Here is a 71,501-nt window from a genome sequence, read left to right as displayed (position 1 = left end):
GATGTCTTGCTGCACAGAGTCAAGCACAGACTGGAGACAAAAGACTAAATTTAGACATCATATTGGCGCTGGCCTATGCTTTAAGGTTATGTTGTGACACATTTATCTGTTGTAAATGACTGCTCAGCTTCATGTGGAGTTCGTAGTAGAAGCTCCCGGGGCATGCAGCTGCCCATAGCATATTATGTAAGTGTCTTTAAAAGTCCTCTTTTCAGATTCTTTTAAATTTGTAATCTACCACCACCAAGTGAAGGACTCACCATTGGAAATTCCTCATGGAATGAGATTATCACGAGTATTTAACCTAAAACAGTGAGGACTAATACATTTATATCATAAATACAACAGTGGCTGATAACAGAGGGCGCCTCTTCTATCTGTTTTTATTGTATTTACGCAACTAAGTAACAAAACAGCCAAACACATGTAATATACAGTCACTGTCTACAGTAGCAATTGCTACAGCTTTACAAGGAACGTAACATGCATCACAAAAGCATTGCCAAAGCCATACGAATGAAATGAGAGATAGCAGGAGAGATAAAAGTGGGAAAAAATTATTTAATTCCACTTGATCGATAAATACCCCAGAGAATTTCGCTCAGGATTCGGATTTGCTGATTGCACCGAAACAGCGAGCAGATATTCAGGAAGGCCAAGAGCAGGAGTCTGGATGACGAATTCTACTTCCAGGGAAGAGCCTGCCCTTGCTTCACCTTCGCACAAGCTCTCTGTGGCCACAAGCAAGGCGAAGCCGCAGGACTCATCCCCAGGCTGCAGATACCACCCGCTCTCCAGGCCAGGGAGGCCTCGCTGCGCCCCGGCGCGAAGGAGGCCCTTCCTTCAAATAACCACCGCCATACTTCTCGTCACCCTTGCTAACTAGGATGGTTGGTTATCGCCTGTCCCTCTCAGAAGCCAGTTCTAGCAGTTCTTCTCCCCACTCCCTTCGCTGCCTCCACCATGCTGACATCCCCTCAGCTGAAGGCCCTTGGCTGCCACCAGCTCCGCTCGGCAGTGCCATCTCCTGGCTCATTAGAGACATCATTAAGTGACTGCTAAATGACCGAGCAGGGCAGGAAATCGTGTGAGGGAGCAAATCTTGCCAGTAAATGCCTGTTCTCCAACCAGAAAAGGATGTATTTTTTTAAGGCAAGGCGAGCAGTGGCTTGTTCAGAGCAGCTCGTGCTGGGTGTTTTGGGGAAATGTTTTATTTATTGCTGCCTAATATTTTGGGCAGCGTTTAACAGGACACTTGGGTGCAGCAACCTTTCTTTTTGCACTGAAGATAGGTATTCCGCAGAGCTACTCAATAAAATGGAAAACAATGATTTTACACAGCTGAAATACCCACTTTTACTTCCAATTTGTCTGGAACAATGTCAATTTTGCAAATAGAAAGAATTTTCATGGTTAAAAGGGGAAAGCTATCCTCTGGGATTTTAAAAAATAGTCACATCAATTTGCTGGCAACAATCTGAAACTGAAGGGAGATTTATTCCTCCTAAACTAAAAGCAAGGCACAAAATTTACAGGGGAAGAAAAAAACACCTACTTTTGGCTGGTGGCTGAACGATTCTTGCTGATTTCACAGAATATCTTAAGTTGTATCTGCAAAGGAAATTTTGCATCTTTTTTGCAAATTTTGCAGATTTTGCACCTGAGAATTTATGACACTGGATTTTCTGTTTCACACTCAAAAATGGGTCAGGCTTCAAAATCACAAAATCACAGAGTGGCTGAGGTTGGAAGGGACCTCTAGAGATCATCTAGTCCAACCCCCCTGCTTGATGATCTCTAGAGATCTCTTCCAACCTCAACCATTCTGTGATTCTGTGAGACTCCACAACCTCTCTGGGCAGCCTGTTCCAATGCTCTGTAACGTCCTACAGATGTATTTAAAATGTAGTGAATGAGTAAAGTTTTTCCCCCAGAGAGAAAATACATTCAGCAGATAGACTGTCTGAACATCCTGATGTTCTACAGCTGTACAGAGCCAACAACACTCCTCAAAAAGAGGTCTTTCCTACAGTGACAAGGCTTTCAGTGTGAGATATGATATCATCCCACAGCACTAAGAGGTATAGGCACTGAATCAGGTGGGCAGCAAAGTTCACACAAAGTTATGTAAATTTTGACTCTTTCTGCTTCCTGTTATGCCTAAAATCCTTGCTTGATTATAAGCACCAAAAACCTGGCTTCACTGCCACTTTTTCATCAGCAGGATCTGAACTCTGCAAATCCTTACAGCCTCCAGAAAGAATAATACTGCTTTTCACGGGAAGTTCAAGGGGGATTGAGTAAATAGCAGTGCAACAAGCATCAAAGGGAGAATTGCTTTGCAGCACATAGGATTTTCTTTTCCCTGCTGCACTTCCACATAGGTGTGATTCACAGCATGCAGAAGTACTGGAAGGCCTCACACTTTCCAGTTTTAAGAAAAACTGATGTCTAGATGAACAATGCTAAGTGTACCTGTAGGCACATATGTAGACATCTTTTTATCGCCCTCAGCGCCAAAAGTGGTTAGCAGGTGGTGCCACGGGGAACCACAGGAGACCATCAGAATGAAAGATCCCGGTCGTAGTGTTACAGCAACACAGCAAAAGTTCTAAATTGCATTTTCTTTAATGTATGCAATCCTAGATAGAAGGCAAGAAAACCTGGTGTCTTGGCCTGAGAACACCATAATTGACCTTTATGTAGATTTAGAGCATTGCTTAGGGATAAGACAGAGCTGCCAGGAGCTCCCAGGGAGCTGGGTGCAAAGCAGTGGCCGTCACTAGCGGGGGAGCCGCAGGACTCGAAGGCCAGGGCACCCGTCTTGAGCTCTCCTGAGAGCACCAGGCCTCCTCCAACTGTGTGCCATGCAACTGCTCCTGCACAGGAAAGCCCCCTTTCTTCCTTTTGTGAATAGGAGCCATGGGCTCACCTCAACATATCAGGTTTAACTCCAGGAATGTGTATTCTGTTATTCTAAGCGGTCATAATATTTATAGTATTGAAAAGAGCTCTCTTAGATTGCTCTTACAGAGACAGAAAATGCTGATGAATGTTATCTGGTCACTCTGTGGGAAAACTGCAGCTTTCTTCCACAAGGGACAGTGAGGGGAAATGTAGCAAAAAGAGATTTTGTTACTTGAACGAAAGTAAATGTGTTCACATTCTTTCTTCTCTAAAGATTAACTAGTCTCAGGTCCAAAATAAATGTCTATTATTTCAAATGAGTCACAGATTAGAGAAACCAGGCTTACCAACACAGACTACAGATGATCATTTTCTAACATTGAGAGATCAAAGGTTGGTTTATATAGCTCATGATCATACATGAATGTACATGAGCGTATATACGGAGAATAAATGAAAAGGTAATATACGGAGCAGAAAATAAAGGATTTGTATTTCTTTACTGTCAAAGAAATCTTCATTTTATCTGTTTTGATAATCACTGAGTAATTTGATGGATTGCATGTTTTTCCTGTTTCGCACAACCATGACAATTTGATGTATCCTTCAAACATTAAAGACGGCTCCATAATTTATTAAATTTTAGCTTAGAAATTAACTTCAGAGAAAAAATGGGCTGTAATGTGCAATCCTGCTTATTCTGAGTCAGATCACTCAGTGGTGATGAAAAGACAACAACAAACTCACTGTTTCCAGCAGTGCATTCAAAAGCTTGTCATTACAGGCTGGCTTTTGTCCAGCGTCAGAAGCTTAACAGAAGGTGTCTTCTGCATTTCAGCAACGATGGGACAGGCGGCAGCGATGGCTGTCCTGATCCACCAGACAAATCTCTGGCTCCTGATCCAGCTCACTGAAGTTAATGGCATTTGCTCTCGAGCGGGAGAACCAGCTGTGACTGTTCCTGCAGGGCTGAGGGTGTGTTAGACATTGACTCTGTGTTGAAAGGGGTGGTTGTCACATCCAGGTTGTGGCACTGAGCAGCGTTTGCGCCCAGAGTTAGGTGACTGCACAGCTCCTGCGTGCAGAAGCCAGCAGCTTCCAAACCTTCTCGGACATGGGGCGCTCCCACACCTCCATGGGCACCGGAGAGAGGATGTGGTCCTCCTGCTCCTCTTCCCTACCTTCCCACAAAGGAAAGCAGGGAGTATTCCTGGAACATCTAACCAGATGGAGACTTTCATCTCTTCCCTGCCACCACGTAGAAGGCAGGTTATTCGGGGTATATTGAGAAGTTTGTCTAGCTCTCCCCCACAGCACAGGAGGGACTCCAGTGTCCCTCGAGATTTGGGAGCAATCCAAATATTATACTGACGTTAGCATATTTATCCATAGGAATAGTGTCCTGGTAGGAAAATGAACTAAGCGAGCATAAATTCAGTGAATTCGTGAGGTGAATAAACTTAATTTCCATTAATAATTTAACTTTTTTTTTCATACTATCTTGGTATTTTTTCCATTCCTATACCAAGTTTTCTAATATTAGTTGAGTCTGCAGAGAGCCATGATGCTTGAAGAGGATAAAGTTCACTGACTTCTAACAAAGGTTTTTCAGGGTGTCAAAGAACCATGACTTTGACGGGGAAGAAACAGAGCAATAATAAGCACTGCCTGTGACTGAAATAAATACACAGAAATGAATTTTTATGGATTGAAGATTGGATTAAAATCCCTAAACTGAAAACCTGAGAGAAAAAAAAAAAAAAAAGCCTGGATAGTCACATTTAATTAGCTTGTATCTTAAAGTAATTTTCTGTAAGTATCATTTTCACTGTGTCTTGATGAAATCATGTTTTTATAATTATCAGAAGATACTTGGCTGTTTTTAAAGCTTGGTGGAATAGCTCTCTTGCTCAAAGGAAGCAGCTTCTGAGGAATCAAAATGAAACAGTAAGGAACCAAGCACTTCTGTTACGTGGATGGGGAGAGCACCTTCTGAGAAAAAATGCTGGAGCCAGAGTTAACATTGTGTAACTCAAGCTAACTGATGTCTTTGCAAATGTGGAATATGTTGCATCTGATGCAAAGTCAGCCTGAAGCAGCTTCTCCTGCAATTAAATTGTAAACCTTATCCTTGTTAGCCTACCAGAACCATAAGACCATTTTGTAAAGATTGAAAAACAATACGAAAATAATAGGCCTAAGGAAATACACTGACACTGTTTCTTGTTTAAGAGAGAGAGGAATATTTTGAAGACACAGCTTGCTGAGTGGTCTGTCTAATCTGGTATTCAATTTCATAAGCAGCAAGGATCAGAAGCCTGAGAAGAATACTCAATACCTCAGGGTGGATTTAATCCCAAACCCAATTAGTGGCTGATTTATATCCTGAACTGCAACATCTGAAACTTCTCGATATGAGGCAGTTCAGCAGCTGTAACATTAGGGACAGATATTCCCTAGCACAACCCGGCACAGCTACCCATTTTCCAGTTCCCTGAGCCAGCCCATCTTCAGCACACCCCTGAGCTCTATGCTAAGCAAATGCACATTAAAGCTGCCTACGCAAGGACCCCTAAGGTAGTTCTGACCCTACCAATTTGCCCCTGGGCTCGGTCTGTTCTCCAGAAGGTATCATGTCTCACTGCTAGACGCTGCTACAGTAAATTGGTGCAGACCCACTGAGGTCCAGGGCTGTGTCAGTCTGTGTCAACAGGGGGAATGGGGCCAAAGACTGAATGCGGCCTAGGACAGAGAGCGTGATGTTTGTTCATATCTGGGTTTCAAAGCAATATACTGGAGCAGTTTGTTTTCTGTAGCTGTACATACTCTTTTCTACAGTTCAGTATAGCAGAGCATGGTCCACTGCGTGCAGCACTGTTAATATATACAGAGGAAATCAAAGTAGACGCTTACTGAGTTGTGCTCTTGCTGGAGTATCTTCTCATTGCAAAAGCCACCATTGCTTTGAAGAGGTACTCCTCATTTGCATCCCAGGCATACTATAAAGAAAGAGGGAAAATAATCAGTTTCAGCACTAGTGCTAACAGTACAAAGGGGGAAAAGAGTCAATGAACTTCAAGCGCCACATTGATTTAGAATATGAATAAATTCACTGGCAGTGCTCTGAAAATAACTTCCTCACTGTTGTTTAGTGTGCACCAAGGACTTTTTCTAATGGCTGTTGCAAAGTGCAACACAAAGTGTGCAGAAAGTTGTAACTTTTCCAGAAATTTAATGAATTGAATGTTTCTGAAAGACAACTGAATGGGGGATGTGAATTTTCTCTTATCAAAGACCAGACATATGAACAGAATTCTCCCCACACTGCTGCACTCCTGGCCTTGCTTCTTTTGCTGGATGCACTGTGCTAAGAGTGAGATTTAAATCCACTCTTCAGGCCCTTTTGTTTCTGCCTCCTCAAACAGGCAGTTGGAGGCAGTTTCTGGGAGCTGGATGTCATAACACTGGTAAATAAAATGAGATTATGGCCTTATTACCACACACTGTCCTTGGAACAAGAAGACCGACTCAGCTATAATGCAGATTACTACATCACACTTGAAACAAAAGAAAGAAAATAGCGACCTTACTGCTTCAGTAAAAAGTAAAATGAGGGCTCCAAAAACTTTCCTCTGTTGTCTTGATGATAAATCATGTTTTATAAGTTCAGGTTTCTGAGAAAGCTTCACTAGGTTCCCCTGAGCTTTCACACCCATATGCAATTCTGAAGACCTGTAAAACCTGCACCTATTACATTTTTATAACAAGAGTCATGACTGAAGCAGACTGATTGAATTTCCACTTTCAGCAGACTACAAAGATTAATAGTTTCTTGGAAAGATATTAATGGAGGTTAGAGGCAGCTTTCTCCAGTCAATTAGAACACACATCTAATCTTTAACTTTCAGCATTGTCTAACCAAGAAACCCAACAGCGTGGATACTTAACCTTGTTGACAACTTAGAGCACTTTTTCATGGATCTTTGTAACACACTCAAGAAACAGCAATATATATCAAAAAGCAGCAAACTAAACAGCACTGACAATGTCAAACCTTATTTCTCTTTTCTAAATTCTGATTTTGGATGCATGGAGCTGCAACCTCTCTCCTAGAAAGAAGGAATCCAACTTCCAGACACCATCCCTCCTTTTTTTCTCAACATCATGCAGACTGGGAACCTAAACAAGGAGGGAGGCAGACATCTGAAGTGCAAAAGAAGCCATACTGATCATATTCATCGTCTCTAAACAAACGAGCTATGAAATGGGCTGTGCTACAGTAGGACAGAGAGAACACAACTGAGCCAAAAAAAGTGCTTGAATAGCATTAAAATCACAATTTGGTGCTGAGAACGGGGGTTGTGACTCACAACCACACTTGCCCTGTGAGTGAAGGGAGGTGTAAATGTAGCGTGACAGCACACGTCCATCTGAGAACTTAAACAGAAGAGATTGTTGGGGGGGCGGAAAAAAAGAAATGCCTATATCTTGTTCTCACTGCACTGGTGAAAATGTGACAGTAATGACAGCAACTATCATTAAAAGAAAAAAGAGACTGCATAGTAGCAGAATTAATATAGATGAGAGCCATAAAGCTATTCATCATAATTTTAAAGACATCTGCGTTCAAGCCACAAAGCATAATTCGCAGCACTGAAAGGAATGATTTTCCTTTTATTTATTTATTTTTTATATGATACTATTGACTGAATCCTTAGATGCCACCTGCAGTCTTTGAGGACAGGTCCAAAAGGACAGGATGAAAAGAGAAGGAAAGCCAAAAAAAACCACCCAAGCATTTGTTATCTTATAGATCGAACCAGCTATAGAGATAATTGTATCAGTTACCTCGAAAACAGATAATGATGAAGCACATTCCCGTTCACGCTTACATAGATACAGAGGCAATGCGGCGCTACCAAGCATCTGCACTTGCTATGCTAATGTTTAGTGCAGCACATGTGCATATGCCCAAAGCATCAGCATCGAGCACACAATTTACATGATCAGAAAGCAGCCACGCTTGCTTAGAGCTTCTTTAAGTCACAGGAACCAAAAACATACCTCAACTGCTGGGAAAATAATTTGTCGTGAGGAACTCCAGTCCTACCTTAATGACTAACTTTAAAAAGACAGAATAAACAGGAGGCTGCAAGAAACTGGGGATGGCGGGAGGGTGGGGGACAGGCAGAGAGAATAGAGCAGCAGTCAGGGGTCTGTCTGAGTGCTGAGCGGGGGCTGCAGACTGCCTTGGGAGCAGGAGGGCGAGAGCCCCATGGAAAGGTGAGCAGAGAGGAGGCAGAGAAGCGGGTGGCAGCAGATTCTGTACGAACAAGAAAATCTGCACGCTGCGGAAGTACACAGCGAGGAAAGCAACACGAGGAGGAAGAATATGGCAAGAGTGCCTTTAGGCTAGTAAACAATGTTGACTCGATGGGCATTAATTGGCCCAAAATAAATGCTGCCTGAAAACCAGAAGCCAATTTCTAATCACCAGCTTTGTCCAATCAGAGGGACAGGTGCAAAGAAACCTAACAAGTTTTATGATGGGGTTTTATTAGCTTCATCTTTATTCTGCAATTGCAAGGCCTGGACTGTAGCTGATGAATCAGGACGTTGCATCTAGTCTCATATTCTTGTGGAGTGCATTTATTCATGTACGTTTTGTGTTGCTCTAAAAAGAACATTAACCCCATTTGCAACCACACTACAAGGAGATGACAACTCTATTATCAAAGAAAGCTTATGTGATGATATCAGGACTATTAATGTATACTCTCTGCTTTCCTCTGTGATGGAGCAAACACAAAGACTTGGGCCTGTCACACCCGCTATTCTCTGTATTTTAAGAAAGAGCAGAATTAGACCTCGCTGAGTGTGGAAGCCATTCCTAAGTGCCTGCTTGCAAAAGAGAAGGCTGACGAGATAATGGGGGAAAGATGATAAGCCTAGATTGTCGACGTGGTGAAGTGCTGTAGTGATGCTCTAAGGGAGACAAAATTTGCATTAGTAGCACAAGATGATATTGTAAGATTGCCTTGAGCTACCTGGTCTGAACTCAGTATTAACCTGGCTTTGAGTAGAAGGGGTCTAGGAACCTTCTAAGGTCCCTTCCCACCTGAATGAGTCTATGTTTTAACCAGGCAGTCATTCAGACTTTGTAGAAGAGAACATATGTCCTATTTGGTGGCAAGACACTAGGTGCTCACCAGCTTCTCTCCCGTTTGTCCTACACCGTGGAAGTTGTACAAAGTCTGGAAGAGAGGTGCACCTACATCTGGCCTGGCCTGCAGCTTATGATGGGCTGTCTGGGTTTTCTGGCTAGACTGAGAGGTGACACTGACAAGTACATGGACTTCTACTGGACCATGCTCCTGTGCATTCAAAGCTGCCTTTGGCCCTCTTAGATTAACTCTCTACTTACTTTGCTAGCTGCATGCCTTGGAAGCAGGTAGCAAGCAGCAGTCATTCCAGAAGCCACTCACAAAGTCAACACCAGAAAGACTAAGTTCGGGCTTAAAGATGCCATGTTACTTCCCACTGGTTAGCAAATGACATCTTTATCAAATAAACCCATTACTTGCAAGGAAAACAGTAACAGTTACATGCTAACTATTATGAAACAGGCTGCCCAGAGAGGTTGTGCAGTCTCCTTCTCTGGAGATCTTCCAAACCCGCCTGGATGCCACCCTGCGCCACGTGCTCTAGGTGTCCCTGCTGGAGCAGGGGGGTTGGACTAGGTGATCTCTGGAGGTCCCTTTCAAGCTTGACCATTCTGTGATTCTGTGATTTTAGCTGCCCTTTATAGCTCCACCGTGACAGGATCTGTATAAAAATAGCAAGTGGCACTCCCTACATCGAAGTACAGCCTAGGTTGTGAACAAATGAAAAAATGGTGCCTGTCTCTACTTGCTCCACACAAAGTGATGGCATGTGCTGAATCATGGACAGAACTGGACTACCCCATTTGCAATGCACTGAATTTACACCGGAGTAATCCTGCCAGTCACAAAGCGAAATGCTCTTGGGGTCAGGGTCTTCTGTTATCATCTAGACTGAGGCGGTTCAGAAATGAAGGAAAGAAAATTAAATATCAAAGCATCACACCAAGATATTGTAAGGTCAGATTCCTACTGTGATACAAGAAGAGTGCTATCCTTTCCTTTGCTAAAATAGGAAGAAAAGTGAAGCACCCCAAATTCTGAAAATAAAATGAGTTTCAAATTGAGATTAGCTTCAGTATTTGAAATTTAGTAATTTGCAGAAAGCATTGCAATGGTTATAAAAAGAACTATTAGCTGTTTGAAGTTAATATAGTATTCATTACCTATGGATAATTTTGAATGACATCATACCATTTTCATCATGTTGTTGTTCTAAAATGCTCTTTTATATTTTCCCACTCGTAGGTCTTACACATACTTTGTCACAAATTATATTTATATAATAAAAATATTAATCCCATAGCTGAAAACATTATGAAAAACATTATTGAAATTCATCCGGATGATAACAGCAAGATATTTTGATTTAATCTTTGCTCAAAATATTTCGAAAGAATTAAAACCACAGTACCAAGCATTTTTTCCTAGTGTTTTTACTACTTCAAACATAATAAAAGAAAGGAGGGATATTTGATCAACCATTTGTATTTTTTTCTGTTTTCCTTTAAAGAAAGAGTATGCTACAAATCATCAATCCTGAAGGTGATTTTTATTACATATAAAATAAGCAATAACTGGTGAGATTCTTTTTGTCGTAGATAGATAGTAGTTTCATATTTTTATTATATAAATATTATACATTTATATTATATCTTACATAAATATTTTTAATAAATTTTGAAACAATCCAGCCTTGCTTAACGGTTTAATTAAAGTTTCTCATCCAAGAGAATTGACTTCAATACTAATTTCTACAGAGAAATACTTTAAGATGTATTCTCAGTATTGCTTCCCAGTTTGCTTGGTTTGAGAACTTTCCAATGGGATTAGGTCCTTCATAAATGTCAGTTTAAATTGCCTGATATTTCAGGTTAATTTTAGAATGGTTTCTAAGGCCATAAAAAAATCCTCATATCTTTGGTCTGTGATAACATGTAACCTATGGGGCTTTGTTTCCCAGGCCTCCTCGCATAATCAGACTCTAGACTTCCAATAGAGGTGACTGTCCAAGATACTTCACATCCAATTTTATGCTGAGCCCAATAACACGCTGCAGATCTGCTCTAAGCCTTCAGAGCTGCAGTGGGTGTACGGAGCTCTGCTCTATCTCACAGAGCTTTAGGTCAGGAAGGGCCATTCGGCCATCTCATTTCCCAGGCTCTTGTGTACCACAGGCCATTATCACTCACGACAGCTCTGCCACAGCAAGCCCAAAAACTCGAATTAAACTAAAGCATTCCAGTTCTCATGAGACTAAGATGTACACTACGGGCTGAGAAGAAAGGGCACTACCCAAAGCCCCATATTAATAGGGAATTGATGAGATATGCTTGAATGATCTCTGCAAGATCATGCTTGGCTAAGACCCTGACATAAAATCCCATTTCATAAATATCTAACAATCTTTTCTTGCTTATCTTCTCAGACATGCTTGACTTTACAATTAGCAGTCTCAAGCAGAAGTGCTTTTCCCAAAATTACAGACTTAGATTTATGCAGCATCTCTCATGCATAAAATGCAAGATCTCTACAGCTTTTCCAGAAAGGCAGAAAAATAAAGAAACAACCACCTTACACAGAAAAGGCGACCTTTAAACTTCTTTTAAAAGACGTTACTTTAAGTAGAGGGCTAATCAAATGTCAAGAAATAGATTCCTGGATCATGACTTGAGCAAGCTACTGCAATCAACACTTCAAAACAAATTGTGCTGCCTTTGGAAATTTTACTGTATGTATTAGTTCTACTTTGGCAGATATTCAATTAGGAAGAATATGTGACGATACTTTACTTACTGCATTATCTCCCAAAGCTGTTTTGATACTAAGCCGTACTTTGAAAGCATTCTGTGCATCTGACACAAAGAGAAAGAAAGCAAACATATATTGAAAATCATCCTAAAAATGGGATTTTAAATCATTCACTTATCTAATTGTTCTACAAACTACAACTTCTAAATTTGTCTTGATGACCTGATTAGTAGAGGTACAAGTAACCAGTGCGAACAATGCAGCAGCCCTATGGATTCTCAGCAAGGTTTAACCAGTACCTTTTTAAAACAGATAGTATCAGCTTCTGTCCGTTTTAAAACTCGTAACGGACTTGAATGCTCTGAGTATCAAACTTGAAACTAGAGACAAAACAGCTAAAACACCAACTAAGAATTTGGCAGCTTTGCAAGCATAAATTCATAGCTAAATTTACCTAAGGAAAGGATGGGAATCAGCTCCAAAACATACCTGGCTTGCAGAGCTCAGCATGAGCAAAGACAACCACAGAGAAGGCAAGCAGCAAAACCCGTAACATCCTTTCAGTGTGAAAAACCTGAGGCAAAAAGAAATAACTCTACTCTGTTAAGCACTCTTAAACTTTCTGTGACCTAGGATTAAAGCATCAGCAGCACAAGTGAGCAACCAAGTAAAAGGTTTAATAATTAACCCCCGTTATTTTAGCTAAAACAGGCACTAGAAACAACTGTCTTCTGTCAGTTATTTATTACTTTTGTCTGTAGGGAAAAAAAAAGCTACAATTAAGTATTTATTATTATTCTTTTTTTTTCCTTTTTAGAACAATGCAAAACTTTACACAGTGCCACAGGTCAACTGTTTTCTCCCTTAGATACCATTTTAGACACCCACAAACGTCTGAGATAAATAACACAAGACTAGCCTGCCGCTCCAGGGGTGGCCTAACACTGCCACCCAGGACACGTGAATTTGAAACTCAGTTGCCGCTGTGCTGTTTCAGCAAAACAGAAGGAGTGGGAAGCTACCATCCAGCCTCCTTAGGAAACAGACTAGCTCGACTGACAGGCTTCGAGCAGAAATAAAGGCAAAATAAGACGGGGCTTCTCTTTCATCCCCCAGCAGAGGAGGCCCCCAACTAACCACGCAGGGTGCAGGGCACCATCGCCGCTGATGGCATGGGGCAGCGCCTGGGCTCTGCGTGAGCTCTCGCTGGCCTCCCTCGCTTCGCCCTGAGCCCATGTCGACTCTCGGCACGCCAAGGCAGACGCCAGCGCCCCAGCCCAGGGCTGCCCTTGCACAGGCCTGTCCTCAGCGCGGGCGCCCGTGAGTGCTGGGGACACCACGCAGCAAAGGGCAGGGCTGGGCCGCCCGCGTGGAGCTGCTGCTCCCACAGGAGCTGGGACTGGAGCACCATCCCACGCACCGCGTGGCCCAAACGAGACAACTACAGGGCTGGGACCTCCTGCGAGGTCAGACTGACTGAACGTGGCGCCTGGTCAACGTGACAGGCCAGAGCCTTCGGGATAAGATCTCCAGGGCTTCACAGCTCGTTCCACAAAACAAAATGCTGGGTGTTGCTTTGCACAACAACCGAAAAATGGTTCCAAAGGTTGACAGCTGCCTCCTTGCTGCTGCACAGTTCTTACAGAGGCAAGTGATATAAGAAAAAAATGCAATTAAAGGATTTCATAGGGACATACTTATGTCCATTACATGCTTATGTTTTGTATTTCTGACACACATGCTGTATATGCATGTGCACACACATGTATGAAAATATCTCAGTGACATTCTCTATGCTCTCCCCAAAGCATTTTCAAAGGCAAATAAATAAATGCAGAGGAGAAAGAACTCAGAAACTGAAATGTATCATTTCAAATTCCGGACCAGTCTTGGCAACGTAGACAGCAAGACAGAATGATTTTATTCCACTGTGCCGCTTTATTCACCTTGTAGCCGTTTTGATTAATGGTTGGTCCTTACGTTGAAGATTGCTTCAGAAAGATGCTCAGTAGTTCCTTTAACAGCAAGAAATATTTTGAGACTACAACCCTAAAGACCTTCACATTACCAGAAAGAATATTTTACCTAACAATGGGACTGAATTTATAGGGAAAAAAATCAGCATTTACTACTTAGAACATTTGTGTTTTCAGGTAATTGAGAATTTACTGGTACATTAATTCAATCTTATTTTTGAAATACACTGTTAAAAGAATTGATGTCCCATCTTTAAAGTCATTAAATCTTATGGATTCTTCCTTTCTCTAGGCAACCTGAGTAGAAACATATTGGATATATTATCTGCTTAGATGTTCAATCTGTATCTATGAAAACATAGGAAGTGATATATTCATTTCTAGCAATGTATATGCTCCAAAAGGAGAGCACTCAAAATTTAGAGCAGTTTTGAAGTGCAGTTTTCTGTAGAATTTGTAATTTTAAAATATATGCATATATGAATGTTAACATTTTCTTGCTAAACGCTCATGCATTTTTTTCAATAATTGGCATTTGAACTTTGCTATATCATTGAGGGATGTATTGGAGTACGTAAGAGTGGAAAAACTTCCCTGCTGGCAGGAATGGAATGGAACTGATTGGCAACATGACTCATCACTGCTGCAACCCCCTGAAAATCAGCTGTTTCCTCTAGAGCCACACGCAGCCAGTGTCAAAGCACAGTGAAGTGACACACACCCAGCAGGAGAGACCTCTGAGAGTAAGACCCCCTGAGCAGGGCTGCTGACGCCCAACCCGGAGGGCTGATTTCACTGATTTCTCTTGCTGGCAAGAGAAGACAAATGATTTTCCTGGCAGAAAGGGGAGTGATAAACACCTGGGCCTGGGCTCATGGGGAGAGCATCTTGCCCTTGACATTTACACCCACGGCAACTTGGACACACTCCCAATGCACCCACTGACTGCGCGTGTGCTTGTTCAGCTGTATATGCACAGGGCACTGCACATAAACAACTCACTGCGGCACATCAATAAATCTTCTTTTTCCCAAGCTGACATGGCTATGCATTCTCTGCAATAAATCTATGTGCATGGATAACTTTCTGCTTTGTTGTTGTTGTTGTTTGTTTTCCTCCGGTTTTGGTCAGATAATGTAATGCTGTTTAAGTACATATGTATTTGTTTGCTCCTGACTCATCAGTCACACATCAGTTTCCCTGAACATACAACAATCTATAAGCATACCTGCAAGGTCTATATTTTATTCCAGTTTTTAGTTAGTTTTGAATACATTTAATTTTTTAATTTTTTAATAGTTCATCTTTTCTTTTTCCCCTAATGTTTGAGTATCAAGCCATAGCAGTGTTGAATCTGACACACAACCTACATCTTGCAAATATCACTGAACTAATGCAATGAACTGTTGCTGTTCATGTACTGGATGAATTTGCCTGTCTGGCTGAAAATAACAGTATTTCCAAAACCATTCGCAATGCTTATGACTTACAAAAGTTCATATACTATCTGCATATATATACTTGCAATATGCTATACCATGTATATAGTATATACATATACTTAACAGTATACCATAATTTGGACTTTTAAACAGATCAAGAGAGGACGAAAGCCTCAAGAAGGCATACGACTTGGTAAACAAAACCCTCCCATCATCTTGATGTTATTAACAATGCACAATTCTACTTCTTTGAAATGGAAAATCCCAGGAAAGTAAAATATTGATAGCTATCGTATAAGTTAATTAACAGCTATGGCCAAACTCAACCTCAGTTTTCCAATTTCACAAATTAACAGTTTTAAACTCCAAGGAAGTTAATATTTAGTCCTAAATAGTTGTGTTCGACTCTTATGAGGAAAGAGTCAATGTGCTACTGTCAGCATTAGTCAGTCATGGAAATGTACCTGGAGAACCACAGAGCTCGTTGTACAGGGTGTTTTGCAGTCCCCACGTGCAGTGGGAACAGTAAGCACCGCATGCCTTTTGCAGGCTACAGAAGCTGCTGAGATCAGGATCTACATAAAAGTCAGTATCCTCCAATAAACCAGTGCTGGCCGATAGATCCAAACCATGTCATGTTATATGGGAGTTCTTCTGCTCTGGAACAGAGTATTGAATCAGACTCAGTCGTCGTCAACGCTGTAGCAACAGAGAAGTAACTTACACTGTCATAGAGTTTTTATTAGTGCTCACAGAAGTACTTGGCCTGTGAGAAATCATTTATTCATGGCAACAGGACCACTGCCATTGGACAGCAGGTGGGGGAAGGAAACACTCTCCGGAGTTCATATATATTGTGCACTTCGCAGTGAAAAGCACTGAGAATTGCCCACAACGGGGCCAGCACCGACAATGAACACGAGGGACTGCCAGCATAGTAGAGAAGATTGGCTCTCCTAATACCACTGCACTTATTACTTTATAATACGATCTACAAGCCCTGAAGCATCAATGAAAATCCAACACTTCTGATCTCAAACCCCCATTTCCTGACTGTCTTCTAATGAACATGCTTTTTTTTTTTTTTTTTGTCAAACAAGCCAGTCATTGATGGACTGTCCTGTCCCATGTTTTCCAATTTCAACTTTCTTCAATAAACAGAATGAAGAACATAAGCCATACAGCTCCTTCAAGAAAGCTCTACTGAAGTATACGGCAAAAACACAGATGAGACTGATTTTAAGATTATGTTTATGCCTATATAATACATCTTTCTTTTCTTTCTCGTGGGCTTGGGCATATAACAAAACCAGCAAGCACTTATTTGCAAGTGTCAGTCCACAGTGGTAGGAAGGGAAAGAACGCCATATGAACCAAGTGCAAATGAAGCATAAATGTGTGCTCGGCAGAGGCAGTGGCTCTGCTACGTCGTTCTGAGCTGGTCTACTGTAACGTGCCCGGGTCTGTGCGTGTATCTTTACGAAGAAGTATAGTGTGCAACTGCAAGCTGCAGAAGAAATGCCCCTGTGTTGTTTCTGTGCCACTCTCTGAAGTATAACCCAGGCACCTCATACCTACATTGTATGGTACTATATATGCCATGGCAGAAGAAGGTAGGTATCTGTTTCTGGAGGAAATACAGAAGAGCCATTTCTGCAAACCTTTTGTGAAAATGAAAAATGTTTGAAAGGGCTGATGTTCGAAAACACCAGTGTAAGGGTTAACAGCTACTGACCAGAGCGCTAGATTACTTCCGATATGTGAATGGAACTTTCCAGCCAGGAATGGACATATTTGCCTCTTTTTAAAACAAATATTTCACAACGCTGTAACAATTTAGTTGTATGGAATCGTGTATCTGTATTTCACCATGAAGCTGCTGTTACATGTATAAATTAATGTGAATAAACAAAATGGAGAAAAATACAGCTATTGTTTTCCCATTAAAAAAATGCTGCTTCTTCACAATGATTACCATTTTCCAATGTAAACCAGAGGTAAAAACTTACATCTGCTAGTAACTAACATATGGGTTTTCTTACAAAAATGTCCTCCTTTTCACTATTCAAATATATTAACCCTTCCAACCTTAGGTGTTCAATGATTCTATGATTAAGACATGTATTTCCCAAAGCATATTAAACCAGCATCTAAGACAGAGATGGCTACAATGAAGTGAAGCAAGTTAATGAAAGAAATGATTGAAATTGATACAGACTTATAAATTGTAAAGGAAGGTCATCATTATACTGCTTATTCTCTTAAGAGGAGGATGAAAAAGGTAGAACTGTAACTTCTTAATAAAATGAGATTTATGAAGCATGTTTGTGTTTTTTCAAACCTTCTATGGGTGTGTAAGGTTCATCAGTTCTAAAATGCACAATACTGCCATCTCCTGTAGCTAAAGCAGCAGCATATCTATGTATTATACGTACACTGTACATGAGCAAACTGTAAAAATAACAGTGATGTTATCAACTTCTTCATTTTGAAAGACACTCCAAAACCTGCAACAGGGTTAACTAGTAGAGGGCATGAACCTAGAAGTTCATTCCTCAAATGGCAAGTGCAGCTGCCATCTACAGCAATCATGACTGCTTTGAATAACTTCACTGAACTTCGGAATTATTATATAACTCGCTCATTATGCCGTTGATGAACAGCGCAGGGAATCAGCTGGATTTGTATAAAGCCTGCCCCACTACACTTCACTGCTCGCAGCCCAGGCACCTAGGCAAAGTCCTACCTCCAGGATATGAGAAGCCAGCACCTACGTTATGGCTTAGCACGTTAACTTAATGTTAATCAACCCCATAGATTATTAACGACTCCATAAAACAAGCCTGAATAAAACCTGCGAATTCACTGCCTCCGAAGGAAGCCTGAATCCCGCTCTGAGGTGCAATCTGTAACGCCTGTTGCCACGGGATTGATTCCTGACACCTTGCGGGGTCTGGCCCCGGCTTTCCGTGACGAGGTGACTCTTGCAGTCGCAGTCGGTGCTGGGCGCCCACACGGCAGCCCCTACCCCCGGGGGCGCCCCCGGGGGCACCGCGCGGGTCCGCCCCAACCACTGACCGTGCTGCGTGTGTCCGCTCTTAATGGCAGGGCTGGGAAAACAGTGTTTATAGAGTCTTTAGTGAGCCCTGCGCGTTCAGCTTTAAAACACTCCCCTAAGGCAGCCCCGCACCCCGACCGTTAACGCCTGAGTGTCTCTACGTGACCGCCCCGCCCCCGCCGGGGCCCGCGGCCCCCAGCGCGCGTGCGCACCACATCCCGCCCGCTCGCTCGGGCGCCGGAAGGGATTTTGCACCCTTCCGCCGTGGCGTCACGTGACCTCCCCTTGGTAACGCAAGATGGCGGCGCCCATGCTGCTGCCCGAGTCCCCTCTGGGGAAGCTGAGGTGAGGCCGGGGCCGCGGCCGCGCCCGGGCCTCCCCGCGGGCCCCACGGGGCGGCGGAAGCCGCCGGGGGGCCGTGGAGGAGGGCGGCGGCCCGGCGCGGGGCCGCCTCGCGGCCAGGCCCGGGAGCGGCGCAGCGACGCGCGGCCGCCGCCGCCATGGCCGCCGCGGGGTGGGGGTGGGAGGGAAGGGGGCGGCCGGTGCCGGCGGCCGGTGCCGGCGGCCGTTGGGCGCGCGGGGCCGGGGCGGGGGGAGGGGGCGGGGCCCCGGGCGGAAGCGGCTGGGGGCGCCCTCCGTGAAGGGCGCGGGGGGCGGGGCCGGAGCCCGTCCCGGTGCCGGGGCCCGCGCAGGGGGGTGCGGGCAGCTCCGCTCCGCGGGCGCGCGCGGGCCTCGGCTCCCGGTTCCGGCCGCGCGGGGGGAGCCCGGCTGCGCCTGGGCGCCCAGCAGCAGAGCGGGCCGCGGAGCCGCCGGGGGCCCCGGCCGCCTGGGCCGGCGCTGCGGAGCCCCCCGAGTCCGTAAAGAGCGAGGCTTTGGTGTCGCTGCTTGAGGGGAAGGGGCTCCCGCCCTCCTGTTACAAGCTGGGGAGGGAAAGGAAGGCTAGAATGAAAAGTGACAGAAAGCGGGTTGTTATGAAGAGGCGTTGGGCTGCCTTGAGAGTTTCCAGCTCTAGCGAAGGCTTCGGGCTGCGTGTAAGCGGCCTTGGGGCGTTGTTGGGCAAGCGAGGATGAACCAGCAGAGATTCAGTCGTGGAGAAATCTGAGATCTGGGAATTACCCGTGGTGCCTGGTATGTGTGTTCTTGGTATCTGTGTGCCTTAAGGCTCCTGTCTGTAGAGAATGTGGAGGGCATCAAGATACCAAGAGTTTCTGGCTTAGGGAAAGACTTTTCAAATTCCATACCCTGTGGAAGAGACAGTGACTGGAATCACAGAGAGAGCGGGATGCCAAAGCTTCAGGATAAGGAGATCTTCAGCTTTTTGCTGGTCTCATGTAGTGACGAAGCTTCAGAAGCCTAGGCCAGCTGCTGCTGGCAACATGCAGCTTTAATAGCCTAGGCGCAAGTTTACAGAAATGTTAAATATTCCTGTAGAGTTGCAGTTTTATATGGATATTTGTAAATTTTGCTGTTTGTGCATTTTATATTGTTGATGTAATTGAGTACTTTTATGGCAATACAATTCTTTGGCTCCTGTAACATAAAAAATTGTCATCTTCAGCCATCAAAAATACAGAGCTATCCTGAAGAAGGAGAAACGGAAAAAAAAGCGTCAGGCACTTGCTAAACTCAGAGATTCAGGTAAGCACATTTTATTGCATTTCGTATTGTCAGTTAAACTTTTGGTTTTGTTCTAACAGGACATCATTTTGTGAAACGTTCAATCAATTAGATGCAGTGTTTCAATCTTTATTTTTATTTTTATTTTTTTTCCGTCCTCAGAAGCTACAGAAAAAGATGAATCAATGTCTGAGGAGGAAGAGGATGAGCTGGAAGAGGAGGAGGAAGAAGAGGAAGAAGAAGAGAAAAAACTTGAGGCAGAAAGGTCAAAAATCTAGAAACTAAAATCTATTCAGCTTCTAGTTAAATCGATTATAGTAAATTAAAAAGTAGCAGCATGCTGTGTAAAATAGAATTTATACAGCTTTTTACAAAGCCTTAATATTTCCAATAGAAAATCCTAATTTATATTAGATAAGCTGCAGTTAATGCTGAACTACAAAATTTGAATTGTGTGTTTTGTTCGTTTGGCTTATCACATGAAAGTACATGCACAATTGCACAGATTATGGAGAGTCATTAAGATTTCCCTAAGCGGTATCTGGTTCTGTTGGCAGACAAAAACTACATGAGCAGTGGTTGCTAAGAGAAGAAAAGGCCCAAGAAGAGTTCAGACTTAAGAAAGAAAAAGAAGAGGCTGCGAGAAAACGTCAGGAAGAAGAAGAGGTGATGTATAGAATGAGAATTATAGTTGACTGGCAATCGGGGCAATTTAGCGTCATATCTTCTCCTTATCAATGTCAAGAAAACTAGGTCTGGAAACATAAACTTGGAAACATAAACTCACTTTTTTTTTTTTTTTCCCTTTTAGAGGAATAAAATTAAGAATTTTCTAGCAGTTCGTTTGCTTATAAGCGAATGAAAACTCAATGATCAAAGAGTAATACAACATGATAGTTTTGAACTTGGCTGTAGTGATTATAAAGCATTCATTTGTTTTCTACTTTTTTGTCCTAAAGAGAAAGATCAAAGAAGAATGGGAAGAAGAGCAACGAAAAGCGAGAGAAGTGGCACAGCAGAAGCAACAGCAGAAGAGAGAAAGAGAGGTGATTCCTAGAGTGGGAGGATAAACATGTTACATATCCTCTCACATTATCAGATGCAACAGTCTATGCATGCTGAGGAAGCATTTTGTTCTATACAGTGAATGCATAAATGCATTAGTTACTTCCTCTTTCCTTTCTGTCTAAATTGCTGAAAAAAATACTTCCTTGAAGTAGATCTAGTGAATTCACACAGCTAGAAGAGTAACTAATTTTAATGCATCTGGTTGCTCGTTTTCTCTGTAGTTTTTTACATCAGCTAAACACAAAGGTGTGCTGCCAATGCATCTGATATGTGCCCTTTTTGCATTTTGTGTTAAAGATAATGCTTATAATGTTTCTTATATGAACACAGTCAATGTTGAAGAAAATTCCCGATGAGGATATGGAATATGGCGTTACACTTCTGCTGTTCCTTAACGTAGTTCTTAATCAAAAGATATATTGCAGCTCTTCTTTACCTGACTCATCCAACAGGACGTATCTTTTTTTTTTTCAGAGCTCCTTGGGTGGGAAAGAAAATTTGACTGAAGATATTAGTTATTGTTGAAATTTCTGTTAACTGTGGATTCTTCCTAGATTTTAGAGTTTGAATTACTGGGATATGAGATGCGCTGTACAAAAATCCAAAGTGAGGACTGACCTGCCATCAGTAACAGGGCTTGCAGCTTTCTAGGATCTCTCTCTCATTAGCTTCTGTGCAGCTGCAAAAAATGAAAGGTTCTAGCCAGTGCTGTTAGAGGTGTCATGCTAAAAATGCTGGCTGGATTCACCGTTTTCCTGGCTCTAGTCACAGCAGGAGAAAAGAAATGAGCGAAGAGTATTCTCTCCTGCTTTTAGTAGTTGATAGTGTCACTAGTTGCATAACACTCCCCTGATGAATGAGGAAGAAGAGCAGTTTTTGTATTTCCTGTCCTACTTCCTCACGTGTCAAGTATTCCTTTCTCTGTTTGCAGAGTAGGGAGAGAAAACGTTTGCATCTTTTAAGGCTGAGATGTGGTGAGAACTGAGCCACAGTAACAGCAGGATTTTATTCCTTTCTTCTCCTTTTCTCAGGATTTGTCTGATCCTTCAGTGGGTTAATTGATTCCCTGAATTTGTGGAAGCTGCTTTCTGTGTTTTTGTTGTTGTTTGCTTTTTTTTTTTTCCCCTCTTCAATGACTATCTTACTGATGTGGTGGTCTAAATTGGCCCATGGAGGGCTCAAGCACCAAGCAGGCTGTGGGAGTGTACAGCTGGGTGTGGAGCCACCTGTTTCAGCAGCCAGGAATTGTTAGATTGATTTGGCCTGTCTCATGAAACAGCAGCATCCTGTTAAAATTCTGATCTTATTAGTTTCTAAGGTCTCTTTTTCTTTTTCCTCCCCAATACAGACAAACATTTTCTCTCTTTTTTTTTTTTTTTTTAAACAGCATGGGTAGTATCTGAGGTACATGATGATTAACACCAGATGCTGTCTGGGTACTCATCTTGAATTGCATTTTTTTTTCCTACTTGTCGTCGTCTTTGTTAATTAATTATCTTTCAAAATAGCATAATGCTATATACGTTCCTGTGTTGCTTTTGTATAAATGTCTTTATTTTTGGGACTTCCTAGAATAAATTTACTAGAATTGGTTTCAAGTTAGTTCTGGAAAATTTGACTTATTGCTTTGCTCACATCATTTAAAGGAGGGAAGGGACTCCATGTCCTCTCACCTTCTTTCTGTGTTTGCAAGACTAGATGAAGTAAAATTTACCAGGTCTCTGATAGCATTTTCAAACAGTTACTGATTTTACTTTAGCAGAGGCTCAATAAGCAACGGGTTTTGTGTTACAAAATGTTCTGAGAAGTTTGGCACAACTAAATGGTTGTGCATTTAACAGTAACGAAACAGAGTACTAGTGCAAAGGTACGTTTAAGTATTGAGTAGTTAAACCAAAAGTAGTTTGAAAAAAGAGAGAAAATGCCACTTTAAGTTCTATGGCATTTAGAATTAAAAAAGTCATCAACATGAAAGTTTTCAGATGTATCCTTTAACAGCCTTGTAGTGTGTGAGCGACTACAGAGCAAAAGTAAAACTTCTGTTTTTTAAAGCAAAACTCATCAAACTTTCATTACATGTAATCAGTTTTGTAAATTAGGTTCTTAACTAAAGAAACCAGATGTTTTGCGTGTCCTCAGGGTTTTCACTAGTCCTGTGTTTGCACCATTTATAGGCAGCAGTGCAGAAGATGCTGGATCAAGCTGAAAGCCAGGTATGTTCAGAGAGTTTTCCAATAATAATAATAAAGAAATGATTTAGTTTCTACCTGGTGTTTGTGTCCTAGCATGTTGTCCATCTGGTCTGAAGAACTTAATGGCTTGAGTAAACTTAGTATGTGGTGTTTTGCATTAGCTGTAAGTAATGTGTTTATGGGGTATAGCATAAGCATTTTTGAGACTGTTTGGTAACTGTGTAGTTGTACATGCTTATTGCTGCTCAGGTGATCCGAGTCTAAAATGAATCTGGAAAGTCTGTTTTGTACGCTGTTTAAAAACTCTACATGACGGTATGTTAGTGAGGCAGAATGCTAAATAAATCTGCTACTCCTTCTGGGTGGCAAGACAGCTTGCTGCTTAAGCAGATGGCAGGATATGTATCAAAGTAGCAGCAGAGGAAGGCACAGCTTTGTTGTTGGTTGGTTGGTTTTTTTTGTTAAGAAAGTAAAGGGAGAAGGAGCCCGTGTGCTGTTTGAGTGCTTTTACTCTTAGAGAGGTTGAATTAGTCTTTTTCCTTAAAGAACATCCTGACTTTAAAATCGTTGTCATATGGTTATGTTTTTGTAATTTTTTTTTGTGCTTAGACTACTGCATGAATCTGAAAATCACATTTTACCCTAGTTTCCAATTGTTTGTTACTAACTACATTGGAATTATGTTGAGATCCAAATCATAGTTGTTTTACTCTATGAGTAGAAGACTGCTCTGAACTATTAATTATCTAGAGCTCAAAACATATTATTAGCCTTTCCTGCAAGGGAAGATGAGCAAGTGAAGTTCATTAGAGTTCTTCATGTGAAGCGCAGGGGTTCAGGTGGTCACTTCTGATGCTTCAAGTGACAGTGCTGGTTTGTTGAGAAGAAGGTACGGCCAAGAACACGGGGCCTGGTGGCAGGCTCAAACGCTCACTGCACATAAACACATTTTTTCAGTTAATTTAGAAGAGAGCTTAGACAGATGAGCTTTACAAAGTCTTTGGTTAATCAAAATGAAAGCTCCTTTTTAAAGTCTGTGTTCAGACTTTAGCTGTTTGGTTTTTTGCTTTGTTTTGTGGTCAGCTGATATTTGCAACTTAATCACAAATTGGATTTCAGAAATCATAATCTAATGCCCTTAGATAAACAACATGGAGGATATTAACCACAATGCTAACTATGGATTTATTTTCTTGTTGTTTTAATTCAGGCCTTCAGCAGGTTACTCTTTTTTTTTTTTTTCTTAGCCTTTCCTATTTTCATTAAAAGTGTTAGCAATAACTTTGCTGAGCTTTTGAGCTGTTCTAAAGGCAGTTAAGAAGTAGTCTCAGCCTTCCAGCTGCCATGTGGACTCATAGGTGACTGTTGGAGTGAAGTAACTAACAAACTTGAATGAATGAAAAATCCTTGTAATTTTCACAGAGAACAAATGAATTTGTTGATTAAGGAACAAATTATATCATGTTGGTTAATTTTTTTTTTTCTTCAGTGAAAGAAAATATTCAGTTTGGACAAATTATGAATGTGGACTTGTTCTTAATACTGAGCAACCGTTAAGAAAAGGTTTTCATCACCAAAGACAGGAGACACGGGGTAGCTTTATAAAGCAGTGCTTAGATAGGTTTAAGTGGAGTGCTCGTGGGGATTTAACTGATATTTTTACTTTGACATTACATTTCTTTGTTTGTGTTTTAATGCCTGTGGCTTTTTTTGCAGCTGGAAAATGGTATTACCTGGCATAACCCAGAGCCCCCAGAGAACATAGGAACAGAGAAGGACAGAGCAAATTGCCCATTCTATATTAAAACTGGTTCCTGCCGATTTGGAGACAGGTAATCAATTGAATATTTACTAGCATGAAAATGTTTTTGAGGAATGAATGGGAGGGAACTCCATTAGGTCATATGCAAACTGAAGAAATATTGCTTTATAAATTACTACCATATGTTTGGATGGGATATCCATTCTGGAACTAGACATTGAGTGCAAACCCATCACCTGACTGAACGTGTCTATTGTTATGGTATATTGAGAATAAATACTGGTTGTATAGGTCAAACGGACTTTAATTCAGCTCAGGGAAATGCACAGATACTTTCTGACTGAATGTGTGTGATTTCTGCTGGTATTGCAGGCCTGAAGGAACTGATGTGGTGAGCTGGTCAGATGATGACAGTTTTTGTTTTGACTGATTTGCATTTACGGCATTTTTTATCATTTAAGAGTTCCTCCCCTATTTTACACACAAACATACATACATATGCACACACACACACACACACACACACACACACACACACACTGACCAGAGCACATTAGCTGCACCGTTGAGAGGTGTCGTTTAACTCTGAGTTCTTTTGTGTGCTGTGTAAGTCTGGGATGTGCTCATTCCTGAATCTTGGATAGTGTTTTGGCTGTCCTATCTCAAACAGGAAGGAGAGTAGCAGGTGAGAGCAGAGAGGGAAAACAAGATGATCAGAGCTGAGGAACAGCTTCTGTAGGAGGAGTGACTGACTAGTCTTGGCTCTTCACGTTGGAAGACATGGTGGAGGATGGATGTGGTGAAAGAATATTGAGCCTATGAATAGGATGGGGGAAGAATTACTTTTTTTGCAAAACAGTTTAATTAGCTGTCCCTGAGCTTTTAGCAGCTTAAAAGAAAGTGCTTACATGCAACGTACTTGCAAAACTTGTGGCACATCCTGTTGCCACAGGATGTGGTGAACGCCAAAAGTACAAACAGGTTGATGTAGTTCATCAGTGACCATTAGAGATGATAACCCAAATCAAGCCAGATGCTACATAGTGCCTGAATTTTTGTGGTAAGGAGGAACATTACATGAGCAGGGAAAGACTGAAATACTTGCTATTTTATGCTGAAAGTTTACCTAATAAGGCCGTTTTTATTGACTTCTATTGCTGAAATTGTGTGGTCCATCTATTTTAGTATTCTTTATCCTAAAGGTAATTTGTTTTAGAGTGGTCTACATTATGGATAATTATGTGATAATTTAACTCTGTGGAAACTTCAAATCTATGTCTGGCTTGTATTCTGAAATAGGGGCTAAATTCTTAAACAAAACTTAGGTCAGCTATTTCACTGCAGACTGTTTTGGCCATCCAACTTTCAGTGTTTAACTCTTTGTTGTCTTTGTAGTGTTTCGGTTTTCATACTATTTAATTTAGATAACCTTGACTTAATCATAAATTGGATAAAAAATCAGTTTTACTTCAAAAAGTTGTGCAGAACTGTGAGCATGCTTAGCAGATTAACACTGAGAAAGATGTTCTGCCCTGTTCTTCTTGCCTGTAGCTGCTAGCCCATTTCAACTCCCTCCCCTACACTGTCTTTCTTCCTTACATACCTGCTCCTTCCCTGTTGTGGCCACTTATGCCTCTGGCATTGACCAGGAGTTGGTGGGCTGAGCAGCAGCAAGGGTGAGGACTGGAGAACGGTGTGGGAGCTGACACGGGCAAAGCGGTGATAATTCCATGCCCGCATTGCCAATAGAGTCATAGAGAGTCATAGAATCCTTAAGGTTGGAAGGGACCTCTAGAGATCATCTAGTCCAACCCCTTGCGCACCTGTAATAGCTGAACCTTGTCAAGGCTTCCTCTGATTGAGGAAAGTAAAGCTGTTTGAGTTTATTAATTTCCCCAGTGACTCAGACTAATACTTGTTTTTGCATCGTTTTTTCTTGTGGCGGATACTATTTTGCCATGCAAAACATGTTCACTGTGCACCACTGCTCTATCATTCTGTGTACAGAGAGTGTTGTTTGGATATAATCCTCTGAGTTCTACAATCCATATAAAGCACTGAAATAAGGCAATTTTTAAAATGAAAGTCTTACTGTCTCTGTCGTTTTTTGAATTTCTTATTTGAAGTCTAGGCAGTAACAGCCTGTTCCAGGACCTGACTTCCCCCCAGTTGCCTATGCTTTGCCACTGCTAGATAAGAGAGTGGACTGGACTGGCTGTTGTTCTGATCCTGTCACAAAAAGCACTGTGTGTTAAAGAGCGTGTGACTCACTCACTTGGGCAAACGCTTGAATCTGAGATTAGAGAGCACAGTGAAATACACAGGGAGGCTAACGTCTGTGTTCTTACCAAAGCTAAAGGGTTGGGAGGAAGAATTGTTTCTTAGCATGTGAGGGAGGTAGCCTGAATATGATATACAATAAAGGAGATATAATAGTTTTATGGTGGCCAGGAAAATGCAGATTAAGACCAGACTTTTTCCTAAAAAAATGTTAAAAAAAAAAAAAAAAAAAAAGAGAGAGAAAATCCATCTGGTGTCTATCCAGGTTCATTCAGGTCTATACCTGCCACCTCCCACCACAAAATTGTTTTTAAACAATTTCAGTAAAAGCTGTTTAATTTGCTATGCTATGTGGAAATGTGCTTCTGAAAAGCCTATTCTAATAACTGAAGTCAGTGGTTCACTAGTGAATCTTTTGTAATGTGAAACTGTTACTCTGAGTGGAAAGTGTTTGCAATTTCAACAGGTGCAGCTTTTGTCAAGTGAAAATGCTTTTTGTTTGTTTGTTTTTTCCCGTTCCTGCAAATACCCAGGTGTTCTCGCAAGCATAACTATCCCACCTCCAGTAAGACGCTGCTCGTCCGAGGAATGTTCCTTACCTTCGGCATGGAGCAGTGCCGGAGAGACGACTACGACACGGACGCGAGTCTGGAATACAGCGACGAGGAGACCTACCAGCAGTTCCTGGAGTTCTACGAGGACGTGCTCCCCGAGTTTCAGAATGTGGGGAAGGTTGTTCAGTTCAAGGTATGCAGCAGCTTGTTGAATTTTTGGCGGGCGCCATGTAAGGTGTGTTTTACCAGTCCTAGCTGGAGTGCCATGCAGCGTGCTGCAGGTACATTTTTGTGCACCGTGGAGAACTACGTGGGGTCTTTACTGCAAACTGCACATCTCTTACGGCACCTGTGCTCCTCTCACTGTCCTCAGGGAGCAGTGTCTTATTCGGATAAATTTCTGTCCCCCTACCCCCAGACTTTTATAAAAGCTGATGCTGAGGCACCTTTGCGAGTACGCAGGCAGCTCAGTAATCCACTTACCTCAAGTCCCCTGTGATTGACCCCAGAGGGCCTAGGGGCTCTCATAAAATACAGAGGTTTGTCTGCTATTGCAGCTGTGCCCTTCAAAGCAATGCCTGAGGAATGAAACGCTGAGGGTGTAAAATGTGTGTGGGGTATATATCGAATAATGTAATTTCAGGGCTGCTGGCATAAAAAACCCAGATGTTGATGAACTGAAAAGGTAGTGGATATTTCAGTAGCAGGAATTAATTTGAACTGGCTGTACTAGAAAAAGGTATGCTATGCTCTGCAAAGAATGTTGAGGAATTTCATCCATCCTGAGTTTATGCATGAGGTTTGCTGAATCTTCCCATTTATACTGTGATTTCTATGGGGAATAAAAAATACACCTGTAAATGCAGACCTTGGAGATGGATAACAGTCCCAGGTTGCCACAAAAGGTGTGGTTTGAACAGTGAAATACCCTGTCCTAAAATATCCTGCAGCACTGCGTTCTGCTTGCCCTCCACAGCGATGCTCTGAAGTCGCCGGGAGGCACAGAGTGCCTTTCTCCTTCTGTTGCTTGCTATTGACAGCTGCCTTGGAATTGAACTGTTATTAGCATTTCAAGCAAGAGGAAAGTAAAGTAGAAAAAGTGAATTTTCAATGGTTCTATTGATGAGTGTTTTCAAGTAAGAAAAAGCCACTCGTGTGGAAAAGTATTTCCTCCTTTATTATCCCCTCATGGAATAATAGCAAATATTGTTCCATCCTATAAGGTGGCATATAGATTCCCAATGGAGTGTGGGTTAAAAGCTGCCTACGTTGAAGATCTGAGTTTGATGATTATCTTTGGGGTATAATATGTAAATATATTTTAAGCTGCATGTACTTGGGTCTGCAAATAACCAAGTAAGAGCTTTTAGTGTGGCATTTCTCAGCTTCTGAAGTAAGTGTGCAACTGTAAGTGGATTTTCATGGGCATTTTCATTTTATTATAGGTGCTTAGAAAAGGCCTGTTGGCTGCAGGGCTCTCAGCTGTGACTGAGTGGAGTCTCTGCTGCCATTTGGATTCACTTTCAACAGACTTCCTTTTCCAGTGTAGCCTGTGGTTTTAGTTCTCTTGTTCTTTCTGGACAGAATCTCACTGGAAGATTCTGGAAAAACACAATTTTGCTGGTTTCCCACCTAAATGTGCCCACGCCCAAGTGATTTTTGCTTGTTTTTGTGTCAGGGTTGTTGCTTATCCCACAGTTCATCTGTTTGTTCTGTAATATTTCACTGTATAATTGCATGTTATTGCTCAGGAGGCCCTGGCCTAACCCAGCGCTCTGCGGGTGGATGGGAGTTTGGTGATGAAGGAAGCAGCCTGCCTCATCTGGAGGAGAATTAGGGAAAGGGCTGGGGACCAGAGGCTGCTCTCGCGCTTCTGCCATGGAGAACGGGCTTCTGGCCCCTCTCAGGGTCCCTGACCACTGGCAACAAGCGGTTAGAAGCAAAATGGTGCCTTTCCAGGAGGTCTGGATATACTTGGAACACTTCAGTTGTTGTGAAAAATGCTGTTTCAGAACTGGATATTCAAAGCTTGTGACTCCAACTTTTTTTCCCCGCTCATCTTGCAGGGGTGCTGAACAGCTGACCTGCTCTAAAGACTCTTTAGCCATAATGAATGTCGAGTAAAGGCTAATGAGGAGGCTGTTAATTGTTTTCAGGGCAGGATTTGGCTGTTGCTCAGTAGGGCTGGCGCAGTCCGAAGTGCAAGACAGCTGAGTACAGGCTGTCTTGTAGGCTCGATGAAGCAGAGGTCCCGGCATTCATGGAAGCAAAATGCTGGCAGCATGCAAGCATAAACCAGAAGGGCTTTTCTTCAGTGCTTTTATTTAACTAAAATTAAGCGTTGGGATCAGAAGAACTGGAAATCCTGTGTATGTTCATACTGTTACGCTGTCTTAAATCAGAATGGTCATCAACTGCACGTGCTTGAGCTGGGGTGCTGTACATAGGTCTCCCTTGCCCTAACTTACCGTTTCCTTCCCTTTAGGTCAGTTGCAACTACGAGCCTCACCTGCGAGGAAACGTCTACGTGCAGTACCAGACGTAAGTACCTGCAGCCTGGCCAAGGCTGAGAGCGCAGGCCGGGGCGCAGCCGGGAGCGTTGCCTGTGCCGTGGGCGCGATCCGTTCCCGCTGCCGTCACGGTCGCGCGGTGCCGGTAAGCGGCCGCCGCGCGATAACGCCCCGCGCCGTCTCTCTGTGCGAAGGGAGAAGGACTGCCAGGCGGCGCTCGCCCTCTTCAGCGGACGCTGGTACGCGGGGCGACAGCTTCACTGCGAGTTCTGCCCCGTGACGAGGTGGAAGACTGCGATCTGTGGTGAGTCTGAGGAGCGCGGGGCCCCGCAGGGCTGCTGCGGGCTCTACTGCGCAGCGGGGACCGCCCCGGGGCTTTGAGGTCCGCCTCATTGTGCAGTTCAGCTTCAGTTAACGCTTGCCTGCGTGTATTTAGAAAGGAAAGGGCATATTCATAGCGTGTCACAGTAGTGCCCAAGTCATCCTAGTGGATGTATCTTGGATGGGAGAAGGAAGCGTGCATCCCAGCTAGGGATATAATAGCGCACAGGAAGTACTAACTCATCTCTTTCAAACACACCAACTGTTTTTGAACCATCAGCAGTTCTTAGCAGTAATTAACAGGTTTGAATTCTTTACACGTACATTCTTAGGAAGATTAAGGTAGTAAAATTGTTTATTAAGATTGTTTTAAGCTAAAGCCTTAGTAGCTGGTTTAAATATGAGTTAGAAAGTTAGTAAAGTTAACTACTGTAAAAATAACCTAGCATCAATTCAATTAATAGATCCTTGGATGCATGTTTTTTCTGTTGAAAGAAGCAGAATGCAGCATGTTTTCTTTCCAGTAGGCACATAATGAAGAAAAAAATTTAATAATTAGGCCTGGCTCGTAATTGCATTTGTGCTCTGTTTGTGATTGATAGATTCTGATAAAAAAAAAAAAAAGTTTAAAAAAGCAACCCCCTAATAATCTGTTGCAGGCTTATTTGAAAGGCAGAAGTGTCCACGAGGGAAACACTGCAACTTTCTTCACGTATTCAAAAATCCACACAATGATTTATGGGACGCCAACAGAGACATACGCGCTTCTCCTGAGCGGACTAATCAGTTGTCCAAAAACTCTGAACGGAGAAGCAGAACGAGCCATCGTGACGACTATTACAGCCGGTCGAGGAGGAGGGGCAGCCCTAGCCCTGAACATTCGTACCGGAGAAACGGAGAGTCCGAGAGGAAAAAGAACAGCCGCAAAAGCAAGAAGAGGCGCCGCTCTGGCAGGTCGAGAAGCCGGGAGCGGAGGAGATCCCGCAGCAGAGGGAGGAGGAGGAGAGGCCGCAGCCGCAGCAGGAGCCACAGTCGAACACGCAGTAGGAGCAGAAGTCGCAGTTCTTCTCGGTCCAGGAGCAGGGGTAAAAAGAGATCGAGCAGCAGAGGAAAAAATAGTGAGACTCCTAAAACAAAGTGAGAATTACTTTTAGAAATTTGCTAATTGATCAAACTTAGAGCTGACAAATCTTTCCAATAGGGCACCAGATATATTTGAGTTACAAATAAAGTGTTCTTGCACATTAAAATCAGTTTCTTCCTAATAAAGGAACCTAGTTTATTGTGTGCTAAGCTTCAGAAAATTAAAAGTTTTAAGTCCTTTTTAAGGTGTGAATGTCAAGTACTCTAGCTACTCTGTCCCTCTGAACTACTGCAACATCTGAACGTGTTTGAGTACAAAATAGAAAGAGAAGTAAAGCTTATTTGGTACTTGCTTATTCCTGTGTTATGTGTGTGTTAAGTGTTCGCTGTCCCCATAAGGAGTTAGTTCAGAACAGCCCGTGTGCTCTAAATTCTCACCTCAGCATACTGCAAAGTCAAGTCTGTAGAAGACAGCCCTGTATATTTGCCATATGTTTATGGGAAATGTTGTTCTAGGCAAAGTAAATATAATTGTGTTATGAGCTGGAGAAATGGGATTTAAAGCTCCAGCACAGAAGAAACTTCAGTCTTATTGTACAGTACTTTCCCAGTAGGAGCTTTGTGGTCACAACTGTTGGATTATTCTGTCTCCCCTGACTGAGCTGCTGAGCTAACTGCCTGTAAGGACTGCAAGAAACCAGAATGGCATGGGAGGTACACAGAAGAATAATCACTTTATTCAGTACCTTAATCCCCAAGAATGGAGACCACACACTTGTAATACTGGAGTGAAAATAGAAAATAAGTCCCTGTTGCATAGCATTTGTTGTTGAAAACAACCTGTGTAACTTGTGATGCAGTAGTAGAAAAAGTGTAAATCTGGTAACTGGAGATGCAAATGTAGTAGGAAAAGCTAAAGATGATTGTAAAGATCTTGCAGAGTGGCTAAAGAAACTGAAGGATTTATACCTATTTTCTTTTTTTTTTTTCTTTTTTTTTTTTTTGTGGGAGGACTGGGTTGAAGTGTTTTTTAAGACTTATTTCACAAAGGCTGTAGGGTGCCTGAATTTCTATCTTCCCTACAGTCAAGGTGGTCAGTAGGGTACATAAAAATGATGTTATCGGGACAAAACTTTTTTGAGGTGACAGCTATATGCAAAGTAACTGTGGTTAGCAAAGTCCTCATTAATATTTCCTTGATTTTGAATGAAAGATTTGTGCTGTTAAATGAGCTGTACTTCGCCCTGCTTCACTTCAGGTATTTAACTTGGGCGCTTGGGCATCTTTCTTTATATACTCGGAGGGAGGACCGAGTATGTCCACGAGGAGTTCGTGGCACTCGGGGTGCTCTGAGCTGTCTGCAGAGGAACCTCCCTCTCCTCAGCCTCTCCAAAGAACTTCAGGGTACAGCTGAGACCCCCTAAGTTAGAAGCCTCAAGTAGACAGGAAATATTCCTAAATAGGTATTTCTTAGGACTTCAACAGTAGAGCATAAATTCCAGCGAAAATCTGGATATCCAAACTTTACTATAGCATTCCTTGCAGCAGTATTTTTTTCCCCCAGGATAGCTAGAGTGAACATTTGCTTCTGGACATATATATATATTTTTGCTTTTCTAAATGCTTACTGCACCTAGCATGCTGATTTTTTTTCCCTCTTTCATGTGTAACTGTTGTCCAATATGGAGTAATACAATGGAAGTGCGATATATTGATGTTCAGTTCAAACTCAGTTTTCACTATATATTGTCATAACTGTAGGCAGAACTGTAGCTTAGTTAATTTGATTAAATGTTTTAGTTATTAACAGGTGTAGGAATTGTAATTTAATAGCATATCTTTTGAAATAATGTAACTTCATTTGAAAGGCATATTTTAAAGGATAGACAGCACTAAGTTTTAAATTCTATTTAAAAAAAAATGTGACAACCCGTTGCTCATACTGTATCTTTTCTGACTAGACCTTAAGGACAGCTTTTTTTTTTTTTTTTTAATTTCCCCACCGCGTTTGTTTTTGCTAGATGCTCCCGTGTCTAGTTGGGGCGCTCGCTCGGCTCATGCAGCCGGATCTTGCCAAGCGTTAGCGGAGGGAAATCCATCACCGGGATCCGAGCGAGGCGCGATGGCTGGGGGGCTGCTGCCTTACGAAGCTGCACGAGGAGCACAGGCAGCCTTGGTGGGATTGGGCACCACGTGCCAGCTGGCGCCCATGTGAAAATTCCTTAGATAATTAGGCACATTCCCACAGTTTTGTAACGGGATCTGGGAAGTTAAGTTGCTGGGGGGGGACGGGGTGGGGAGTTGTTTTTAAATCTTTTTAAAAAGCTTGCTCAGAGATGCATGTAAAAAAAATTAAAATATACTTTATTTCTGTTACTATAATGGCTGAGACTGCAGCTTTTTACTTGAGATCTGGCTCCAAAGTTACATGGGCTCTGCCCATGCGGTGTAGGAGTGGTGGCAGGGGTTGGGATGCATTTCCTCACACAGTCTGTTTAATGCACGGAAAGGGAGTGCTGTAGATCTGACACTTTGCATTTATTATCATGAAACCTGGAAATCAACCCATTTTCTAACTTCAAAATTCATATATTTCAGTATTGTTTTCCTACTTCATAATAAGCTTAAGTAGCAAGGCTTATGCATGTTTTTGTGTTTCCTTGTTAGCTGAGCTATTTATTCTGAAGAGACAAAGAAACTAGAAGTTTTTTTTTTTTTTTTTTTTTTCCCCCCAAAGGGGAAAAGCCCAGAAGAGCGCAGAAAGGATTTAAAGTTGCAAGGACTGGCTTGTTGGCACTGTGGGTTATTCTACAACATGAATCGTCCCCGTTTCGTTTTTCTCAACGACCGCTTTAAAGCAGGGGCTCTCCGGAAAGCCAAAGGGCTCTGCTGTGTTTGCTCAGGAGGCCCTGGGGCAGGGCGAGGGGAGGCCTCTGCCCCGCGCGCCGCATGCCGGGGGCTGGCGTGCAGGGCCAGGCGGCGCTGGGCTCCCTCTTCCCAAGAGAAGGAAACACAGGGAAAAGCCTCTCCTCTGCTTACCGAGGGAGAGGGGCAGAACCCGCCCCCCCAAACCTTCATCCCCTCCACCAGGAAGTCTTCCTCACCTTTAGTTTACCCCTGGCCCCAGTTCAGTGTCTCGGCCATCACCCCATAGTTTAATAGTTAGAAACACTGTTCCAGTAGCATCCTTCTTGGGGCCCTGCTTTTCAAGGGAAATGGAAGAGGTGATAGGTAGAGATGCTGCTGGTTGCTGCCCTGGATCAGCAGTTCCTGCTGCATGTGACTGTCTTTATCATTCAAAAAGCACAGCTGATACCACTTTTACTGTAAGTAAGTCTGTGATTCCTTTTTAATTAAAAGGAGAGAAGTTCCCCCTATTATTCCACCTACCCTTCTGTTCAGCTGTGGTAGATCAGTTAGCTGGATGCAATATCATCTCTCACACCAATAAATTTGGGAATGACACGGAGACGTTACAGTTCAGCCACCTCGGAGCCCGACTGGAAAGCAGCCCTTAGAGGCATGACCTGCTGAACACAGTAGTGGAGCCAGGCAGCCCTAGGGTGACCCCACGGAAAGGCCTCAGAAGGAAGAGCCTGGGGATAACGAGGAGGGACCTTTTCAATTTAGCAAGGACTGTAAGAAAGATTCCTGAGGAAGCTGAAGACACTATAAACAATCACTTGAGTAAACAATCCAGAAAATGCAATGGATTCGTTAGCCGGAAAGGGGGGATTCAAGTAGGAGAGGAAGATTAAGCAACAAGATTTTAATTAGATTCTAGAAATGCCCTAACATAATTTCTCCCTATGCTTTTGTTCATAATGCATCTAGCAGTTTAGTTCTTTGGGAACGTGCAAGAACAGATTCATGAGAGAGTTTTGGTTAACGTTTGTGACTGTTGCATTGCCTTGTTCGTGACTCCATGTAAGGAACTGAATATCAAGAATTTGTATTACCCAGAAAACACTCAATCAACACATGGTTTGTTTTAACTTTCAAATGAACTGGCGCTACTGCATCAATTAAACATCCACTTTGATAAATTTCATGTTTAATGTGATAAACTCTCCAAAAACTTGCTGATTTATTGCTTTCTGTAGAATTTAAATGGATGTAAATAACTGATCTTGGACACAGTATATTCACACATTTTTTAATAAAGTGCACAAGAGCAGGTTAAGCACTAATAAAATTTCCCTGTTTTCTTAAGCTAGTACCGAGTAGCTTTTTCTTTCCCCTGAGAAAAAGAGAAAAAAAAGAAAAAAAAAGGCAAACCAAAAAGAACAAAATTAACAGCATAAGGACACAAAGCAATGGTGTAAAAATGGACATTTATTATGACTAAACTAACGTGATAATAAGACAAAGGTCAAACGGCTTATTTTTCACAATCACAACAAAGCTTAATCCAGCCAAGCACATACAAGTGACATGTAAACTTTAAAAACATGTGTGACGCATATAAAATTGCTTCAGGTTTTACTTAAATTAAGGTAACCTAACCGCTTCGGTATGATGCCTCGGGCCACTCCGCCACGCCGACCCTCGGCTAACCCTGCGCGCTGGGCACTGACACGCGCAGAGCTGCGAGGCCACCGGCCCTGCCCCGGCCCTGCCTCCCGGCCCCGCCGCTGCCCCACACGTTGACACAGGGAGGGAGGAGCAGCGGGGAACGGCCGCAGAAGGGGTAACATCAACCTCTTCCTTCCTGGTTCATTTTAACCTCCGTGAGCCTCGCAGCCCAGCTCCGTAACCGCGCCGGGCACGAGCACCTCCAGCAACACGGCCAGTGCTGAGCTTGGAGAAAACAGGACCGCGGCTCTGACGCTACCTAACCTAGGACAGGGAGCAGGCCAAAACACTGAGTTCCAGGGGGAAATCTCCGAGAGGAGGGAGGCATATTACCTAGTGCAACGCCAGCCGAGGTGCAGCTGAAGAGGCTAGCAGACAAACCTCCTTTTTAGACATTCTGACTATAGAGGAGTTACTTGCACTGTACACCAAGGGGGAGTTTCATGAGGGATGCAATGCCTAGACCTAAGCTGTAAACCAGGAACAGCAGTCAAAAATCAAGCTGACCACTTGGTATTTTCTTTAAAGGTGCTCATACACCCACTGGAACATAACTTATACAACGGCCATAAATACAAATTAGTTTCTAGAATTTGAAAAAAAAAGCATGAGTAGTCCCTTTTGTAAACTCCCTCTTTTCCATGATCAAAATGATCCCAATTTTATTATGCACACCTCTGTTCAGCTAGAAAGGCTCGTTCCCTTTTCCTATTTATGGTCAGAGTAAGCAAATACCAGATTTTAAAGATTTCCTTATGTGGAAGGGTAGTGGTTTTTAGTGGATGTCTCCCCTTTATCATATAGTAACTTGCACAATTTTACTCAGGCCGATTACACTGAAAAACACTGAAAAACACTTTAATTTCTTGTGAATGATCAGTTTGCAGTTTCCTTACTAAAAGCGATGTCATCTCAACAGTTTTTAACCAGTTTGACAAGCAGATCCTAATAGGATTCTTTGGTATAATGACAAATTCAGTAGTAAACAGTTATTTCCAACTTTTATGCAACAACGGAAATAAAGCAGAACTATCACAGCTGTTGACTTAAAATGTAGATGAACTGAAGTCTTTGGTTGCATAAACACAAGTTCTACACCGTAACATTTTTAAAATTTAAAGTTATCCATGTAGTCTCTTTTCATTCAGATATGCTATGTCATGATACATTTAGTTCCTGAAGTTGTTTGCTTATAAAAAACAGTACGCTTATAGAAGTCAAATGCAATTATCCTATAAATGCAGCGAAAAGAGATGCTAATTTAATTTGCTTCTAATTCCCTTTCATTTTTGATTTTTGGACTTGAATTTGTTCCCTTTTCAAAGGAGTATTTTTGTTGTAGGCCCGAATGAAGCAGCTTAGCAGAACAGTAATACTGACAAACAGCATCTTACACCATTAGCTAAACATTACAATGAAGGCAGTGAACATTTACAGTATGAAACACTGAGATGTCATCAACTGACGAGAAGATCTATGTCAATCCAATCTCTTCAAGAACACTACGTGGGGTCTCTGCTTCCTGTGGAGGGAAAATGCGAGACAGCGGTAAATGGATCCTGTGCTCCCACCGAACAGCATCACACACGAGAGTTAGTATGGAAGATGCTTAATTAAAAATGAGAAGTCAAAATATGAAAATATAAAAGCACTGCAGTTTGCAAACATGGTATTAGCTGCGCTTTTCAAAGAGCTGTTAATTAGATTGTCACGGTTCACAGGAATAGCTGGTAGATTTTATTGCCTTTAAGCATAATAAAAAGAAAGCAATTCAGAGGTATCAGCAGGGAACAAATCACAACCTAGTAACAGCAGCCTGAATTGGGGAGGGAAAGGGAGGCATCTAGCAAGGGAGACAGTTAATGCTTTTTGTGATTATTTGTTTCATTGGTCACAAAAATCTTCTAGCAAGGAGTTAAGTGGAATAATGGCATGACTGATGCAACTTAGATACAGTATCCCTTAAACTCTTTATAAACCCCAGACTTTGTACAGGGGTTTAATTCATAAAACCTGATGAAGGCACCTTTCCATACCTGGTGTCAACAAACTGATGTTTACACAAGTGGAAGAACTGTGAGAATCAGGAACGCACTATTCTGTGCCAGCATAAAGCCTGAGGTTAATTCTAACCTTAAAATGATCTCCCCCCCCCCTTTTTTTTTTTTTTTTTTTTTTTTTAAGATTCAGAACAAGCAGTTTTATACAAAACTCCCCCTAAAGGGTTACTATCAGTCTTGCATTTATTATTCCTAGACCGTCTGAAAAAAATAGTCTGATAGGAAAGATTAAGCTGCCCATTTCCATTAATTAGCAGCAATCTCATAACAAATAAAAGGGATACTGTGTCCTTATGGAAACATAAGCCAGCTTAGCATCCAGAATATGAATAAACTTACTTTAGCATCCTAAGACAAGACATGTCATGAAGCAGGAAAAAGCCAGAAAACAATTAAAGCGGCATTTTTTTTTCAACTAAGTATCTCTCAAAAAAAAAAAAAAAAAAAAAAGAAGCTACCTTGTCAGTAAATCACATATTTAAAAACCTTAAATCTTGTAACTAAGATCAGAACATTGGACTGTTTCTAATAACCTTCACTTACATAGCATGATTGAGCTTACAATCTTCATTCAATTCATGTATTGATGTTTCAGTGTTAAAAATGTACATATTTTAAAGGTAACTTCATTTTAAAGTATGTGTTTGGAAAAGGCCAGTGCTGAGCATCTTGAGATTAACATTTGGCTTCCAAAATCCATCAGCAAGTAAGAAATTCCAAGAAATGGCAACTGACAACTGGAACCAAGAAACCAGATGTATTCAGAATGTGGCTTCTTCTCACTGATGCAGTATTTAAATATCCTTAGAACTGCAGTGACCTTAATACCATAAAACAGCACGACAGGCGTTAACGTATATTTCAACATACCATCCAGCAGGTAGCACTGCTTGGAGAGGGACTAGAGTTTTTAATATAATCTGTAATATTCTCGGATATTCTTCTGTATCCAACTGTAAGCATGAACTGTAGCAAATCCTACGCTCCTTAGCCCACTATCATAACAGAACTCAGTTTTAAGACAAATGGAATGACTTCTGTAAAATGTTTAGGGTCTTGAAAATATTTGCAATAAATAGAACTTAAGTTTTAAATTGATTAGATAGTAATAGACATTTACAGTTACTCAGTGAAATCAGAGATTTGCTAATTTATCTGAAAAAAAGCTATTCAGTGAATATAATATTCATATGAATATATAAAGAAATACTACTACTGTCTTCAGAGCAGCTTAGTATTATTACTATCTCCACAGCTTATTCAAAGTTGCAACCAGAATATACAATTCAAATCAAGCTGATGATTCATCAAATAAATCAAGGACATTGCTTTAAATTCATTGTCAACCAATGTACTTCAAGGACACTGGCTACTTTTCTATAGGCAGACCTCAGCAATAAAACTAAAATTCAGTAGCAAGATTTAAATTTTCTAGTGCTACAGCAGTAATCTTGAGCAGACATGCCTTCTTGCGTGCATTTCCACAGTACATTCTCAAAAGGAACATCTAAAAACTAAAAGGTTTTGCTACAATAATTTAATCAATTATGACTTTTAGAAACAAGCAGAATGAATTATATGTTTTGCTCACGTTATTTGTTTTAGGAAGTGCCAAACATTTTATCCAATTATTACAGAATGCAGTTTGCAATATTATACACTACCTGCAGCTCAGAATCACCCAAGGCAAACAACGCAAATGGGAAACATATCAGAACACAGATGAGGAAAAAAGCCATTCACAGGAGACAAAAGTGCATGCAATACTTTATTTCCAACATGCCAGGAAAGCTAATTCATTACCTAGTCATTTAGAAGCAAGCAGCTGTGTACAGATAACAAGAAAAACAGCATCTCATTACAGCTCAATGCACAGCATTTTAAGCCAACAGGCATGAAATAGTGCAGGCTCAAGCAGCATTACCCAGACATTCACAAACATTGTTAATGTCTTACAAACAATGAGGCAACCTTGGAAATGGAAAACCACTCCTACGATCTTGTTTTCTACAAGATTTCAGAATGCTGCAGGTCTCATCCAAATATCCCACCCCTACCTAAACCTCCCGTTTTCATGTCAGCTTAACATTTGAAAGGTAGTGCATTACCACATATATAAGTGGAACTAGCTGTTTTGCAGTTAGTGTCAATAACCAGCTCCTTGATAATAACACAGTTTTCAAAAGGTCAGTCAGATTTAGGTAACAAAATACTCACTTCTAGGCAAAGAGAAGATGCGCTACAGGTCCTCTCACTCTACCTACACCCATGACAAGTACCTTTCAATTAAACCATTCTCTGCGTGGCAGTTCTCTTCAATATACATGCTATTTTGTATTTAAAAATGGAAACGCCAATTAAAGGAGTCTAGTATTTCAAGTTTACTGCCAATGGACTGAATAAAAAATGTCCAACCCTCACCATTGGCAAAGCAATGAACTTGTCCTCTCTTTCAGTAGTAGCAGTTGCTCAACTACTCAGAGCAGTGTTTTCAACATTTAAATACAAACACTGCAACTCGCAGATCTCTATCATTTTCTTTGTCCTAACCAATTCAGCCCACCTCCTCTTGGCAAGGAAACTCGTGCTATCGTGTCAGTGTCAGAAAAGGCTGCTGGCACCTGCATCTTTATGCCTAAGATGCGGGGCCTGTGCAGAACTATGTGCAACTTCATTTAACCCCTGTGCGTGTACGCGCCCTCCACATAGCGCTATTCCTTCAGATCACTAGTTATGTGTGAATATTAATTTAGTCTACAGCTTTTAATTGCATGTTTAAATACCAGCATAACTTACTCAAAAGTTAAATACATTGTAACATTAGTTAACCTGTAAGTGCTGCAATACCTGGGTGTTTAGCTCAGGAAATTCTACAGACCTTTTAAACAGAAGATATCAAACTTACACACAATAAAAAAGTTAAACCACATGCTAACAAGAACAAGTTTTGTTGAGATGAGACATGTGAAAAGACAACAGAGTAAAACAGAGGAGGAAGAGGGAGGGTACAACAGCACAGAGTGGTTGTGATATTCTACTGGATTCGAGATGATTGGATTCACCGAGCTGAGGATAATGTTCTGCCATGAGTAAGCCACAGGTCTATCTCCTCTGCAATTCTGCATGCAGGATGAATGAAGTCATTTAGTACACTGGGACATTAAAGTATTCATGACGTGGCTACAAAAGAAATGTATATACTCTTACACAAATGTGGACAGATATGCAAGAAAATAAAAAACAAGAAAGGTTATCTCACTATTACAGCTCTAACATAAAAAAGGACATTTGATACAGAAATATAGTATTCTATTTTTGACTACTCTACACTTTTTTGGGAGGGGGAAGTGGGGGGGAATGGTTTTACTCTCCCAATAAGCCTACCAAAAATCACAGCAGTTAAGACTTCAGTGCGTGACAGGGAAACACAAATACGAGTTACAGTTCCTAAAAGCTCTCTTGCTATTTAAATCAAGTATTAGCCTGCACTAAACATCAAGATACAGCATATTCTCAACTGGTGAAGGAAACTGTGGGCTGACAGCATACAGTAACAGCCCCAAGCAGTGGGAGTTTTGAGAAAACAGGAAAGAGCAACTCTGCAATTGCTGAGGCAAAACATTCCCAAAGAGATAATCACGGAAAACTTCTGCTTTAGTGATACTGCCTCCACAATACTGATTTAGGAACACAATGGAAAAAGGCACATTTTTACAATCTAAAATGTCACATTTTCCTCATTAGTTCACATTTCAAATTGGTTATAATTTCTAGGATTCAACGTCTTTCATGTACAACTTTTAGTATGTGATAAAGTACACAATTGACACAGTGCTAGGAGGTTTGTGCCTCATCTCGACACAAACGCATTACTACCCACTGCTGATGCAAGACAGATTGCCGGCTAACATCAGGAAGAAAGTGGTTGCTTCACTCCTAGCAGGTTTGAACCTAAGGCGCATGTGGGCACCACACACAACAAGCCTAGTGATAAACTAAGACTAAGCAGAAGAGCAAGTGAGATATGAAGTGGCAACAAAACAATATTGCAAGACAGAAACTTTGCAGCCTCAGTCGGAGCTCGACAGCCTACTGAGGCCACGGCAGAACCTCACATGTGCAGGGAATCAGCACTATGGGCAGCCTCACTAGCAGCAGAAAAGGGGATAAAGTTTTGGTAGTTGTTAATTATTTTCAGAGAACTACATTTCCCAACATGCTCCAACTATAAATTGCCAAATTTCCTATTGTGTTCCCTGCTATACTGTCTCCAGAGCAGCTAGCCTGCAGTCTGAAGACCAAGAAAACACACCCAATCGAAGAGGACAGATAGTAGCTTCTGCAATCAGCATTTCCATTACCTTCCTTTTGGAGGACTCTACAGACATCAGACAACATCTGAAGCTCTTCTTTAAGACAGTGGCCGAGCTATTTGCATCTGAGGAACTACAGGGTGAGTGGATTGAGCAGCTACAAGGGACAATGGCGCCCCTACAGTGATAATATATTGGTAGATTATGTCATGAAATACTACTTCTGAAAAATAAATCACCACTAAAAAAAAGATGTGTATCATTTACCAGACCCTTAATACACAAAACCAGGATCCAAGCCCTGTCAGAACAGTGATAGCACGACACCATCAAAAAGGGCAAAAGCTGAGCTTTCCAGTTCCACAATATTTGAGTTATTGGAGCCTGGCTTTTTTCAAACTGAATCTGTGTTTGCAAATCATTTCAAAAAGCTAATAATATTCTGAAACTTCCAGACTAAGTCATTAGAGATTTGTAAATTAAAGAAAAAATAGTGGAAACTAGGTGTGAGTCAAAAAATATTTAGGTAGCTCAATCCAACTGATTTTTTCCTCAAGCATACAGTTCTCCCAACTTTCCCATGGTTCAACCTAATTAAAAATCAGTCAAACTAAAATGAGAAGGGACTTAGCTCAATACCCCCAAACGTGACTAAATATACATATAACATTCCTGAGATATTGAATCTGTTAAAGACATCTAGTCACAAACATTTTAATGCCCCCGAAAATCAACTTAAATGCTTCATTGTCTTTACTGCTGGAAAGATTTCTGAACATCTACATTGAATTTTCTTGATGCAACTTAAATTATTTCATGTCTGTAGTGGACAAGAAAATAGTTCATTCTGTGTTCAAGAGAGAGACGAGAAACAACACATGCCTACAGCAAACAGACCAAAGTTAGTGTTTCATACTGCTGACGTTTTACTGTCTGAACACTTCAACCAGTAGCAAAATAGATTTCATGAATGCTGGGATAGCCTCTTTTTCAGGGAAAGTTTGCTTAAGTATTTGTCTCAACTTCTTTTCCATTGAAACCAGCATAAATCCTACAAACGAAACTACATATTACCATATGGGTAATACAGGTAAAAATATAATGGCCACTTTTTGATAAATCCTTGGATTTCCCTCCACTCTCTGTTATCTAAACAAATGCCAAACTAGAACAACAGACAAACAGCAAGACCACAAGGTGCACAGTAGTATGGGAACAATTTTACAAAACAGCTTCTGGAGAAAGAAGAGGGGAAGGATGAAGGTTTCTGTTGTAAAACACAAAGTTTTCACAGTAGAAAGTGATTAACAAGTACTACTTTAGCAATGGTTCAGAAGTAATTACATTTATACTTTACTTCTGAATCTTTATTAGAAAATACTTCTAATGAGAGGCTGCTTTAGGAAATTGCTATAGTTCACTTAAGGTTTCAAGGATTTCAAAAGAGTAGAGTGTCTGTTTCCCAGTCTTTGGTTAACTAAGTATTCAGAACCCCCAACTATGGTTATTTGAAAAATTCTACTTTACTTATCAAGGGAGAGCAATGCGTTTCTCAGAGAACTCAGAAACGTCCAAGAGATCTAGAATGTCTTCAAATTCAACTATTAGCTAGGATGCTGAAACTGAGAGCAATACTACACTGATACCACTTCCAGGAAGAAATTTGTCTGCAACCTTCTATACACAGAGAGCAAAATATCTTCAAGATTGAAGCAAATTAGTCAATACTTAAGTCAACTAAAATCTGAAACAGCAACAGCCATCATTCAAGTGATATCCTGAAACGTATTCTGGCACATACACACACAAAGACTTTAAAACATCACCTCAACAGACCAGAGGAAATGGATGACAATTTGTGGTGGCCTTTGACTTCCTTCCCTCTCAGGAAGAGTAAAAATACCAGTGGAAACTTTATGTACTCTACCCAGGTAAGAGTGGGTGCTGCCAGTTTCCTCCTTGTTATTCTCATCTGCTGGATCAGAGGTGATAATCACTCAAATTCAGTTAGTTGCTACAAAAGAGCTCCAAAGAATTAACACAATCCAATCTCTAAGGGCAAGGATGGTTCTAAACATCCACCAGAGGCTCCACTTTCCCATCACAAGAACACAAGATACTTGTGTGGCAGCGATACTTTGTATTGCGAAGCCAGAGCCAAAGATATCTCTGAGTTCTTTCCTACCAAATAACTCCACAGTGTCTGTATGTTTGGCAGGTTACCACGGTATGCACATAAGGATTCATTAATTTTTTTCTTCCAATTTTTCCAGTGCAGTTAGAGCTTTGCATTACTTATTCTTTTTGCTTAAGGAACTATTGCTTTAACCGCAGGGCTGTATTTTTGAAGAGAGGACTAGAATATACTGCTGTAACAGTCGTGTCACATCCAGTATCACTCAGCTTGCATGCTGGTGACAAACAGGCGCTCCTATTCCTTCCCTATCCTGCAGCATGGTGTCTTCTTATAGTTTTTCAAACAAATGTTTGCACGGCTAGATTGTGAATGAGGAAAACAAAAGCTGCTGACAATACGCTTTTAGAAAGAGGCAGTTTAAATTGGATCATTCTAATGGGATCCGCAACCTAGTTCAGGCCTGGCCAGGCAAATGGCTTCTCTAACACAAGTGGAAGGAGGAGGGAATGGACAGCTGAAATCTCCCTAAGCCAGCAGGGCTGCAGAGGCTCCCTGCCACACAGCCAGGACCGAAGCAGGAACTTCCCAGAGTGACTTGCTTGGGGATGAGCAGCACATACAAGTGAAGACAAGATACTGTGGGGAATAGGCGATGGAACAAACAAACAAAGAAACCCACCACAGCCTTAGATATACTGTCAAAGGTTAAAAATAACTGCAACTACTCAAGTTACACTACCAGCTTTAGCAAAACAAAGTGCAGGCTACTTTGCACTTTGACAAGGGCAAAAATGAGCAGTCTTTTACTCTGCTTTTCAATTTCCATCACCACCACTACCTTACCGTCTTCCCCACACTCCCCTGCATGTCCTTAGTTTCCAGCCAAGGAACTAGGCCCCAGTGCACATGGAGCAAGAGGAGCCCCCTGAACTAGCCTCCTTACGGGGGTCACACTCAGCACGGATGTAGGTGCTGAGGGAACTGCCCCCTGACTCAAAGCCCTGACTTTTAACACTTATTAATTCTACTCCACCAGGGAAGCAGAAGTAGCAATCAGGTGCACAATAAACAGACTCTGCCCTGCCTAGTTTTGTGCCTAGACTTTTCAACATTACATAAGGCTTCCCTTTAAATTTAATCAAACTCTTTATGGAATAGACTATTTCTGAATATGTGCCTGATTACCCTTGCTGCCACAGAGCTAGCTAAATAAGGCGGTAAGAGGGGAAGTCTACATTAAAGTAAATCTCTCTGAAATAGCCCTCAAAAAAAAAAATCTAAGTTCTAGTCATCCAGTGCTTGTTTATACTTGCCAGAGCAAGAGAGATTAAAGTAACACGAAGCAGTATATAGCCTATTGGTTAAATATCAGGATAATCCAAGCAGAGAAGCTTTTTGTGTCCAACCCCTCCCCTTGCCTACAGACTTGCTCTCTTCACCTCAGCTGATCTTTCTTCAGGGCACATCTCCATTCCTCCACACAAGCAGCAGTTCCTTCTAGCCAGCTCTCTCTGTGCAACTAATTGCCCCTCTCCACTCCCTCCAGCAGATGCCATTCCTATTTTTCCCAAATTCTGTGGCACCACGACAAGCAGTAATTAAGCTCCCTACATCGTGACTACTCCTTCATTCTTTACAGGGAAAATTACAGTAGGAAGCATCCCATGTGCCATCTGATAATGCCAGTCTGGTGTAAAGTAATGGGCACAAGGCACATAACCTCAGCTAAAACTGTGCCCATCCGTAGAATCAACCGTGGACACAGAGCAAACAAATTGTAGTCACCCAAAATTCTCTATGCCTCCCTATGCTTAAGCTTGCATATTGCACTACTGGTCTAACAAAAACAAAAACAAAACAAACAAAAAAAACCAAAAATCAAACTGAGCAAATACTCTGTATTTAGCATAGGCCCCACTCAATAAATCCCTTAAAGTTTTAATCATCACCAAACTTTCACAGTCACAGTATTAATACTAGCATGACAAGAATCACATTCTTCACAGATAAACTTATTATCATGAAGGGGAAAAAAAAAAGAATGTGTTTAAAATGTGGAAATAAAAAAAGTTTTTTTAGTTGCTTTAGAATATGTCCAGATTCATGTAAGAAATTGTTTTAAATTATGAATTCTCAGCTGTTCTAAACCTACAGTTCTAATGTATAAACATAATGTACTAGCTGTTCTTCACTCCCAACAAATCAGTGCCCATATCACGCACACAGCTCTTAAATGGTTAAATGGGGAGGGAGAAGGGAGGGGGGTGGTGGAGAAGAGGGCGAACAGTGAATTTTATTTTGAACATCTAACAAATATATTTGTTTCTTATAAAAGAATTCTTTGGTCTGGAAACTAAATCCTGATATTTATAAAGTTGAAGATGCATGAGAAATTAGATCATCTACTGCAGTTCTACATTACAAAAGCCAGCTTTAGGGAACTACTTGGACGTGACTATCAAATAAGCAGTGTACTAATTCTATTTTCTGAGCAAATCATATTTGTATGTATTCTAAGCTTGCCTTATTTTAAAGGAATCTTACCTGCTTTAGTAGGACTGCCACAACGTAATCCACTTATGATCTGGACAGAAATATGTTGCAATGCACTATATATGCAGGTAAGCTTTGTTCTGTCATGCAGCATCCAGCACCAGATACGCAATTTCAGTAGCACCCACTCTTTGTAGGGCTCTCTGCTTTGCACAGCAGATGTTACAGCTCATTTGCCAGTAAATATATATTTACATGGTCTGATTGTAAGTCAACAAAGCCAAACATCTGTTTAGTAATTAGTCTTGGTATCCATTTCTCTAACTTGCATTATCCCACTTAATTATCAACACCAAAAGAAAGCTAGTAGAAGTCACATACTTCAGGTTGATGCGGTTAGTACGAAAGGAAAAATAAAAGGGAAACTCCAAGCACTCTTCAAAGACCATCATGCAAGTGTTGCAGAAGGTTAAGCCCATCACCCGTTGTCGTTTACCCTTGCAAGGACTTAATTATGCGTGCAACAGGTTTTGCATAGCACCCATTTAATCCATGCCACCAAAATGGTAAACTTGGTAGTTACCAATCATTTAGATGGGGGTCAAAAGGGCTAATGCCATATTGCTCTTAATCATAAGATATCCTCAGACAAACCTCCCCAGTCTTCATTCTGGCTCTACAAACACAAAATCAAGCAGCAGTGAAAATGTAATACCAACTAATTTAAAAATATATAATTATTTCAATTAAAATAAAAGCTAAAAAACATTCTAAACTACATACAAAAGTAAAGTTAGTTTTACTCAAATGCACTTCAACTATTGTTACTCTTAAGTTAAAACAATTTTATCGTTTATACTAGAAATCCATTCTTAAGAAAGCAAACAAATGCAACAGTAAAGAACAACTTTTGTATTTTTTAATAAGAACATATTAATTCATAAGAACATAAATCAGTTATTTACAACCCTTTACCTGTGCTTGAAGAGAGATTAATTCAAAGATTATTTTTTTAGAATGTAAGATCAGTTGTTCATTATTGTCACACAAGAGACTGAAAACATAACAGAATAGGATGGCACAAAATTTACATATATTTAATCCAGTGAGTAAGCTTCACACAGTATTATTAACATAGAGTAAGATTTGTTTTCTAAGGGAAAATAAAAAGAGTTGCATTCAATTGATTTATCTACCATCTCTGACGAGGCTTAAACATTTTAAATCAAGAGCTATGTAATGATATCTACTTGTCTAACAATTATCATATTTACTTGCTGAGCTATATTCAAATACTAATGCTTGATGCCAAAAAATTCACTTTAATTCAGTGAAATGTATTTAAATTTTTCAAAATAATTTTGCACAACAGTCCTTTTCACATTTTTTATTCTTTTTTTAAAAAAGAAAATTTAATAAGAATATAAATAAAACTTAAAATATATACACTTTTAATCTATCCCAATATCCAGAACCACAGCTATTATTTTTCCTGGCTCACTTGGCAACAAAAACCATAGCTGCCTCTTTAAAAGAAATAAAATAATAAAACAAGAGCCCCCAAACACACATCAGGAATGTGCTGACATTTGTATAACACACAGATAAGACCACAAAGAAATCACAACCTAAAAACGGCGCACAACGCAATGGGAGGCCTCCTGGGGGCGTTCATATTCTTTTCATCTACTGTTCTGCAGCGCTTCAAAACTATCCTTGCAGGTAATTTGAGTTTTGAGAAAGGTTAGCAGCAGCACAAGATGACAGATCATCTCACACCGTTCTCAGGGATAACTGAGTAAAACAGAAGATTCTCCTCACTAACGCAGGGTTCAAACATACAACACTGCTCTTTCCTACATCCTGCCAAATTCTAGGAATATATTTTAATAAAATATATTCCTTGAAAATATTTAAGATGTGGATTAGTATGCTCAAAAAGAACACCTAATTCGTAAGGTAAGATGTATCTTCACTCTGTTCATTCTGTAACATATATTTTTAATTGTTCAATGAATTTGCCATGTTTGCTCACCAAAACCGGGGCACTTCCCAGATCCTTAGCAGATGCACAAGGCAAGTGCATACTGCTCATCAGTATTTGAATTCACATCAGAGGGTGCACAGGATAGCTAGCTTGTATTATTCTGTCTTTCTCATAACTGAAACTTGCTGAATGCATGTTTACAACTTGCAAGAAGGATTCCTTCCTCGCATCTTTTGACCCTTATGAAAACCTAATCAGGTGCTCATTTTCTTAGTGGAATAAGTTAACCTGCGTCCTACATGCACACATTTTAATTAAACAAAACAGTCAAGAAAGAAGCAAATATTATAAAGACAGATTTACTAAAATTAAATTTAAGGTCTGCACAAAAGTGGCTCAGGTGAAAAGCAGACAGCACTCTATTTTCAGTCCCTAAAGTGAAGAATGGATTAAGATCTGACAATGTATTTCTGGAAAGACAGCTGGATTTCTAAAGCATTTAAAAATCACACACTGCAAAGCTACGACACACAAGTCTTACGTGTCATGACACATCCAGAAAAGCAATGAACTTCACAAAGAATATTAAGACACTGAAGTGCACTTGAAGAAAGAGAGTCAGCAACTCCAAATAAAAACCTCTAAATACTTCAGTGATCAGAAACAAAGTAGTTTGAGAATGGGAGAGATGGAGTATTTCATGATGACTTTATGGACACTCAACACCACTCTCTGAAGACAATATTTAAAACTAAAATAAGTTAAACTTTCTCCCTCTCTTTTCTTTTTAGAAAAAAAAAAGCAGAGACTCAAGCTACTCATTCTCTAGCCTAACTCTTGCTTTTCTAAGTAAGTGTGTGATTTGGTAAGTACTTACAGAAAAGCCTATTCCACAGTAAAGAGGACTGCTGAAAAATATCTATAACAAAATGAAGATGCCTTTGGTATTTACAGTTGCAGATCCACCACTATTAAAATGACAATCAGTTGTCTTCAGAGGCTTTTTCCTAAGAGAAGTGGTATTCCTAAAGTATTCCTCAAGAGACACATTTTTATTTCTCATTCTTTCTAAAGTCCAGTTGAATCTTTATTAGGTATTAGGGAACTATGGTGACAGCTTCAAGAACACATGGACAGGTTTTATCACTGCATTTATAAACTCAAGGTTTCAGGACTAAGGTTTTAGACAAGCAAGACTGCAATTAACATTAAATCTATATTTGAAATTAGAAACATTTCTATAAGGATTTTAAATCACCCTTTTCTTGAATAGAAGACTACAGATGGAAATAATTAACATGAATCATACATGAAGAATAGATTATTGTGTGTCAAGGTTTCAAACTCCTAAGTGTTAGAAAATACCACATTTATGCAGTTCCGCAGAACCAAACAATAGTTTTAGTACCTCCTTGCTTTGTATGTTGTGAACACCTCCTTTAAAAAACAGGACAAACAGTTATCAGGACAAAAATAATCCATAGTATATTAACAAATGATTTAATGGAATTTTCCTAAGACAAAGTGCAAATGAATTCTCTCAAAGTAAAACCTATTATATGTGCAATCTCATATAGCACCACTGTAGTGGAGCATGGCAGGGCATGAATTTTTCCTATCATTAGGCATACATTGTTTCTTCATTAAAAAAAAAAAAAAAAAAACTACTTGCTGAACTGATGCATGAATATGAACACACAAGCAACTGACCTGTTTGCTTAGCCCCAAAATACTTCATCTTGGACATTACATCTTGTGACAAACTATGCTAGTCTTTAAGAACAATCAATGCAACATATTCCTCCACAGATTAGAAAGCAAACCTACCTCCTCTCACATACAGATCCATTTGCACATCTACTACTTAAAAATAAAAAATAAAATAAACAGCACAAGCAAAAGAATATACAATACTATAAAGCAAAAGCAAATCTGTTGAATGCTCACACCAAATTGGACTTAATTCTGTCTATTTATAGGCTTGTCTATGGTATTTGTCACAATATTAGCAGCTACAAAGTGTACTTAATCATGAGACATGTTATCTCAGACAACCAAGAACAGTCTTACTGTAGGTGATAGGTTCTTAATGTCTCAAATGAACACCAAAGATAAACCCACTTTCTCTTTTGTGATCAAAGTCAAAAATCTTAATGTAGTATCTGGGCAAGATATCCTCTTTTATATTTAAATGAAAAAAATGGCAATTTAACTGCATTACTATCTCTTCCCTGCCACACAGCCAACACTTTTTTCTGGGAATGAAATCTGAATTGCTTTTACAAAGGATGCCGGCTAGCAAAATACTATCACAACTCACTGCATTTCCTAAACATCATAGATCTCAAGTATTTCCTAATGCTTAAATAATTAACTAATTGCACACTCCGCACAACAGCCTAAAACTAAAGGGCCATTATCTGCCCATAAAATCAAGAACATACATGCCTTAAGACCTGAAGTTTCAAGGCTAGTACTTGAAACAGTGACTGAATTAGAAGTTGTATCAGGACACTCAGAAGTTCACTTGGTAAAGACTGCATTACTCTTTTTCTTTTGCATCGAAAGAAATACCAGTGTAGCCATGAAACAAGCTGGCAGCGACATTTTAGGAAGGCAGTCCATTTCAGAAGTCTGTATTTAAGAGTTAACATTAAGCAAAACATTGAATTAATTACATTAAGTATGACCAAAAAACCATTATATGCTCCAACCCACTGTAAGTTTAAATATCAGATTTTTTTTCATAAATGCCAATGCTAAAATTTATTTATTTCCTCATACCCCAATGACAATCTAATGCCATTTTACTATTATGAGTATTTACACTTTTTAATTAGTACATTGCATCTCCAAAAGTAAATTTTCCAGGGCAATTCACTGACTCTTCATTTCTTGTCCACTTGTTCTAACTTAAATCTACATAGCATCCGTAGGCAATTAACCCACGTCAGCTGGCATTAAGGATTTAAGCACCTTTCTGGATATAAGATGTGGTGGAGGCTTTGGGGGCCGGAAATAGCTAAGAAAATAAGATTGATGGATGGCCTATCTACTATCCTTCATACAGAAGGATGAGTAGGTACCAATTGAAGCTAAACTGCAAGATCATAAGAAAACACATTCATACCGCTTGCTCATTTTTGATCACTACTAAAATATTGATGCAAATAAGCAAAAGTGATAGGTCCACCAGCCTCATTATTGGGATTTATCTTAGAAAAAACAGGACTTTAGATGTTCTGCAATTCACTATTAAAAGAATACATACATACTGTGCAGAAGAATAATGGTGGACAAAACAGGTGTCATTTATGAAATCCTTTTACAAAAATTACCTAGAACATAAGCAACCAGCTTTCACTAGAAGAGCCAGTGTTTAGGAACTTGCTCCTATTTCAAATCAAGATCAAGGAACTGCAATTCTGCTTAGCTTGGCTTTTCAGAAATTGCACATAACTGCCAATTATACTAATGAGAATTCTTAATATCTATATTTAATTTTACTATTTTAGCACAGAGAATGACCATGAAGAGCATACTAAATTACGTATAGCCACTCTTGAACCATCAAACAACAACAGAAAATTAAACCTTTATTTAAGTGGGAAAAACAAACAACCACTCTTTTCCATGAAACATACTGCTTTGCTACAGTTTCAAGCATTAAGAAAACATCACGCAGTTTGGCACATAATTATGTTTCAGCAACTGCACGTGTGTATGTTTTACAATGACATGCTGCATCAGCCAACTTACATTCTTCTCTCAGTGTAAAAACCAAGGTGTTCTCACAACCAATGTATGTGTCACCTTCTCAGAAATGCATGTCTTTGCAATTACTAGTATTTAAAATTTCCACGGTATAATGGGTATAAAATTATAAAGCAAGACACTGCACAGCACACTTGAGATTTCCAGCAATAAATTTACAATGAATCATGGAAGCAGCATTGGAATAACTAGTTTTACTACCATTCATATAATACTGTCAGTATTGAGTACTGGTTACTCAATAAGTTATCAAAAGGTATTAAATAAGGAAAAAAGGAGCGAACAAGTGAACTGAGCTACTGAAGAGCTGGTAGAAAGCAAAAGAGTGAAAAAAGGTGCAGAATACCACTATAGTTCAGTCACACAGACCCTAGCAGTTAGTATTAATGAGTGGACTACATAGCACCAGGAGCTTAATGACACACTGAAGCAGAGCTCAGAAACAGAAGCACGTCCTGGAACACTGCCACAAGTGGGCAAGACTATTTAGAACCAGTTCACTGGATCTGCATTATTTTCTTTTAAAATCTACCCAGATAGCAAATTAATGTATTTCTATTGATTTTTTTTGTGTAAATAGTCTGTACAGCTTTTCATCTTTAAAGTGGCTTTGTACATTAATGTATCTATCACTAGCTAGTTAGTAGTAAGGTAGTATATTCAAGACTGACTAGCAATTTTGAAATGAGGCAAGGTGAAGGTCAAAAAGACCTCTCCTTGAAGATAATTAGAACATGACACAGTCAAACATAGTCAAAAGCAAACACACCAGCATTTTTTTCCCTCCAAACAAAACACATTTTGTTCCAGCAGGCTTCTTCAATGCATTCTGGGAAGCAGAAATTAACCAAAAGCATAAAAAAAGGTTCCTGGTCATGACAAACCTATTTTAACAATCCTCTTCACCAGACACTCAGTATGCACATAGCAACAGTTATTATTATTATTTAAAAAACAAAACAACAACAAAAAAACCACACACTCGGTTTAAACCACACTCAGTTTATATTCAAATTAAGCTTCTAAATAAACAAATAAGCAAATGTATGGAATAGTTTTATATTTGACTGTCAGTCAATATCCCTCTATTAAGAATTTCAAAAAATCAACTAGCTTATTAGAAAACAAACTTAAGACTACAGTGGAGTAATGACAGTGTTATACAAAAGTTTAATCAGAAAAAAAAATTAACAAACCCTGATAAAACATACATAAAATCTCATTAGGATGAGAAAAGCAAGTCAAATACATCAGAGTAAAGCTACCAGGGCCATGGGAAAAGTCTGCAATTGAAAGACAGAAACTTCCTTTTGTACACACATTTTTATCTTCAAAATATAAATAACAGTAAATAGAGAATGATGATTTGGGATGAAATATGAGTATTACTTCCTAGCCATACAGTTAATTTTTCTTTAGAAGAGCCCAAAGAAAATGGTCAAAGTAAAATTCAAGAATAAGACAAAATACTGTAATTCTATTTGTATAAATGTATAGGTATATATACACACATATAGATATATGTACATAAATATTTACACACATACACATATATGTGCATTTGCAGGAAAGATCAGTACAGGCAGCCAATTTATGGTAGCCGTTTTCACAAAAAGAACAGCAAAAGATTAAGAGCAATAACTTTTTTTGTTAGTTTGGAAATGTAAAAAGACTTGCAGTTAAGCTAATCTTTTCTAAGAGTAAAGAAGGGAGTGAGAAAACTTGCTTCGAAACAGAAGCAGTAAGTAAGGGTGTGCATCTGCTTCCTGGAACAGGATATCAAATCTATGTGTAATGGCTGACCCTTTTTATGGCCCTAGCTAGCTGTTGACAAAAAAGAACATTTTATAGATTTTCCTGTTTCTGGAAAACCAAAGGGATTACAAAATACACCCTGAAGAGTAAAAAAAATTAGGCATTTCCCCACCCTAAAATACCACCACATTCAGCAGAAAGTAATACCAGCTGGAACACAGAACACACATAAGCAATTATTTCACAGGATAAAGCAAACTGAAGGTTCAGGAGGGGAAAAAAAATCAATAGTTTATTCATATAGAAACCTGTCAGTGAACCTTGTCGCATTTTAAAACTATTAAGGTTCAACATTCCTGTTAAACTTTATGTTTCAGTTTTGCATGCAGAACTGATTATTCCCTCTATGTTATACTAGAATTTTGTGACCTTCATTTACTCTTTCAGAAGACTTCTTATTAACTTGATGATTACAGACAGTAAGGGCATATAAAAACAAAAACACTATGAGGATGCAGGAACGAAATGGAAATATTATTAAATTTTCTTTTTTTCTTGTAACATTGAACCCCTCCTCAGCAAGCATTTTAAAAACGGGGGAGGCGGGAAGAGGAGGAAGAGAAAAAGATACAATCTATATTATTCCCCCAAAGCTAGTAATGAACAACAAAAGCATTCAAAGACTGAATGATTTTATACTTCATTATTATTGCTTGTCAGCTTAAAGACAGAAATGTAGTCAAATAAGCTACCTATAGCAGAAGGACAGAATAAGAACTATACCTGAATGAGTCTCAAAGAAGAGAGCCTAGCTTCTGGATTTCAGCAATGAAACAGTAAAGAAGTGAACATGCATCAGGTATGAGAAAAAACTAATGGTGATTAAGTAAATAAAAAGAAACAGAAAGCAGATATGAGCAAAATTGATTTAAAGCAGAATGAATTATAACTACCTACGGATAAAGCATTAAACAGCCATTTGCACTTCTAGCAAAACAGAGACCACGGTAGTTCACATACGCACAACACACAAGACGAAAAGACCAAAGAATGTAACAGTACTGCACAATTAGAATTAACCAGAGACTACATGCTGCACATGCTAAAAATGACTTTCTACAACTTAGAGAAGCAGGGGCTCTCTCTATTCACACTATAGCATGCTGGTGCATTGACCAGAGAAGCACAATTTGCTTACCTCCTGTAAAAGATCGGCCTGCTCAATGGCTTTGAGAACATTTTTCTTGGAAGTCTCCTGAACTTCCCCTCCCAAAAGGAATTCATCCAGAATGAAATAGGCTTTTTCAAAATTGAAGATGATATCAAGTTCACATACCTGAAAAGAGCACTGAATGTTACTGCAAGCAGGGCGATACCACCTACTGACTTGTCCTCTTATAAAACTTAACTCGCCCTCAGCTTCACCAAACCAAGATGTCAGCCTTGGGCTCTATCTTTTTGAGATGTGAGGCACCGCGAATCATTCACTTGAGGCCAAACTAAATGAAAAGTGTATTTTTGCTCCAGTTAAAAACAACTATAGCAGCCTCTTTCTTTGAAAAGTGTTTTCATAGCTTAAAAAAAAAAGTTTAATTCATAGCTTTCAGTCTTAGGTGGCTGTTTATATAGCATGAGAACATCCTTGTAAAGGTTCTCTTCTGGCTTCTTTATCTAAAATGATTTTATCTAACTCCCTACAATCTTAAAGCAATTCACAGTATCATATGCTTGATGTTTTATTCATTCTGTGCATGTCCTAGTCAAAGGTTGCAAAAGGATGCGCCAGGAATCCCCCTAAAAGTGCTAATACTACTACGATTCCATTTGAAGATGGTATCTAGGAAAGCAGATGTCTGTCTTCTCTTAGCATATCCCTGGTATTAGCTCACAAGCAACTGTCCAATTTAGAAGCAGATATAAGTAGTGCTGGGAGGGCACGGGAGTATATACACAAATGAGCAGTGCCAAAGAGAGGGAAAGCTGTGAGACTGGACAGAAAACTCAGGAAATCCTAAGATTTTATCCAAAAGCAAGTAAGGCCAGTGTGAACTAAGAGATGAAGTGAGTAAAGGCAATTACCAGCACATTAACAGTCATCCTCTCACAAACTCATCAATTCCTTTTCTAACAGTTACATAGTTAACTATAATTTAGTTTGACCAAACGACATGAAGTTTGCTAGATACATACTTTCAAAAGCTAGTTGATTGTTGTTTTATTCCACAGCACTTTATAGTATAGCACACACTATGCATCTGAAAAAAAAAATAACCAAAACAGAAGCATTAACTCACACTGCCAAAATACTTGTCAAGAAGTTCTACGTAGCGATGAATTATTTCCAGAGTTATTAGCTCATTGTCCTGGTCTTCAATAGCACAGCAGAAATAAAGGCTTGCATATCTGTAACAACAAAATAATCTTTACATTAGCATAAGAACATTGGCAAAGTGAACGTATTTGAGCAAAGTTCAGTTTTCAGCAGTCCTTCACGCTGGAGTCTACGACCATACTGTTATCCTTTACAAGGAGCCTTTCAAGTACTACAAGGAGAACAGGCTAAGATACCGGCAGACATACATGTACACAGAAAGCAACGTGCTTCCTTGAATCAATCAAGATTTCAGTCTTTACCATTCTTTAAATGAGGGATTAAACTAGCCTCAGATGTGGTTGGAAAAGGAAATGTATTTTTCATCTGAATTTTTGAAGCAAGGTATCATTTCTATTATCTCTAAAAAAACAGGCACTGGTCTCCTAATAAACAGATCACATCCTTAAATTTGTAACAAACACAAACTACATACACATTAACAGAGACTGAAAATGGCCATCCATTTTAAGTAAGAAAAAAAGGAGCGAGAAACCTTATTCAACCTAGAGCAATCCACTTCCACCCTGAATGCAATGAATTCTTTACTTCAGATATGACTTTGAACTCCACTTTTAACAAAAAATATCCCTGCATCAACTCTAGTGTAACAAAGGAATTTTATCAGCCAAAACATATTAAGTACCAAAAGTTGTTCTCAGAGCATTCTGGCTGGAAGAAGACATGCAAGACAATTTTATTTTGTAAAACAGAAAAATATGAAATTATAGAAGTATCAATACTACCATATATATGACCTACACATACATTTCTTACTATAAGTAAACATTTTAATAAGGGTAAGATTTTGGCCAATTAAATCATATAATGGTTAAGGTTGGAAGGGACCTCTAGGGATCATCTAGTCCAGCCCCCCTGCTCCAGCAGGGTCACCTAGAGCACGTGGCACAGGGTGGTATCCAGGCGGGTTTGGAAGATCTCCAGAGAAGGAGACTCCACAACCTCTCTGGGCAGCCTGTTCCAGGGCCCTGTCACCCTCACAGGAAAGAAGTTCTTCCTCACATGGACATAGAACTTCCTTTCATGCCATTTTCACCCTCTTCAGAATTTGTTCGAGTTCCCCTGCTTACTCCAAGAGGTTAGTAGCATCACCTCAAATTAAACTTCTTCTTTAAACTAATTTTTCCCTAAAGAGCACATGCTAAATATTTTTGTGATAGCTCTTGGGGTTGGGGGGCGGGGGGGAGAAGGGGGGAGAACAAAACACTACCTTGCTCTCTTGTTTTATTTCCTATTAAAAACATCTTATCTCCCTAGCATCAGCATGGCCAAAGACATCGTCAGCTAACTATCTCAGGGCTACTTTAAACAAACAAACAAAAAACAATTTATTCCTTCAGTTAACAATATCTACTCTGCCAATTTCCAACCAAATTTACCCAAGCTCTTCAGCCCAAGAATATAATTGGACTATTGCTCCTATGTATGATATGTATCTATCCGGTTTCTGTTAAAATTGGTCTCCCTCTTCCTAAACTGCCATTCACAATCTGCAAGTGCCATTTTCACTCTGCTCTAGTTGGGTCAAATTGATAGGGCTTCATCATTACAAATGATCAGAACCACTTTTATCCAAAAGTTTAAACTATTACAAAAAAGTGACTATCTACAATTTATTTCCATTCTGCCACAAAACCTGACTTAAGATGGTCGGTGAGACATCTCTCTTCAGAGAAGCTCTTAACATATCACAATGATGAAGAAATAAAAGAACAAGGCGATTTAAATGTTATTACTTTGGAAGTCCCATGTGAGCCCAGTTTGAGTTTACACTGTTGATTTGTCCCCAATTTTAATATTTCAAGTATATTTACTATCATTGTAGTAACTTGCGAGATGCATTTTGTACAGTGCTTTCTTAGATGAAGAGGTTTTTTTTTTTTTTTTTAAAGACTGGGAAGTGATACTCTACAGAAAAATCAGGCTTTCAAATCTAATGAGAAAACCTCATGTTAGTTTTAATATATTATTTAATGCTTAACTCAGACTAAATCCGTTTGAACAAAACTTTTACCATATTCTGATGAGCAGCACTGATTACAACCAAGTACAGTCATACTGTCTCCTTTTAGTACTTAGACACAAATTGAATCTCATAGCGTAGACCTCACCAAACCAGAACTGACTCATGTTTAATATTTTTCCACACAGGATAGTCCTTTTGTGTTCCCCTCTTACTTTAAAAGTTTAACTGACACACGAAACTTTTTAAGTAAGAAAAAAGAAAAAAGGAGAGAAACATTATTCAACCTTGAACATTTTGCAGAAAACTAGTCTGCTCTCAGTGTCCTCATTTAAAATAAAGCATAACATACTTTTTGAAATACTTTATTTAGCAGCTATTGAGTAAAGCACACTTTCAAGCTCTGCCAGCTGCAGCTTCAGAGAAAAGACTACGAAGAAACAAAGCTACTTGGTGGGTATCTTAACACAGAAGGAAGGCCTGGGTATCTATTATTATACACAGAAAGCATTTTTCAAGTTCTCAAGTAGAAAAACTGAAAAGCAGCACAGGACAGACTTACACAAATTCCTACCTTTGGTAGCCCATTTTAGAGTTCTCATGTTAGAAGGAAACAAACACACAAGCCTTCCTACAACCGCACACTTATTCAGTAGTGGGCATTTGGCAGGCAATGTTTTTACCACCAAAACACTCCTGTTACTCAGCTCAGAACCAGATTGAGTCATTCTACTATAGGGGAAACACATGGAGCAGGTCACTTGTGGGCAGAACACCGTGGGTGTCAAGTCCCGCTGATCCAGTAGTATTCTCCTACCAGGACAGGACACACCTGGAAGCAACACCAAGTGAAGCTGCAAGCCATCTGGCTGCCAGCATCTTAGTAGCTTTCCACACAAATTCCAATTGCAGAAATTTCAAGCCTACAGTGTTTGGCTGCACTGAAAATGACAATAATGCTGCCTTTAAGAGGCAGGCAGGTATTTTAAAGAGCGCAGGAATCTGGAGTTTGGTGATAATTTGCCAACAATTACCCAGTGACAGCTATAGCCATGGAGCTGTGCTTGGCAAGACTTTTTTTTTTTTTTCCTCCTCTTTCAGAGAACTTAACTATGTTTCTCTGCTAAAGCACAAAGTTTTGAGACTCCAGGACAGGCAGATGAGTTAGGCTTCATTTAAGGATACAGACATCATCAACAATAATAATTACACCCAACATGGGCATTTCTTTCACCATATCCGACTGCAAACCTAAAAAGGGAAACTGATAGTTTTAGAAATTAACAGAAGCTGTGTAATTCCTTCTGTAAGAGGAAGCTTCTTTCTCTGTCCAAGTCACACAAGAGCCTAGAATATTCTACAAAGATATACTTAGCATAAAGTTAAAATAACCATATCTAAGCACCTAGTTTAGTATAATCATAGCATGCAGCTAGCTTTAGAGTTTCTTCCATGTTATATCATTTTCATTAGATGCAGCTGGCAGTTAAGGCATACATAAGGACAGACACTGATCATGCCAATTGCTGGACACATTTCATTAAATAGATAACATTAGTGTGTCATGGAATCAAAACACTGTCAGCTAAGGACATGCACTATTTGCAGAAAGGACATTTATTTTTGGGAGATGGAAGTAGAGTCATAGAGGTATGGTAGAAAATATTGTTTTAAAACTTCAAGTTTTTAAAGGAGCCTACAATTAAGGTTACTTCAAATTAACTGAGAATTGCTACATCACTAAGAGCAGCACAAGTTGTGACAAATTTAAAATACTACATATGCAGTTATGTATTACAGTATAAAAATAATCCTCCTCCTTTAAGTTACCAGTCAACAACTAAGTCCCACGTTTAATAAAGTTTAACAAATGCTAACAAAGTATGCTTCGATAAAAAGCAGTTATTCTGTAATTTCTAATTTTGACTGCAATAGATCACATAATGAAAATAACTAACATGAGCAGAAGCTAAAGCAATGAATAGCTGAGAGCACCTATTATTTCTTTTTTAAAAAGTCATATTCTTGTTTCTCTCCTTCCACTGCCCCCAGCCTTTCAGACTGCCATGCTTCCTATCTTACTCTTCATTAAAATATTGGAAATTTTTACATTTAAAGACAAATTCTTCCAGCACAAGAGGAAAGCAGCAACAACGTTGACCTTGTATGATCCAATATTCCCAGTATTACTAGAAGGTAGGAGTATGTGAACGTGCTTGCACTTGTTCAGCTTCCAGTCCACCATTAGCAGATGACGTCCTTTTTATTGTAATAAAGTGCAATAGTTGCTGGCTTGACAAATTTGATTTTTTTTTTCAGCAAGTCACTTCAAAGATTTACTTTGTCTCCTGAAGTAACGAGTTCACAACCCTTTTTCAATCTTCAGGTGTTGACTAGCCTGAACAACTCTCTTCCAAACCTCCATCCTAAGTTATGATCCATGTCAAATGCAGGGCTGCCTTTTCACCATTTTTTTTGTAGCTGTAAAGAAATAACTACAAAGACAACAATGACTAGGACCAACAATGACTATGACAAGGGACCTGGACAGACTGGATAACTGGGCAGTGAAAAATCTTATGAAATTCAATGAAGACAAGTGCCAGGTCCTGCACCTGGGGAGGAATAACCAGACACCAGTACAGAGTGGGGACCGACTTTCTGGAGAGCAACTCTGCAGAGAGGGACCTGGGCATCATGGTGGATGACAAGTTGGCCATGAGGCAGCAGTGTGCCCTCATGGCCAAGAAGGCCAATGGGATCCTGGGGTGCATTAAGAAGAGCGTCTCCAGCAGGTCGAGGGAGGGGATCTTGCCCCTCTACTCAGCCCTGGTGAGGCTGCATCTGGAGTATTGTGTCCAGTTCTGGGCTCCACAGTACAAGAGGGATGTGGAGCTGCTGGAGAGAGTCCAGCGCAGGGCCACAAGGATGATCAGGGGCCTGGAACATCTGCCCTATGAGGAGAGGCTGAGGGAGCTGGGCCTGTTCAGCCTGGAGAAGAGAAGGCTGAGAGGGGATCTGATCAGTGTCTATAAGTACCTCAAGGGAGGGAGTGCAGAGGATGGTGGTGGGCTCTTTTCAGTGGTGGCCACTCACAGAACTAGAGGAAACTGCCAGAAACTGAAGCATCAAAAGTTCCATAGGAACTTAGGGAAAAAATTCTTAACAGTGAGGGTGACAGAGCCCTGGAACAGGCTGCCCAGAGAGGTTATGGAGTCTCCTTCTCTGGAGATCTTCAAAACCCACTTGGACACAGTCCTGTGCCACGCGCTCTAGGTGACCCTGTGTATGCAGGGGGGTTGGACTAGATGATCTCTAGAGGTCCCTTCCAACCTTAAGCATAATCATAATTCTATGATTAATCCAACTCTGCAGCCATAATTGCAATTGTCTAAGTGTTGCATATACGAAACAAGAAATTAAAGAGAAAGTACTTAAAAAGAAAGGCAGATGAAGCTACTGGCTTATCAATTTTGCATTTCAGTTTGTTTTGCTGGAGAAAAAAAAAAAAAAGAAGAAAAGAAGTCTAGCATACCTTTAATATGGCCGAACAGTTTGAGTTGGACAATCCTCTCTAGTACCTGAAACTTTTGGCGGTTAAGACATTCTAAAACAATACTGCACATCAATTTCAGCAATTTAAGCAATATGCACATATTTTTGTAGATAATTTAAAAAAATCAGAAAAATAAACCAAAACAGTAAAAGCTACTGGACTCTGATTATTAAGATGGTCATTTTGAGATTATCTTCGCTAGCTTATGAATCACCCTTTTAAAAGGGATTATGCTAGTTGTTATTCATCAACTTTAATTTAAGGAAATGCAAACACCAAGCAAAATGACTAGAAAAATCTTTCCTGTAAAGCAGCAAGAAGCTATTCTTTCAGATCACAGGATTTTCAGTTTACTATCAACTCCTACACTCAATCCCTCTGGTGAAGTTTTAGCTTAATGAAACTTGCCTACAAAAGCTAAACAGAGCAACTTTGATACAATCTTATCTTAAGCAATGGTTTTACAGGCTAGCTGTGCCAGACCGGTTCTTAAACAGCAGAATACGCTACTGCAGCAAGCTGTGCGCATCAGTACTCCAACAGATGCACTGTAGTCTACATCCAGCCCCAAATGGTCTACACAAAGCTTCGCTATTCCTTGACGAGAGGCCCCACAGCGTGCGCCATGGACACAGACACCACAGCTTTGAGCATCTTGAATACCCATACTTCAACCCCCACCAGTTCGCTGGGCATAAAAAGGGCATAGCCACAAATAGGTAACAGTAGTGAACAGAGAAGGAGAGAGGACAACTCTGTGGACCCACCTCCCCCCACAGCAGCTACTGCTCTGCAGTGCTGGGCAAGAGGGAAACACACTGGCCTACCCATGCCTATTTTCTCCTCATCTGACCCCATAAAAGTCCAGCTGCAAGAGCACTTGTGTACATCACTACATGAGGGACACATAAAACATTTAAGCAGGCTTGTCTAAGTGTATGCACATAAGTGTTTTTGTGAGGAAATCAACATGCAGAAGAATAAAACTTTGTATGTTCTGTTTAAGCATGACCTTATACATTGTTCCTCCTCCTTCCCTATGGAGACATCATTATCTTTGCAAGAGTAGGAGAACTACTCCCAGATATACAGGCAACATTTATTCACATGACATTACATGCAGTGTTGTATATATCAGATCAGGATCTAAAGGTTGAATCCTTGAAAACAGGTTACTAACTCTTAAAATCCAATTCCTCTTCCCTTCAGAGAGAAGGCAGCAATATTGTACAGCACAGGAGTCATTTACCATGTCACACAGAAATAAGAACGCACAAATCTTTTAAGTTTTATACGTAACTAGGGAAAGGGATTAACTCAAAGTTGCCTATCAGCTTAAGATGGAAGAGATGCAACCTAGCAAATCAGGACCAGAATTATAGTTATTTATGCAGAAAAGTATTTTCACACTTTACTTTCTAAAGGTCACAAACCAGCCTTAGAAAAGTTAGCAAACAAGTGAGAAATTAAACTATTACCAAAGAACATTATACAGTAATTCCACCAAAAGAAAGTTAGGGATGATTTCTAAAATTAGGAGCTACTTCTCTTTGCATTCTCTGAAATAACAAAGTAATATTCTTGTTTCTATAAGCCTTTAAAGCAAGCTGCATTTGTAGCTGATTTATAAAGTAATCGCCCTAGGTAAACGTTTATAAAATTTAGTTTTTCTTTATTAGCTGTTAGGTCATACATGCATGCTTCATATTTGTATGCACTTACTTACTCTGGGCATCTAAACAGGGAACTTGTAAGAACCACTTCCTATTAAAGGAGAAGGAAACCTCATTTCTTTTCTTCAACACATTGCTAAATGCATGAGTGATTTTCAACACATGAATGATTCCTACTTGGTTATCAAATTAGATTCAAGGAAAACCCTCAAAACCCACACTTCTCCATAACCAATGGGCTGGAAGAGCAAGGAGGGAGGTGAAATGAACCTTCACTATTTTCCTGCTACTTATTACATTGTTTGTCATGTATGGCAATTATGAGGTTAGTGAGACAGAACAACCTTTTGTAGACAATCTTCAGGTCTCTCCATTCCAGGAAGCTGCACATTTTCGGTTTGCGGGCTAATACTGTTTGAACAAGTTCCCTTGTGATTTTCTTCTTTTCTTTGTCAGATAATGGGACATACCACTTCTGAAGTCTCAGTTTCCCCTGACGACTAAAAAGCAACATAAACTGCATCTGTGGAATTGGAAGAAGAAAAAAAAAAATTAATCTCAGTTCTCTCTTGGTTTTATAATGATTTCTATGAGGGGAGCCAAACAGGAAATAAGATAGCCATACAAAGCCCTAATTACATTAAGTATTTCTAAAGCAGTAGCAGATAAAATACAAGATTGGGGAACACGATTAATAAGATTCAACGAAACAACGTTAGCCACAGCCAAAATGGAAGAAAGCATACACAAGTTTCAGAAACAGGTATCAGAGCCACCAGACAGCAAATAAACCTAAATTCCAGACAAACCATGTCCAGCAGTGGCACAGCTGCATTTGCATTTACCACAGACAAGGACAAAAAAAAAAAAAAAAAAAAAAAAAAAAAAAAAAAACAAAACAGCAAGCCATCTCCCCAAACACTCAAGCTCGTTTTCAATTGACTGGATTACAGCCTTACAGCAGGCACAATTTGCACTTAAGACCTTCCTGAAAAGCCTCCGAATACTTTAAGAGGCATTAACCCTCCCGATGGAGAGTCCTCCGGCACAGAGCAGCCTCGCCGACCCTCGCATTACACAAAAGGAACAGACGTTAAGTGCTTTTCCTGCCGTCCAGGTCTCGCTTCCTCCAAAGGAGTGATGCTGCAGTTACATTTTAAGAGGAACTCGGCTGTGTTTTTCCAGCGGCTCTAACCTTATAGGAAATAACCTCTTTTTCTTTTTTTTTTTTTTTTTTGTTCCCCCTTCTTCTTTTTCCTCTCCCCACCTTCCTGCTCAAAGTTGCCCGGCGCCGGGCAAGTTTCCCAGGCCATCGGCGCGGCGAAGCGCCCCGAGCAGGCGCAGCCTCCTCCCGGCGGCAGCCCCGCAGCGCCGGCACCCGCGCACCTCCCGGCACCGCCGCCCCCCTCGCGGCTCCTCCCGGCCCGCCAGGCGGTAGCTCCGGCCGTCCCAGCCTGGGGAAAGGGATAGAGAGGGGAGTCTCGGTGCCGCCGCTAGAAGCCGTTAACGGTCAGCCGCTAACGGCCTCCCCCGGGGCAGAGCGGAGGACGAGGTGGGGTGAGCGGCGGGGGAGGGGGGGGGGACGGGACACTCCCGTCCTCTGTACCCCCAAGGCGGGCTCCGCGCCCCGACGGCAAGACGGAGAGGGGAAGGGGAGGCGAGCGGGTCCCCCCGCGGCGGTGCTCACCGTGCCCCAGGACGGGCTCTGGGAGCGGGGAGCAGGAGGAGGACGCGGCGCGCGAGGCCGGTGCTGCTGCCGGTGCTGCTGCCGGTGCTGCCGCCGCGGCTGCCGAGCAGCTCTGAGCAGCGCAGGGCGGGCGCCGCCAGCCCCGGAGCCCCGCGAGCGGCAGCGCGCGCGCGCCGCGCCCCAACGGCCGCCCCCGCCCCCGCCCCGGCCTGCCCGCGTGGGGGGGAGGGGCGGGGCCGAGCGGCGGGCGCCGCGGCCGGGCGGCGGGCGGGGAACGGGGGGCGGGGCCAGGAGGCTCCGCCCCCTCCCCCCACCCGCAGCAAAACTGTGGGCGGGGCGAGAGCGCGGCCGTGGCCAATGAGAGCGTGGGACAGGGCGGGCAGGGAGGAGCCGGCGGGGGGGGGGGTGTGGAGAGCTCGATCCGCGTGGCCCGCGCTAGGATAGGGCAGCGGCCCGCGCGGCGGCAGCCAACCAGGGCGCGCAATGCAGATAGCGGTTCGCCCGCAGCCAATGAGGCGGCGAGGCCCGGGGCGCGGGGTGTGACATCAGTCAATGAGGCGCCCGGAGACAGAGGCTCTTCCTCGCTCCCCCCGCCCCGCGAGGGTGGGAGGGTCTGGGCGGGGGGAGGGGGCGCCTGCGCGTGCGCAGCGCGGTGTTTCCTTGCAGCACGTGCGCGCCCCGCGTGGGGGAGGTGCGCGGGGCGGGGCGGCCGTTAACGGCCTGCGCGGGGCGGGGTCCCTGCGTTGCGGGGACCGCGTCTCTCAGGGGGGCGGTTGAGCCTCCTATCAACGTCTCATTCCCCACGGCGCCGTGATTGTCATCACTAATTAAATTCTCAGAATTAGCCGCAGTCGAGTTTTTTTTTTTTTTTTTTTTTGGGGGGGGGGGGAAGCGGAGAGGAGGGCACGACTTAAGAAATTATGTTTTTTTTTTTTTTTTCATTCCTGTGCGGCCAAGAGGCTTTTTCCCCACACGAAACCACTGGGCTTGTTTGGGGTGGGGGTTGGTTGTCTTTAATGCTGATAGGCTGCGAATAAAAGGTGCAAGTGTAGTCCAAAATAGACATGCAGAAAAAGCTCTTTCAGCTGAACTACGAGTACATTTATTAAAAAAAAAAAAAAAAGCTTCCAGTGACTTACATCTCTTGACACTCTTGGTGTCAAGGCACTTCACCTTATCAGTATTAAGGATGGAAATAATCAGGTGAGGTGACTTTTACCGGGCAAACTTTAAATGGCCTCGCGGCGTGACTGACGGAACAAGGGAGAAAGATTGTACTCCCTTCGCTGCCTCATCATTAAGAGCAGCTTCAATCACTCTGGGATGTGTCATGCTTTTATTACTTTTTATTATCGACACCCAAAAAGAAAAAATCTATTCTTCTGGCTACAAAACAGCTGTAGCAGCAGAATCCAGGGCTGGAAATGCTTTTGTATAGAAATGTGGATAATCTGAAAGGAAAGCCAATTTTCTGGCATTTCAAGGAATGCTCTAACCAATTGTACTTGAGGAAAATTGCAGATATGCTACTTTCTCATTTTATAATGCAGATTATAATTGCAAGATGAAAGTGGCATGGGAACAAGGCGACATGCATGAAACTAAACTGAATGGATGAGGCAATTACAGTGCTAGAGCCACATAGAAAGGGAGAACTGCTATTGTTGGTGCTTATCCTCGTCATATTTAATATTTATTCAGCATCCATCCTGTTCTCTTTTGGAATCGTCTTTTATTAAATCTAGGAACAGATGTATATGGATTTGCTAGCTCAGACATTGTGGAACGACGCTTTTCTGTACATTGTTTTGTCCTCAGTAGTTAAAAGTTTTCAAAGCAGTGCAGCTCTGCTGGTTCGTCATGAGGCTATGCCCTGCTCTAAAACATCCCATTGTTCAGCAGGCTTTCTTAAATTCCCTCCTTCCCAATCTGCACTTTGTTATTCTTGATTTTATCTTCCTGTACTTCATAAATTCTCCATCATGAATGTACACGCACTTCAAATGTTTACAGATGTCCTAAATCATTGTGTAATCCCGCACCCAACTTTCATTTCTCTTTATCTGAGCCACTTCCACTCTATTATGGTAATGGCAGCTCGAAATTGAATTTCTGAAGGAGTCGCACAGGACCTGTATTATGATTTGCCACTTCCAAGCATACGGAAATATCTACATATAGACCAAACCATGCATTTTACACGTGCTTAGTTAATGGCAGTGCTGGAACTAGCGAGTGGCTCAAGAAATATATGTATTTTGGTGTAATAAAGACAAAATTTGAGATCCTCACCCTTTTGTTTCTGGTGGTATCTTGGATCACGGCAATGGGAGCTGAGGTTCAGCTGGTGCCTTCCTCGTTCCTGTTGCAGCTGGAGGATGCCCTTTCCTCAAGCCTGCCTGTATCATCACTCACGTGATCATTCTTTAGTTCCTTTCCATAAAAATGGGCCTGCTTACTTTAAGCAATTTCAGGTGTGTTTCCGTGGTGGTTTCAGATAACCTAAATCCCATCTTCTCTCATCTCTCCCCTTATTCCCAGCTCTATGTTGCCGTCTTTTACCCTGCGCTGACATAAAGGCCTATGCTGCCTCTCGCTTCAAAAACAGGGCTTTGCAAAAGAGGCTCATTTGGCCAGTGAAGTGCAGATAAAATAAACAGCGGAGTCAGTCTGCAGATCCAGCACCTCTGACAGAAGGGCAGGTGGTGTTGTCCTTCCTATCTGTGCTGCTGCTTCCAGGAACTTCAGATGACTTTCTGTTTGCAGGAGTTGTGATTTGTACTAATTACCTGCCTTGATACACACTCCGTCTTTCTTTCTCGTAAGAAATGATGCTGTCACTTACCCATTGATCTAGCAATATACTGAACTAGCTGTAATTAACAAACTGATGAAGATACATATGATGCTTAAACAATAACATAATAGCCTGCGCATATTCCGCACGCCCATGACAATGCAAATGTCATGCAGCCTAATTTTAGACACGACACAGTGAGTCTTCTGTTCATTAGCCTTTGTTTATTGTCTTACAACCAGCTTTAACAAGATGGATTTTAAAGTAACCAGAGCTCAGTATTTTGGTTTCTAAGCCATGAATTATAACCCCCCAGTTTAATAATGTATTGTATTTTTAACTGCTATAGCAGTAAAAATCCTTTATATTCCATTTTCCGATGTAAGGCAAATCTTCAGGGGATATGTCCATTGACCGTACAACATTTGGGGTCTCTAGCCAAGAGTTTACTCACTAGATTATTTTCAGCATGATTTGAGACACAGAAGAGAACTGCCTGGAGCTGGTGAGGGAGGAAGAGCGGAGGAAGGAAGCTCACGCGAAATAAGATTAAATTTGCTTGTTTTTGCTTGGTGTAGTTTAGGTTTGCTCTTCTTGTTTTGTTTGGTTTTGTTTTGCTTTCCAATTAATTAGAATATATTAGGTTTGCCTGGAATATGGGTATGAAAATTAATAAGGCAGACTACCAACATCCTGGCACCTGGCACTTCACGCACTGCTCTAGTGCCAAATCCAAAGCCCTTGATAGCATTTTGTTGTGTTTTCATTGTTAGCCAAAATGATGAGTAAAACAAGAGGCTTTTATAACATGAACGACTTACTAATTCCAAAGGAACAATGGGATATTACATTTAAACATTTTTGTTTTTCTCAGGAAAGCGACACAATATTTTGGGAAAAAAAAAACGCTTTGCTCCCTTTTCCCTTTCCAGTGCCTTCACGTTCTTGACTAGGATGGCAACATACCTTAAAAGCGAATACTATATCTTTACAGGTCTCCATTAAAGGAGGCAATGGATGTATGAGTGAGACTCATTTAGTGTTGATTTATCTTCCTGATGCACAATATCAGACTCCATTTCCTTTGACTGAATAACCCTGGAGTCGTTACGAAGGCAGTGAGAACTGAGTTACTGGCCTTGGAAGTGATCACTGCTGGATTTTTGCCTCTGAAGCCTCCAAACAGGATGCTGTATTACTATCTGCAGTTCTCTTCCCCGAGGTAGCCCTGTCTGATCATTGGCCCAGCTATCAGTGTAACACTGTGCCTCATGCAGAACACTTGCTTCTCAGTGGAGCCAGAAGTGTACACGAGACCATAAATTACAATTTTCATTGCCATGCTCCTTTTTTCATGTGGAGCTCTCTCTCTTGATGAAATACTATTTAGTGCAATCTAGTAGCCTGATTGCTAGATGCTAGTAAATCATCAGGGTCTCTCTCAAATCCTTATCTCCACTTGGTTCAGATTTTGCAGGTTTGTCTGTGAAGAGACTTCTGGACACTAAAATCCTTTTAAAGGTGATTGATTTTTCTTTTGAGAGTTGTGTATTCCCCCCTCTCAGGAACATAGATGCCAGGCCAGGTTTGGCATAGGCATAGCCACAAAGTGGGCACTGGGGATGTTTATCCCTGAAGTTGGCTTTTCAGAGCTGGAGGGGGAGTTTGAAGTTGAAGCGTGTCTCTTCCAGTCTGATCATATGAATTACAGAATCTAAACCACAAATCAAAAATGTCATTTTCATTCAGTAAATAAATGAAAAGATGTTTTTAGAATATGTGGATTTGCATAGATGAGGTAAGGGAACACTGTACTTGCCACTTCTCCTTATTTAAAATGTTCGTCAAGCTGAGCCTGGCACAAAGCACAGCAGCCCTTCGAATCAGACATACACAAGGCAGCAGGTAGTCATGTATGCGGCCCAGTGAGTAGCGGGATTATCTCCTTACTATAATTTAAGTGATTTTTTTTTTTCTTTATTTGACGTTTATGATTGCAATAGTGCCCCAGAGCCTCAGAAATGAAGAACAAACTTCTTCACAGATATTGTCAGGACTCTCGGTGCCCCTTCCCACTCCACTGGTACAAACTGCCACAGCACGGCTAGGAATTGAATGTTTCTGGGACCGAAAGCAAGCATGTGAGCCAGCCTGGCTTCTGAGCCTCGCAAAGGAGTTGCTGGGAGGGACAGAGGAGACTGGTATTTCTAAGACTATGTCAGTACTTTGATTTAGGAGTATAAATATAGCTGAAAAAGCATCTCACATGCATCTTCCTCATCGCCTGGCACTCCTAAGAGAGCAGTAGCTGCCACTGCATTTTGTGAAGTGGCTGATGCTGCAGGTTAAACGGTAAGTGCTTATTGGATCCATCCCCTCAGACAGAGAAATACTCAGGCAGGCTAGTGCTGAGCTGCTCAGTTTTGCACAGGCTGAGTGATTCTTTTTATATAGCAGAGTACAACTTTGGATAGGACACCTGTGGAATTATGTGTCTTCAGAACAAGGCAGCATCTGAGTTTTGTGCAGTGCAGTTTGATCACCCTGAACCCACCGAAGTCCTGGTTTAGGCATTTACGTCATTTTCTGGTCCTTGCTATGAGACACACACAAGTGACAGCCCTGCTGGTCCTTTTGTGTGGGGACTAATATATGAT

The 71,501-nt window shown here is 41.0% G+C and overlaps 3 protein-coding genes across 6 annotated transcripts in view; 1 reads left to right on the top strand and 2 right to left on the bottom strand.

Moving 5' to 3' along the window:
- Positions 1-12,421, bottom strand: part of CLTRN (collectrin, amino acid transport regulator) — a 20,536-nt gene extending 8,115 nt beyond the window's left edge. Inside the window, exons 1-3 of the mRNA XM_010219279.2 lie at positions 12,309-12,421; positions 11,865-11,923; positions 5,821-5,906 (exon numbers count right to left, since the gene is read on the bottom strand). Of these exons, the coding sequence (XP_010217581.1) occupies positions 5,821-5,906; positions 11,865-11,923; positions 12,309-12,375 (212 nt within the window). The 5' untranslated portion in view covers positions 12,376-12,421. The remainder of the gene's footprint in view (positions 1-5,820; positions 5,907-11,864; positions 11,924-12,308) is intronic.
- A 6,134-nt stretch (positions 12,422-18,555) lies between these two features.
- Positions 18,556-32,038, top strand: ZRSR2 (zinc finger CCCH-type, RNA binding motif and serine/arginine rich 2). Of its 2 annotated transcripts, none has more exons than XM_010219280.2 (11): positions 18,556-18,640; positions 19,854-19,933; positions 20,075-20,177; positions 20,470-20,578; positions 20,872-20,958; positions 23,155-23,193; positions 24,889-25,004; positions 27,748-27,961; positions 30,254-30,309; positions 30,473-30,582; positions 31,259-32,038. In XM_010219280.2, the coding sequence occupies exons 1-11, from the start codon at positions 18,594-18,596 to the stop codon at positions 31,738-31,740; spliced, it is 1,443 nt and encodes a 480-aa protein (XP_010217582.2). In that variant the 5' UTR covers positions 18,556-18,593; the 3' UTR covers positions 31,741-32,038. The 2 variants fall into 2 exon arrangements, with proteins under 2 accessions (XP_010217582.2, XP_088376332.1); XM_088520206.1 differs by lacking the exon at positions 18,556-18,640 and adding an exon at positions 19,395-19,423.
- A 5,147-nt stretch (positions 32,039-37,185) lies between these two features.
- Positions 37,186-66,064, bottom strand: AP1S2 (adaptor related protein complex 1 subunit sigma 2). 3 transcript variants are annotated; one of them, XM_088520215.1, is made up of 6 exons: positions 66,048-66,064; positions 64,705-64,883; positions 57,071-57,179; positions 55,975-56,112; positions 47,844-47,936; positions 37,613-37,779 (listed from the first exon to the last, which is right to left on the bottom strand). In XM_088520215.1, the coding sequence occupies exons 2-5, from the start codon at positions 64,881-64,883 to the stop codon at positions 47,892-47,894; spliced, it is 471 nt and encodes a 156-aa protein (XP_088376341.1). In that variant the 5' UTR covers positions 66,048-66,064; the 3' UTR covers positions 37,613-37,779; positions 47,844-47,891. The 3 variants fall into 3 exon arrangements, with proteins under 3 accessions (XP_088376340.1, XP_088376341.1, XP_088376342.1); XM_088520214.1 differs by lacking the exon at positions 47,844-47,936 and having other exon boundaries at positions 37,186-37,779; XM_088520216.1 differs by lacking the exons at positions 37,613-37,779; positions 47,844-47,936 and adding an exon at positions 41,073-41,497.
- Positions 66,065-71,501: the final 5,437 nt, after the last annotated feature.

This window comes from Tinamus guttatus, unplaced genomic scaffold, assembly GCF_059628265.1.
Source record: "Tinamus guttatus ecotype Peru unplaced genomic scaffold, ASM5962826v1 Tinamus_guttatus_pri_ptg000083l, whole genome shotgun sequence".
In the NCBI taxonomy this organism is placed as follows: Eukaryota; Metazoa; Chordata; class Aves; order Tinamiformes; family Tinamidae; genus Tinamus; species Tinamus guttatus.
The sequence above is the reverse complement of the archived record's forward strand: the minus strand, read 5'-3'. Positions and strand labels throughout refer to the sequence as shown.

Coding starts and splice junctions, on each gene's coding strand:
- ZRSR2 (XM_010219280.2), top strand. CDS start 18,594: ATGGCGGCGCCCATGCTGCTGCCCGAGTCCCCTCTGGGGAAGCTGAG. Junction 23,194..24,888: donor TGGATCAAGCTGAAAGCCAG/GTATGTTCAGAG, acceptor CTTTTTTTGCAG/CTGGAAAATGGTATTACCTG. Junction 30,310..30,472: donor GTCTACGTGCAGTACCAGAC/GTAAGTACCTGC, acceptor CTCTGTGCGAAG/GGAGAAGGACTGCCAGGCGG.
- AP1S2 (XM_088520214.1), bottom strand. CDS start 64,883: ATGCAGTTTATGTTGCTTTTTAGTCGTCAGGGGAAACTGAGACTTCAG. Junction 57,180..64,704: donor CTGAAGATTGTCTACAAAAG/GTTGTTCTGTCT, acceptor TTGTTGTTACAG/ATATGCAAGCCTTTATTTCT. Junction 37,780..55,974: donor AGGCCGATCTTTTACAGGAG/GTAAGCAAATTG, acceptor TTCCCTCCACAG/GAAGCAGAGACCCCACGTAG.